Source organism: Peromyscus maniculatus, chromosome 3 (genome assembly GCF_049852395.1).
Source record: "Peromyscus maniculatus bairdii isolate BWxNUB_F1_BW_parent chromosome 3, HU_Pman_BW_mat_3.1, whole genome shotgun sequence".
NCBI classification, from domain to species: domain Eukaryota; kingdom Metazoa; phylum Chordata; class Mammalia; order Rodentia; family Cricetidae; genus Peromyscus; species Peromyscus maniculatus.
The window spans coordinates 132,687,508-132,759,596 of NC_134854.1; positions in this window are offsets into that span (position 1 = coordinate 132,687,508).

The window sequence follows — 72,089 nt, forward strand, 5'->3', positions numbered from 1 at the left end:
CTCAGCCTAAACTGAAGGTGCTGCACCTGCCTGTAATTGAAAAGTTTTGGATAGTCCTGAGTCCAAGCTAAGTTGCTCTCCTGAAGCCAGAAAAGACTAAGATCTCATTTTTCTCCCTCTATTCTTGTCATTCATCTCAGTTTAATTTGCATTATACTTACATAGACAGAGACATGGAACCTCCAAAGTAGTCTTTAATATGACTTTAATTCCTAAATAAATTCAGCAACACAAGAATTATAATTCATTTGATCATTTTTCAAATTAATAGTAATCACATTTAGTGTACTTTTTGGTTAAGATGAGAAACTGAGCAGAAAATAAAAGGTTCCCACCACCCCCTCCAGCTCCTCCTGTTAATATGTTGAGTGTGGTACACTTCTAATGTAGATGAACTAGAATTGATATTTATTTATTAAATAGGGGCATGTGACTTAAACTAGTGGACACTCTTTGTGTTGTACCACATGGGGTTTGAGAAATATTTGATATCATGTAGCTATCATTACTCTGATGTGGTTTTACCACCCTAAATATCCTATATTCTATCTTTTCATCCTTTCCTACTCCATGCCAATCTATGTGCAGCCAGAGATATTTTTATGGATGCATCTATAGACATTCTAAAGATACATTGATCATTCAAAAATGTTACTCAGTTGAAGTCAAACTGTATGTAATATTTCCAGACTTCCTTCTTTCACATAGCAATAAATACTCATTAGCCCTCTCCATGACTGATAGCTCATCTCTCTTGTTCACTGAGCAATATTCTCCTGTGCTGATGTTCCAGTTTGGTTTCCAATTCACTTGCTGACAGATGTGGTAGCTTTAATGAGTTAGGCCTTTGTAAGCTCATAAGTTTGAGTATCTGGTCTCCAGTTAGTAGTGCATTTAGTCAGAGCAGATGTGTAACTCATGAGTGAGATTTAATATTCAAAAGTCTCTATTGTCCCTTCTTATGGTTAGAGATGTGAACTTTCAGCGGCTGTTCCACCCACTTGCTGCCTGCTACTTCTGCTCCACCATCATGGACTCTAACCCTCCCCATCTATAAGTCCCAAATAAATTTTTTTATATATTGTCTTAATCATGATGTTTTATTACAGCAGTAGAAAAGTTATTAAGACAAAGGATATCTTGAAAGCTTCCAAGTTTGGGTGATTATGAATAAAGTAATTATAAATATATGGATAAACAACAAGGACAGTATTGCAAGTGTCTGTGAACTGCATGAGGATCAGCAAGACTGCCTTCAAAAGTACTCGTCTCCTTTTCATTCTCAACTGAATAAATGAGCTCCTCTTGCTCCATATGCGTAGCTCCTCCATCACTGTTATTGGACTATTGACTATCTCATAGATGGATAGTGACATTTTGGTATTTGAGTGTTATTTTAATTTGCAATGTTTTAATGAAATCAATCAAATTAATAGTGGTTCATCTTTGAACCAAACTCTGAAGCCAAGGGGGACCCATTGGTTAGTAAGATCTGCATCCCATGGTTTTCTTTCAAGCAGTGTCCCCAAAGATAGCTAGTCATTTGCAGATACAAAATTCACCAGGGAAAAGTTGTATATCATTCAACCAGAAATAGTATCAAATGCCATAGTGATAAACACACCAGGCATCAACAGAAATGGAAACTACTATCTTGATCATATATAATTATATTAGAGGCAGCATTCATATTTAAATCATTCTCAGGTAGATAAAAATTTTTAGTTTCCAGAGTCAAGGAAATGGGCTTTATGCATGTGGAGTGGAGGCTGGAATAAATATTGATGGGAATATGGGGTTAAATTTATGTATTTTGAAGAAATGTAGAGTAAAATAGATTTATTTTCAATATTAATTCCATATTGTCCACATTGATTCATGAGTATATTTAGCTTCTTTCTGTGTAAAAGTTATCACACAGAGGAAATGAAATAAATAACACCCTAGAGGTCTTTTGCAATTTAAATTAAGCTATTATTCAATGTAATTACTAGTCTGAATGTTTTAAAGTTTCTCTAAATAAGAACTATGGAGGTTGTTTATTCTAAAAGATGGTTCATTGCACAATTATGAATAGTCAGTGATGATCATAGTGTATGTTTTAGTTGAGAACATATTTTTGGCAATGAATACACAATGCACATTAATTTAATCAAAGGGCTTTTTACATGTGTTGATTCAATAAGTGTTCTTTGAAATTGAATACATTGGCCAAATAATAGGTTGCCAACTTAAAATGCAAATGATGGATCTGGATCTTGTACTAGGAAAGACTACAGAGAACCTATGTTTCAAATGCTTACAGTAGCTTGAATGAGTTAGTGATGTGACCTGGGAAGTAAAGAAGGGACTCAGTGAAAATATTTCACAGTTTTAGCATGATATGTGTCCAGTGATTAATTTAATCTGTTATTGATCATTAACAAAGTTTAAGCCACAAGGCATCTGAAATTTTTAAATGTGTTTTTTACAATAAGATTTATCCACCGAGAACAATTCAAAGAAAATAGTTGATAATTCTAACACATTCTAAAGACTTAATTCAGTAATAAATAAAGAATGAATTCAGTTTTTCATTGGCTCTGTAGAATCATAGAATTATATTGAAAAGGAATCAAATGGACAGTAGACTGTAGTTATTATACTGAAAGACCTATGTTTGTTTTATCCAAATCTTTCATTACAGCAGTATTTAGTATTTTCTTAAAATACACTAGAAAAATAAGAAAAAGATGATTGATTGATTTTCCATATGATCTGGAAAAACTAAATATAGAGATTTCATTACAGTCACGGGTTGGCAGTTTTATTTTTAGTGTGATAAAATGATAAGACAAGCAATACATGTGATCTAGATACCAGTCCCCTGAGAGCTATCACAAACACATGCCTAGTCAGCCCCTTTGCATTTGAAAGGAGACAAGTTGGTTTTGTGCCTGCCTTTGCCACATCAAACACAAGACAAAAAGTCACCCAATAAGACTGAACTTAGTTAAGTCAGCTCATGCTTATTCAGGTAACCTAAGACATATTCAACTGTGGTGTAAGCTGTCATTCAACTATCTGATTTTAATGATGCTATGAATTAAACACATTATCTTTTCATTTCCATAACAGTTACCAATGTCCTTTTCATTATGCTCTCATTGTTATTTCATTTCTGTGCAACTTTGAGACAGTCAACTGGTACATGGTCAAAAGAATCAAATCCAACACGGTTTTATATTTTGATTCTAAATTGATTTTTTGTTCTAAATGTACAAGAGAACAAATGCAAACTCTGGATTGAAATGAATGTTTTGTTTTTATTAAGAAATGTTTTATTCATTTTACATACCAATGACAGATCCACCTCTTCTCTCTCCAGGCCTTCCAGCCTCCCCTCCCCCATAGACCATTCCCCAATTTGTCTTACAAGGAAGTAAGACCTCCCATGGGGAGTCAGCAGAGCCTGGTACATTCAGTAGAGGCAAGTCCAAGCTCCTCCTCCTGCCTCAGTGCTGTGTGAGTTATCTCACCATAGGTAGTGGGCTCCAAAAAGCCAGCTCATGCACCAGGGATGGATCCTGATCCTACTACCAGGGGGCCTCTTAAGCAGATCAAGCTACATAACTGTCTGGCTTATGTAGAGGACCTAGTCCAGTCCCATGGAGCCTCCACAGGTGTTGTCTAAATTACAGGTGTTGTCTAAATTTCTGAGTTCCCACTGGTTTGGTTGTCTCTGTAGGTTTCCTCATCATGATCTTGATGGCCCTTGCTCATAGAATACCTCTTCTCTCTCTTAGACTGAACTCCTGGAGCTCGGCCTGGTGTTTGGCTGTGGATCTCTGCATCTGCTTCCATCAGTTACTGGAGAAAGGATCTATGAAGACAGGATCTATGAAGACAGGGTATTCACCAATCTGATTGCTGGGGTAAGCCAGTTCAGGCACCCTCTCTCCTAGTGGAGCAGTGAATGCTTTTAAAGACAGAATTTATCAACCATGGATTAAAATATCAGAATAGCTTATTTGGATCAGAGAGTTTTAGTAAAGATGGAGCATTTGATTAAAGGTAAGAAGTAAGTAGTCCCAAGCTTATTTAATCATTCCGATATTTCATCACCTACAAAACCAAGAAAGCAAAGCAGTGAGTGAAGTCAATATGGAGACAGCTCATACAGCCACTATTATCAAAGCACAACTGAACCATCTTTGTGGACTGATACTTTCCTTTCTTCAAGGTATCGTTGATTCTATTTCAGCTCCTAAAATAGTTGCCAATTGTTACTCAAACTTTCTCCATTCTTTGTTTGCAGCTTCTGGCCTTTGATTCTTTGTCTAAAATGATACCGAATGTCTTCTGTGGTGCTTGATTTAATAAGTTTTCAGTATAAATACCACATAACAGGTACCATTTCTCTTTCTCTCTCTTTTTTAAAAAATTATCAGTTATAATTGTTTCAACAAAGGAGTTGCTCACAACAGATATTTGCTAAAATTTGTTTATTCAGTTTGATCCCAAGTGGAGACATCATTATTTAAAGCACAAATAGAGGCCTCAATATTTCATTTATTCAGAAGGGGGCACACTTGTGCCTTTAATAGTAGATGTATTCATATCTGCTAGTTTATGAAATGTATAGAAACTTTAGCAAATGATGGAACTCCTTGTTATCATAGTTTCTTAAAACATGTGTATATGTCAATATGATGCTTTCTATATGGAAAAAATACAAAATTCATTTTTCTTAATGTCCAGAATTTTATTTAGTTGAAAACTGCAGCTTGTTCTGACAAGTATTCAGAATGATTTGCTTTGCATTTTATGAAGATATCAGTGGTGATGGAACTAACATACTTTTGATGACTTTAATCTCTGAGTTCATCAAACTAGTATCCTTCAAAGCATTTTTCCCATTGGCATTCATTAAAACCACATCCTCATCTGGTGCCAGGATGACAATGACTCACTTGGAGGAAGAAGACTTAGCATGAGCTTTTATCAGCCCTTCCTTCAGTAGGCTGTGTAGTCCTGAGTCATAGTCATCATGGAATGATATTAGCTGAGAGAAGAGATTACAAAGTTTTGAAAAGCATAGCACTTGCCTAGTGTTGACACACCAAACCTAATTAAAATATTTCATCAAGAATATTAAAATTCAAGCAGTTTAAATCAGATGTAAGTATCTCTGAGTGTAGCTAGAGTTTTCCTGCCTTGCCCACAGTCAGGACAAATCTTTGTCACCCGCCAGTCCCACAGCCACTCAGACCCAACCAAGTAAACACAGAGACTTATTTTTCTTACAAACTGTATGGCCATGGCAGGCTTCTTGCTTACTATTCTTATAGTTTAAATTAACCCATTTCCACAAATCTTGCCACATAGCTCATGGCTTACAGGTACTTTACATCTTCCTTGTTCTGGCAGCTATTGCAGGCAGTGACTCCTTCTGCCTTCCTGTCCTTTTATTTCTCCTCGCTGTTAGTCCTGCCTTTACTTCCTACCTAGCCATGGCCAATCAGGTTTTATTTATTGACCAATAAAGGCAACACATTTGCCATACAGATCATCCCCCAGCACAGCCAAGTGCAGACCATCTCAGACACCTGCATTCAGGCTTGTGGTCCTAATCATTCTCTATGCAGACATGCTGGGTAAAGCCACAAGGAACCCATGAATGGGCTCCCACAGGACATCCAGAACTTCCCACAGCATCTGATAAATATAGACATGCAGTTAAACAGGATGGAGTTAAATTTTTCATTAAGTGTTATAAAAGAAAAAACACTTCATTTGTTATCTATACAAGATATGTATTTACTTACATATCTCTAATGTATAAGTTATTATTTGAAATAATAAATAATATTGTCTTTTAGAATAATTGAGTGGAAATATATAAATCAGTGTGATCATTTGGAATTTTACAATAACAGGATTCTCAATGAATTTTCAGTGCTTGTGGAAAAATCAAATTAGCATTTTCGATAATCTATCAAAATCTATGTTAAGTAAAATGGAATTTTAGATCTATGTGAACAATTAGAATTAGTTTAAGCCATGTCAAATCTCTCTGCTGACTTCTCATTTCAGAGAGTGGGTATGTCACATTTCTTCAATAAGTTCTAAGTTTTTTGCCCTGTAAGATTTCTTCTTAGGGCAGTTGATGTTGATGGTGATGTAAATTAGTTTAATAATTGTAGCTCTTAGTCTAGCAATGTACATCCTTTGACTAGCTACTCAAGATCTTTCTTGAAGAAATAATCCAGTGAAGTGGTAACTACAATAAGATACTGATTGCCATGATGCTTAAAGTAACAAGAAGTTTGTCACCATGTGAGTGCCAATCAAGGGAAATTAGGGAAGTAAATTCTAGTAATGCCTTTCAAGTGAATACTTAATAACTTTAAATTCCATACAAAATATGAACAATTATTTATCTTAAAGAGTCCAAATACTTACTAAATTGAAATATATATGTGTATATATATGTGTGTGTGTATACATATATATATATTTATGTACATATATTGTGCAGTAACTAGTTATATGTAGGAAAAATATGTAATTAATATGTGGTTATAAAATGAATACCTGAATTATATTCTGAGTGTTGTCTTAACATCTTGTGCTTATGCATTTCTTTATAATCTATTGGATGATATCTATTGTAATAAAATATCCTTAAAATATATTCAGAAAATATGCCGGAAGTGGCTTTCAATACACATAAACCCTGAAATCAGATTGCTTGAATTTTCACAGAGAACAAGATCAAATGCAAATTATAAGCTTATGGTGGTAAGAGTGTTAGAGAAACAGCGGTAAGGAGAGGGGGCAGTCAGCAAGTGGGAAGTTAAAGGCAGAAACTCTCTTCTACCATGTAGACTTTAGCTTTCTGTATAATTGATTACCCCCAAGGAGGCTGGACAATATTATGAGCAGGATCCCTTCTTGCTCTCACCTTGGATAATTCCTGGCATAAAATTTAGTTTAGCCTTGACAGCTTCACCACCGGTATTGAGGTACTCAGACTGTGAGCTTAGTCACTCACTTCAGATTTTTTTGTTTGTTTGTTTTTGTTTTTCGAGACAGGGTTTCTCTGTGTAGCTTTGCGCCTTTTCCTGGAACTCACTTGGTAGTCCAGGCTGGCCTCGAACTCACAGAGATCCTCCTGGCTCTGCCTCCCGAGTGCTGGGATTAAAGGCGTGCGCCACCACCGCCCGGCTCAGATTCTTTCTTAAGAAAGGCGGTGGTGGCACACGCCTTTAATCCCAGCACTCGGGAGCATCAGCATCACACCACCATCAAAATTGGGTGTGCACATCAGCATTTTATATTTCCCTATTGAACCATGACATATTTCATTAATTTTCATTTTTCTATAGGAAAGGACTGGGCAGACCCCCCAGGTGGGGTTAAGGAGAATTGTTCATAGAAGACACGATAGATAGGAGCTTCTAAGGCGCTTTTTGAGTAGTTTGTCTATTAGCTGGCTCCTAATTGAAAGTCTTAAGGTCAAAGTGATGGTTTAACTTATCACCTTGACCACCAAACTTTTTGGCTATCATCATACATCTTCTGTTCTTATGAGATAGTGATCTCCTTGAGAAAGCTGACCTCATGTCCATAATCATATTTCTTACTATTGGCCTCTAATTCTTAGTAGTATGTGAACAAAATGAGTGAATGTTTGTTGAGTTACAACTGTATTATTGAATCGGTAAGTGAGTGCTTCCCTTGATGAAGGAACAGATACATGCATTTCTTACATGATACATAGTCAATTAGTATGTACAGCATTCAGTATTTGTATGAGATAGAGTAAGTCACTTTCTGCTCCTGGGTGTAAGCTTCTTCACTTATAGTACCAAGAAGCTGGACTTCATCATCATATGTACTAACTTCTCTTTCAGTACAACTCTTTGTATCTCAATGTGTGGCACATTTTCTTTTTAGCAATTTTAGTTTTGTTTTTAAATTTTATGTGTATGTCAATACCTTAATGTAATCATTGATTTAATTAACAACTTAGTTAATAAAATTATGTGTACATTTATTAAGGGATTTTGGTGGGTATACATGAGTGCAATGCCAATAGAGGCCAGAAGTGGGCTCCAGATCGCTGGAGCGGGAGTAACAGGTGGTTGCGAGCCATTCCACATGGGTACTAGGCACCAAACTCTGAAACCTTGAACCATCATCTCTTCAGCTTCTGAGACACATTTTCCTACATTGCTAGTTTCTTTTCTCACCCCATAGCCATTTCTCATCTGCATATTGAATCTGAATATTTTCTCCCGTTCTTACCATCCAACTTTAGAAATTCATCAGCTTTTATTAAACCTTAGCATTTTGCCTTACTCCTTTTGCTCCATCATGGCATTTCGCCCCATGAGGTCCTTTCTTCATATGAAAAAACACATAATATAGAATATTTTAGAAAACTGTTTAGGTCGTGTCAATTTCATATTCAAAGCCTCACTATTAGTGGCAATTTGAATACATGCAATTTTCTTAATGTGGCTTATAAGGTTCTTCATGATGTGGTTTGGGCCTACTATAGTTTGTCAAGTCTGTTGCTGACCTCAGGACATAGCGTGAAAACTCTCATTTCAGGATTTTGTAGTTGTTCTTTCCTTAATGGGAAGATAATTTTGAGAACAATGTGAAATAAAAAACATCACAATGACAGTTGGTACCTGCTCCTTATCCTGATCATCTTATCTGTAGTATCTCTAAGAAACCCCATTCTGTGCTCATATATTGTGTACCCTAATAAAATTTGCCTGAAGATCAGAGAGACAAAGGAACAAGCCACCTCTTACCTCTAAGATTCCCAGCCTGAAAAGCTTTCCTCAGTTGAAAGACTTTAGTTCCTGTCTCCTCATGTTTTATATACCTTTTTTTCCACCCACCCATATCATTTCCTTTCTTAACCTCTCTAGTGCTGGGATTAAAGGTATGTGGTTACCAAGTATTAGAGCTAAAGGTGTGTGCCAAAATTTCCTTGCTCTGTTTCTCACCTAGACTGGGTCACTTTCATGTGGTCCAGGATGGCTTTGAAGTCATAGAGATCCAGATGGATCTCTGCCTCCCAAGTGCTAGGATTAAAGGGTTGTGCCACCACTGCCTGGCATCTATGTTTGATCTAGTGGCTTGTTGTGTTCTCTGATCTTCAGGCAAATTTTATTAGGGTACACAATATATCACCACACTATTCCCAAAATAGTGTCTTACCATCTTCTCTAGCCTTCATTATAGCATTCCCCTCTCTGGATTATATTGTTTCTTATGTGCTTTCTTAGTTAATAGTCATTCTTTATTTCCATTCATATATTATCTTTCTATGGACAGGAACATAGCCTCACTTGACTACTACTTTGTCATTGTAGACAACAGTAATAGATATACTGACCATGTGATAGACACTATTTTAGAATGATTGCTTGTAAATTCACAAAGACTTTTCCCTCCAGCTTTAACCAGTCTCCCTAAGACTCATTGCTTGTTCACACTCACCTCCATGAAGATGTGTGAGACCATAATAAAATGCTGCCAAGTGTGAAAGTATCAGCATCACAGGTATATTAAGGATAAAATGAGATTGTAAATATTAAAGGCAATTTTTCAAGAAAAAGAAAAAATAACAGTGTCAATCATGATTCATATTCCACAGATGAAAATCCACAATGTCATCTTAAGCTACCTAAGGGTATAGGCATTAGCTCTCTGAGTCCCATCTGAACATCATGAAAATGTTTTTACATAGACTCTCCACCTTTAAACTGGGTAACACTTATGGAGGGTCATAAGAATTGTAAGGATGCTTCCTGGTGTCCTTCTCATCAAGGACTCCTACAGCACAAGTGCCTCTCAAGTTTTCTGAGGCCATATGGGTTTTAAGTTCCCTTTCTTCAACGTCTTTCTCCAGAGTGCCTAGGATTTCTGAATGCATCCATGATCCCATTCTAGACAGTGCTAGTGACCAAATCCATTGTGTATAGTATGCTAAGCTGGCTCTCTATCCACTGAGCCACATCAAAAGCACCAATGATATCTCTTTAAAGTAAAAGAGGGAGACAATGTCTGCTCTTTGAAAGGAAACATCATGGAGATTGGTTAAAAAATTAGTCAATGGAAATGTAAGAATGAAAAATTTTAAGGCTGAATCTAGCCTTGTGACCAAAATGGTAAAGGGTTAAACTACTTATAATGTTTAATGGAAAGCTCCAGAAAAGTAAATAGCTTTGTGAGCAAACATCTCAACTCTCAGCCCTGGGTGTGAATTCTCATTCACAATACTTTCCCACCCTGAGGATACCAATTTTTACTAAGCTTTCTTCCAAAGAAACTACCAATATTTCATATTTTCCTTTTCTTCCTGTTTCCTTAATAAATAGAAGTGTGCAGTGTGATTTGGTAGAATTTTACCCTCTGTTGGTCTTATATTTTTCTCATCGTCATGAGACATTGGGTTTGACCAAAGCTATGGAGGATACTGACAGGTACAGTAATATATTTAGTTACAACATGTATTTTTATATAATCCACATATTCAGCTATCTAGAGTCCAATGTCTGTGTAATATGATTTCATTTAAAGTACACTTAAGTAGTATGTAATTGTATGTTTAAATTTAAACATACAGCGAAAGAGAGAGAAAGAGCACACTTCAGAGCTACAGCATGAGAAAAAGCCTTGTAGAATAAATTTCAAACAGCCCTAGGGACTAGAGTTGCTTCATAGTGTTTTGAGATATAACTATTTAACATCCAGGGCAGTAATGATGGGTCTCCTCATGTTGGCTCACCAAATCTTAAGCTTACAGTGTTTATTGATTGCCTCTGTTTTCACTGAAAATTGATGATACAATGGAGAGTATACAAGATCATTTTTTCAACAGCAATATTTTCTCAATATTTTATTTATCTTTTAGAATTTCATATAATGTTTTTCAAACATATCCACTGACCTTCCCCAATGCGTCTCATTCCCATTTTCCCCACCCTCCCATCCCTTTCCACTCAACTTTGTTATTTATGTTTTAAAATTCTTTCTTTTCCCCATAGAGTCCAGCTTGTGTGTCCCAGAAGTCTTGAAAATAGGGTCTCCTCAGGTGTATGTTCAACCTACCCAAATGTCACATAATTACATAAAAATTACTCTCCCTCTCCCAGTAGCTGTCAAATGTCCGTGCCTCCTTAGCCAGTGGTGTGGTGGGATTTCACGTGTACCTTCCACCCATCTATTCTGGAATTGTGTTTAGTTTCAGTTTGCATGGGTCTTTTGCATGCTGTCACAATCACTATGAGTCCATATGTACCTCTTTACTGTTGTGTCTGAAAAACAATGTTTCCTTGATGTTACTGATCACTTCTGACTGTTATATTCTATATTATTTCTGCCCTGTTTTCTGTGAAGAGCCCTGAACCTTGAAGTAAAGGGTGTGGTAGGAATGTCTCATGTGTGGCTGTACCTTCCAATTTAATTTATTCTCTGTATGTTGACCAGTTGGGGAATCTCTGTAATAGTTGACATTCACTGCAACGAGAAGTTTTTCTAATGAGGATTGAGAGATGGTGTGATCCTTTGTCAGATGTACAGTAATAAATCCTTGTAAAGGAAAATATGAAAGCAAGATTTGATGTTTATTTTTAGAACACAGTGAAATATAAGAGCCAATGGTCCTCACTTCCTTAAAAACAACACCATGCTTACTTGTACAAGCTACATAAATCTGAAATACTTAATCTTAACCAAATTCTTTGATGTTGTATTTAATATAGTGAATTATTTCATTTTTGCTTCCTTTTTTGGTCCAATGTCATCCATTGATGACTGCAGTAGACCAGTCATAAAAATGATAGTGAGTTCTTCTCAGTGTTCATGAAACACCTGCAATGTGAAGCACCTGCAGAATTAAGCCTCTGAAGAAATTTCAAAGGTAAACATTCTGTAGCCACACAACAACCATAACAAAGAGGGTAATCATAGGTATTATTCCGACTAGTGAGATGAGGTATAATACACAAGTTTCTGTAGTTTCTGTAGACAGGAAGTAGGACCACGGATGAGGCTCTCACTTTGTAATTCAAGAACTTGAAAATCTTAGTTTCTTCTTCATGTCAATGCCTGACATAATAAATAAATTCATCACCCTGGAACCATAATTTCAATCTATATTTTGTGCTTTTCTAGAGTTTAACATTTTATGAAAGTAGTAAACTAAAAGTATGGCCACCATCCCACATCACTACCTTTGATTCTTTTGCAATGTAATTGTGTTTCTTCCAGTGAAAGGTTTGGGAATTCTTTTGCTGGCCATTGAATCTGGAGTAGTTTTGTGACTTGATTGACTAATAAAAAAGCAACAGAATCAAGGCTATAGAGCTAGTAGCCTATATCAAACAGCCACTTTAAAAAGATGGAATGTGTATCATAAGATAGGAGCAAATGTGGACTCCAGTCACATCTCAGCTGACACTCAATCTCCCTCAGAAGTAGATTGACCCATGTGTCCAATTTAAGATATTTAAGAAAAACTGCTCAAAGTCAATGTGTGCACCAAGGTGAGCTTAGAATAGATTGTTAACCAGAGAAACATAGACTAAACATTTAGATTTGGGGTATAATATAGACTAATACAATTAATGTTTAGAAGAGAACACAGATTCAGAGATGCTCTTATGTGCTTTCAGAACTAGAAAATGGAATAACTTTATTTTTGGAGCTGTATTATTAATTTTTAGGCTGAAGTGGATACATAAATGTATTCTGAAGTTGTATAGCATTGGTTTGCCACAATACTGCATGTGACATAATCTTCATGTTCATAGCTAGCATTGCATACCACCTTGGTAAGTGCTGTGGGATGGTCTGTATATCAAATTGCTCTGATTGGTCAATAAATAAAACACTGATTGGCCAGTGGCCAGGCAGGAAGTAGGTGGGACAAGGAGAGAGGAGAATTCTGGGAAGCAGAAGGCTGAAGCAGAGAAACACTGCCAGCTGCCGCCATGACCAGCAGCATGTAAAGACGCCGGGAGCCACCAGTCACTTGGCAAGGTATAGATTTGTAGAAATGCGTTACTTTAAGATATAAGAACAGTTAGCAAGAAGCCTGCCACGGCCATTCAGTTTGTAAGCAATGTAAGTCTCTGTGTTTACTTGGTTGGGTCTGAGCGGCTGTGGGACTGGCGGGTGACAAAGATTTGTCCTGACTGTGGGCAAGGCAGGAAAACTCTAGCTACAGGTAAGCTTCCGAGGGAGCTGTCCAGAACTGAATTTGTCACTATAGCATACTTTGAAGTAGAAGGAAAGAGCAAAGGTAATGGGCAATGTATGATTTAGTTTTGAGATTGTAATAGAGTTGTCTCATTTATCCTTTCCCTTTTCTTCCTTCAGATCTACCCATTACCCCTTATTGGTCTCTTTCAAATCCATATCCTCTTTGTTTCTTTAATTGTGTGTGTGTGTGTGTGTGTGTGAGAGAGAGAGAGAGAGAGAGAGAGAGAGAGAGAGAGAGAGAGAGAGAGAGGGAGGGAGGGAGGGAGAAGGATTTTAGGTATATACAAACCAAGATTCTAGTTAAAGAATTTTAAAGTCAATCCATAGAATTTGCTTTCTGTACTTTTAATACAAAAGTTCAAAGGGGTACATTTCCATTTTAAAATCTCACGTGTAAAATAATATGAAGTACCTTGAAATTATAATTGAGGCAGGCACTCCATACACAAAGTCAACATATAAAGGAAAAGGAGCACAGGCTTTAGAAGGAGCAAATGTATTTTCAGAAAAGAAAATCTTCATTATAGCATCTTAAATGCCACTAATTCAGGGAAGGTGAATCAACAGCAACAAAAGACCTTGAACAAGGCTCTTTCCATGTCTATTTAAATAAAAATGGTATTCAATTTCTGGTACTGTTAAAACAGCTTAAAATTTATGCAGTATTTCCTGTATCCAAATATATGGAAATGATTTTTTATGTTATTCATTATGGCTTATACTGAAGTAGTAGTGAGAAATTTAACACTTCCTATCTTCTTCATTAAAATATCCCCATATTTCCACTTAATCCATTAAAAATAAATATTATACAAATATACATATTTTCATCCAAAAACCTAGTATACAGTTTCCTAGTTTTGGCCACAATTTTATGAAAGCTTAAAGCACAATAATGTAATAGGCATTTTTTTTTCAGATTCCACATTATACACAAAAATTTCCCTGTTAAATAATTCAGTTGGTATATATTGGTGCAGTCCAAATGGTTGTGCCTTGGTTCCAGCCTTCATTAAGACTCTAAGGAAAGCTAAGGAAGCTGAGACTCATAATGTAGTTTAATCACCCCATAGGTGGCTCAACAAAGTATATAGAAGTTGTATATTAGAGGATCTTTGATTTAAAATTGATGTGTTAGAGTCTCCAAGCAAAATGATATGGAGAGAGATACCTGTTTCATTAGTATGAGTCTGCCGAACACCAAGAGGGCAAAAACCTTTCTAATAAAGTGAGCTTTATACACAAAAGATCTAGAGTTCATGTGGGTACTGTATTCTTTCTTTAACAGAAGAAAAAAAAGTACCACATAGCTAAAAGTTTGAATTTTTAACATGAGTAAATTTGTTATTTTAGATTAATGTAACATAATCTCTTCTGATTCAAAGACAAAAAAATTAAGAAGTTCAGTTTCTAAATGTCTATAATGTCTGTCTTATAATAATAGTAAATGTTTTTATGGAAAATAGATTATCTCATACAATACATCACAACCATGGTTTTCCCTCTCTCTATTTCTTCTAGCTTTCCCCCCACAGTTCCCCTCTCCTCCAGATCCACTTCTTCTCTGTTTCCTCTTTAGAAAAGAGCAGGCCTCCAAGAGACAACAGGACAAAACAAGACACAATAAGACAAGGCAAAAAAAAACCTCCATATCAAGCTGGGCAAGGTACCCTAACAGGAGTAAAACAGTCCCAAGAGCAGGCAAAGGACTCAGAAACATACCTTCTCCCACTGTTAGGAGTCCCACAAAAACACCAAGCTAACAGTCACAAAATATATGCAGAGGACCTAGTGCAGACCCATACAAGCCCTGTGCTTGCCTTTTCAGTCTCTGTGACCCCCTATGAGCCCCACTTAGTTGATTCAGTGGGCCATGTTCTCATGGTGTCATCCATCCTTTTGACTCCTACAATCTTTCCTCCTCATCTTCTGTGGGGCTCTTGATCTCTGAGGGGAGGGACCCAATGGAGACCCCCAATTTAGACTCCCTCTGCATAATATCTAGCTGTTGTTTCCTGCACCCACTCCCTTCTGCAAGAAGCCTCTGATGATGACTGGACAAGGCACTGATCTATGAGTATAGAAGAGTATCATTAGAAAAATAACTTTATTGACTTTTTTTTGGTTAGTTGTGTTTGGTTCTGTACCAGGTCTCTGAGTTATCCAGTCTCTGGTTGCTGGTCATCCAGCCAATGTAGGGCATGGGGTAATTCTTTTGGCGTGGGGCTCAAATTAACCCAAATATTGGCTGGCCGTTCCCACACGTTTTGAGGCACCATTGCCCCAGCATATCTTGGAGGCAGGACAAAGTGGAGTTGAGGATTTTATGGCTGGATTGGTGTCTAGGTTTCTTTTTCCATAGTCTGTAAAGTACCTTCATGCACCAAAGAGACTAGAACCAGGGATGAAGGCTTCGTGTAGGTAGCTTGACCTCTCACTGTTCAGTGAGCCATGTGGATGTTGTACTTAGCAATGGGGTCCTTCTGTCAGTTTGCAGAAAACCACCCCCTTGTTCTAGCATCCATCTAGGTTGTTTAAGGATCTCCATCGAACCCCTTTGGCCAACAACTCAACCAAATGCAATCTAGCCACATCACTGAAAGTTTTGCCTGGCTACAAATGATGTCCAGTCCAGATCTTGTATCCTCCATTATTAGGAGTCTTCACTAGGGTCACCCTCACACATTACAGGGAGTTTCCAAAAAACTAGGTACCTGTATCACCCAAAAGTGCCCCCCCACCCCAATTCCTGCTGTCTCTCTCCACTTTCTCTCTCTTTGAATTCTTGAAAGGATAAAACATAGCTTGGGAACAGTAAGTGCTACTGGTTTGAAACTATTATTGCACTAGGTTTCTACCTATGCCAAACTTCCTCCCTTTCAGTTATCTCTTTCAAGACTCTCCCCTCCATTCACACCCGAACAATCAGAAGATCAGTTTTGGAGTTGACAACAGATGAATCATAATTGAGCATATTGAGTGTGTGACATTAACTAGGTGTGACAAAAAAGAGAATAACTCTAAATCTCTTTGGTCAGAAGAATTAACAAGCAAAGCAGTAAGATTCAAAATCTTGAGTACCAAATTCAGAACACCTCATAAAAATGTAGTCCATGTCTGCATTTTTAACAAGTAGATGCACTTTTTTGTTAACCTTATGGAGATGACCCTCTCATCCCATTCAGAAGTAACAGGAAAAGAGAATCTCACACAGTAGCCTAACAAGTACCAAATCAGAAGACATACCGAAAGGCCAAGAGAGGTAGTACTGGCTATTAGCATATGCTACTCTTACAGGGACATGAGGCACAGCACCAACATAGTAGCTCACAATGCCCCATTTATTCAGTTCCATGGAGTGTAGCACCAATTCGGGCATTTGAAGACACTATACAAGCACACAATGTGTGTGTGTGTGTGTGTGTGTGTGTGTGTGTGTGTGTGTGTGTGTGTATGTGTCTTTGGGTTTATGTGTTTATATATAGATAAGCATTCAGGGAAAACTTTCATACACACAAAATAAAAACAAATTAATCTCTAAATGAAAAATAAAGAATTAGATAGAAGAGTAATTCAGAAAGAAGATAAAAAGACACATGAATAGATATGGAAGGGTAATTAAAAGAATAGAACACTATAGACAGTTCCAGAAGAAAATATATTCACGAGAGGAATGGCCAGCAGAGGGAAAGTGTTGAGAGAGAAAGATGAGGGCTGAAATCCACCCACTCCATTTTACAAAAGGGGGTCACAATAAAGTTGGCAAAAGAAATTCAGTAGAATGTTGTGGGCTGAAGCCAGATTGCTGTGGGTTGAGGGTTGAATGTGTGATGAGGATGAAGGGACAAGAAGCAGAGACATGATCTTTTAAAAGAAGTGAGAGTTTAGGAAAGAAGGTTGCTGTGGCAGAAGGTGGAATGGAGAGTGAGGGTTTTGAGACAGGAAATGACTTGTGTGCAAGTTCTCCTTCACACCCAGCATGCTTTAAACCAAATTCTATTTTAAAAATATAAGAGATTCTTATAAAAATATAAGAGATTCATTGAAGTATTACTTACATGTTGTATGATTATTTAATATGAATACCCAATTCAATACATTTTCAAAAAGTATAATGTTGTGTAAACATCACCAATGTACATACTATAAAATCTTCATTATCCTCACACACATCCCTTTAAAAGAAATACAGTTAATTAATTCCTATTCCCATAATCAGTCGTATATAAGACATAAACATTGTTTCTGTCTCTATGAACTTTGCTTTTATAGACATTTTGTATAAATCATGTTATGTACAGTTTTGAAGACCATTTCTTCCTTGATATGACCTATAAGGTTCTCACTTTTAGCAAGCATCAACTGATAGTACTCCATTTTTTCATTGTTGAATTATATTCCATATATATATATATGTTTTGATATGTTTATTTATCAAGACATGAGTGTCTGGATTACTTTAAAATTGTCTGTCATTTATAAAGGCTGCTTTTATGAACAAACAACAACAGATAAGATAAAAAAAAGAAGATACAAATGAGAAAGGAAGAAGTCACGTTTTTTTCCTAGTTGTAGATGCTATGATCCTGTACATAAGAATCTCTAACCAAAAATTGATAAATACTTTCAGCAAATAAGCCTTTCCTATGGAGTCATCTTCCTCCTCTTTCCTGATGTCCTTATCTGTCTCACTTTCCTTTCTTGCAGAGTCTTAAAAGTAGGCAGGATGGAGCCAGGTGGAAAAATCCAAGAGAGATAGTGATAGAAGAAAGGCAGAGTGAGGAGGATGCCAGGCCGCCATCCAAGGAGCAACATTTTATGGGACACAGGTAAAGCCATGAAACATGTGGTGATACACAGATTAATAGAAATGGGTTGAATTAAGTTATAAGACATACTTATTAATGAGCCTGAGTCATAGGCCCAATAGTTTTAACTAATATAAGCCTCTGTAGGTGGGAATGGGGGGTGGGTTGGGGAGGGGAAGCTGGGGAGTGGGAGGAGGGAGGAGGGAGGAGGGAGGAGATGGAGATCTGTGGTTGCTAAGTAAAATGAATAGAAAATTTCTTAATAAAAAAAAGAAATGTGCACTAAAAGAAAAAAGAAGCTTGATGTAGTGGCTTACACTGATTATTCAGCCCCTGGGATGTGGAGAAAGGGGGATTAGGAGCTCAAGGCTATCTCCAACTACAGAAGACCCAATCTCAAAATAGAACAAACAAACCAAAACAGAACAACAACAAAAAATATAAGACTCTGTGTGTTTACTTGGGCCCGAGCTGCTGCAGGCCCAGCAGGACACAGGAAAACTTCCACCTGTAAGTATCTGGAAGGGAAAACTGTGGCTGGACCTGCACTGCTTTGGAATGCCAGCAATTCTAATCCTCAGTCTACAGTTATCTAAACATTTGATTACAAGTTGCCAAAGCCACTCAGAAGTTGACTTACATTTCCTTGATTGGGATTGACTTACAATTGCTTAATAGGATTAAAAGTGCAGAGAAGTTTATCTGCTCTTTATACCTGAAACCAATATCCATGGGCAAGCATTTAAGTGTCAAGATATTCCACACAAAGAGTATTCTGGCTCAAATAGGCCCTCTATATTACACATCCTCACATCAAGATAACTATTGTGTGGTGAGAGGAAAGACTGTAAGAGCCGAAGGTCCCAGAGGATTGCTGGGGAAAAAAAAAAAAAAAAAGACAGTATCTTCTGGAAATGACGGGATCACTACCCTCAGAAACTCACAGGAGCTGTGGCTACCTGAATAAGACCTGCACAAGGTCAAATCATTTAAAGTTCCATCATGGACAGATGAGTCCCCACCCCTATGGGAGGAGCTATTGGAAGCTGATTGCTGCTCAGGAGGGAAATGAAGTTGTTTGTTGTGGTCATGGACCTTTCTGGTGGCCCATGTTTCAGTAGACCCCTCCTCCTTCACATCCATGACAAAATGGCAGCACTGATTGGATTCCATGAGTGTAAGAAAGAAAGAAAGAAAGAAGGGGACAAGGAGAGAAGAGGGAGAAGAAGGGAAAGGGTGAAAAAAAGAAATTTGGGAGGAGGGACAGTAAAGGAGATCCAGGAAAAGCTGTATGGGAGGATGGAGAAAATTATAAAAATATATAATACACTGTACCTATGTGTGGAATTCTCAAAGAATAAAATAAAATATATTAAGAAGAAAGACCTACTCCATATAGAAACCTAAATGTGAGGATGGAGCTGTATGAGATCAGCACATTCATGATCCTGCATTAAATCACCCAATTACTACACATGCATACACATTAACTTCCGTCTGATCTCTTCTGAGATAGAATCTGGATTCTGAACTGTCTTGTTGGCCTCAAGCAGAATGGTCAAAAAGGTAACACACACACTCAACTCCTTCCCCAAGTCCCTTGAGGAGAAGAGTGTGATTTGTTTAATATCACTGGATATTTAATGCATTGAAATATTTTAACTGAAAATTTTGAACTATTGAAAATTGAAGCGAAATTTGTAAGAGCTTTCCCCATACAATCTAAGCCCAAAGGTACGATATACTTTCAAAGGCATTTTTGAAGGAAACTTGAAAGTGTACAGCCAGTGTGGCAAGTATTTATTTAATTTACTATTCCAAAGAGAGGACAATAGCTAAGAAATATTAAATTCCATTTGTCAAATACTGTGCCTATGTAACATATGGTCAAGTACAAATATCACATCAATACCTTCCATACCAGGAATGAGGTATTAACTATTTTCAGTTTGTTGATAACAACAAATGATGAAGTACTAGACATCAGTGAGGTTGTGTTTATTACCCACAGTCTTGAAAATGGTAAGTCAGCAAAGCTGGAGAATTGTTTTTATAAAATCATGTTCACCGTTCTCTTACTTTGTCCCAAGAATCAAATACTATTTTGAAGTATTTTAAATGTTTAAATACAGATGCATGGAGCATAAAGCTAAGAAAGGACATATTTTACATAGATACCTGTACTTAGGCATAATAAGATGTTCCACATATCTGTTCCCATCAATCCTTAAGTTCTTAAGAAGTCTTCTTTTTGTGAGCGACCCATCCATAGGGTCAAGTCTGGCTTGCTTGCGCTATCCTCTAGTATCCTCTTCTGTTTCTTCCTTTCTTTTCCTTGCTATTGTAAATGAATTATGTATGTGTCCTGAAGTAATTAGCAAAGACGCTGTTGTTCAGCTGAATTTTAAACTAATTAATCTGACCTAATTCCTGTCAAAAATAATTAGGGTAAAATATGTCCTCCCTAAGTAACTATTTCAAGCTGAGATGCTGAAGCCCTAGCTCTCCTGTGTGTGTACAATTTTAAAATTGAGGGAATCATTTATTTAATAGTTTTAGAGACGAAGCTAAAACACTAGCTTGTGAATTGTCACCTAAGCATCATCGCCTGCTTAGTTTCTCTACTGAAGACAAGAAGCTGAGTGAAGGAGGGGCTCTGATGGGAGAGATAAGTCAGGCTTCTTCTCACACGGTAGGGTTTGAAGTAAAACTGAAAGGCCAGCCTCTCATCTTGAAAAGGGCTTTTTGATAAAGACACATGCCCTGTTTCTCAGCTCATTTCCTTTGTGTATTATAAAATCAACTAAATGTCCCAAACCTACCTCGCATCTACCCAAGTAAAAGGAGCTGGAAAGGGAGAGATGAGGGTGGTAATGGGGGAATCGAAAAGGGATGGGGGTGGATGTAATCAAGACACTTTGTGTAGGTCTGTAAAATTTCCAAGATGGTATTTCTGAAAACATCCCTGATACCAGAAAGAATAGAGAAAGTGCCTCATGTAATAGTCAAGTCCTAAGCTGTGTGTTTCTACAAAAATAAATTAAGGAGAAAGCAAATTCACAGATTCAGTTTGTCAACACACTGAGCTGATGTAGAACTGCAATGACTTAAAGGTTTATAGAGGTTGCTGCCAGCTCCTTGTGATTGCCTGGAGCCTTAACTACTGCCTCCTCTTTCTACAGCAGCCTGCTCCATGTGCCCTCTGACCTCGCTCTCTGCTATATTAAAGGACTCTTGGGATAGGAAAGATCTGTGGAGTGTAGATATCACATCCCTGAGCAGTTCAGAGTTAATAATTTCCTTATTAAACCTATGAACTCTTCATGTTTTCGAGTCCTGCTTCCCCCACCCCTTTCCAAGTTAGTTTCTAGGCAACCGATAAGCACTGAATTACATTAAGCTCTTTATTTCAAGGCTGTGGTTTAGGATTTCACTGCATAGTTTGCTGGCTCATTTATAGAGACTGCAGCATAAAATTAATTAATTCTGTTTAATCTTCATTCGTGGAGTGATTTGGTTCTACACCACATTACCTGTTCCTGTGTTTCATCTTTAAATCCCCCCAATGCCAATACAATGTTTTATATGTAGATGATGCCAAAGGACTGTGAGCTCTAATCTGAAATAACAGAAGTAGAATTTCGATGATTCCCAGTTTCAGATGATCATTCAGTATTTGGGGGTAGTCTGTCAGGAAACTAAAATTTCCAGCACCTCCTTTCTTGGGTAAGTACTGTAACAGCAGCTGACTTTCAATAAGAAGAGAACAGAGATGAAAAGTTTGGGAATAGTCTGAAAAGGTGATAAACCATTTTTTTTTGTTTTACTTTAACAATTAAGATTTTGATACACAAGAGAGGCTCCTGGGAATAGTTTGCTATATTTGGACATTAAGAAATCAGGAACCCAGGATGGCAAAGATAAAGATTTACTCCAACAGCAGAACTTTTCTTCATTTTGGGTGTTGACTCTCAAATATTTTAAAACATTCTTTCTGAACTCTGGATAAGCATCTTTCTCCTCTCCTCCCTCCCTCCCTCCCTCCCCCCCCCCGTGTGTGTTTATGTGTGTGGTACAGAGATACAAACAGAAAGAAAGAGAATAGAGACATACAGATGAAAGACAGAGAGACAGAGGTGGGAACGTAAAGAACTCTGGTAAATCATAGTGTATCATACATTTACTTCTTTATCCCTGAGCAAAAGCCCAGTTTTGAAAAAAATGAAAGGATGTCTAAGAGAAGAACCAAAGAAAATCTGTTTAAAATTCAAAAACCTATTGTAACCTCTTCTCCTTCATCTGCTCAGTTTTGTGTAAGGAGCTGGGGTCTAAGGGTTGTAGGATTAAGCCCATTAATCACATAGTTACCTGACAGGGAGGGCCAGTGTCTACCAAGTCATAGAGAACAAGCTCTCTGCAGGTCCAATTACTTATCAGCTGTTCTTTGCATCAGACAGGACTTCATCTCCAATCCTGTTGGTACTTATGAAATATTTGTCACTGGATTTCCTTCAGTAGAATGTGAGCAGAAGCAAAGCCTGCAAGTCCTAGGCCTGCCCTACACACTTACCCTGTCTGCTCTCACATGCCTCTTATCCTTCTCCCTGCCAATGGAATGTCAGCAGCTACTCCACTGGTGTGGGAAGTCAGATGTCTTGTCAGAGTTCATCATCACTGACTGCACAGATCCTGCCAATCCCTGAGAATTTAGGCGTACTTGCCCCAGCAGCTACCATCGTCTTAACTCATGAATCTGTCATGCATAAACTATTAGCATAGACTGACTTCAGTTTCAAGAACCACACCACCCTTGGCTGCATGCTGTGTGCTACCCACTGTAGACCCCAAGGATTCAGTCATAGACAAAACAAGAATAGACTTGTTTGACTCAAGGTAAAAGTGGATCTAACAGAAACTGTACCAATCCACTCTTGATATATATGTGTGTGTGTGTGTGTGTATACATATATATGTATGTATGTATGTATATATGTACATATATGTAAGTTGTGTAAAGAAATGTACAATGACATTTAAGTTCTTATGGAATGTATACTATCATAAGTTCTAAATTACACTGGATGAGAAAAAAATGTTTGTATTTATTGTTTTCAAATGTTACTATGGGCCAAAAGTAATCTTGATGTTATAATCTGCATACAGAGAACTGAGGCTAGAAAAGGCTAGCCAATTTAGCACTTAAAATATTTCTTAAGGCAGAAGCATTTTTCTTTCTTTGCACTATAATGCTTGGAAACATTTCATTCAACCTTCCATTTTATAGATGAGAAAAAAATCTTTACTGAAATTCTAGTACTATCTTTTGAAATAGAAAAAAAAATTTGTTTAGTCTGGGTCAACAACTGTGCTAAGACTTATTTTTAGCAACTTTTAATTGTGAAATCCAAGATGAGTTTAGCTGAATCCACCATAGTAATAAAGGATATCTAGGTTAGTTATCTATTTCAGAAAGAGAAAAGGAAGTGGATAGAGAGAGCATGTTTCCTTCCCACATTTCTTCAACCTTTCCTCTAAGAGCTACACTTATATCTTTTCTCCTTATGGTTTTATTACATTAGCACACCTCCAAAATTACTGTGTTCCAGAAGCTAGAGAGATGGCCTATTTAGTCAAAGCACTTGGTGCTTTGGTTAGAGGACCAGAATTTGATTTCTGCACTCATAACAAGTAGCACAAAAGTGCCTAAAACTCTCTCTCTCTCTCTCTCTCTCTCTCTCTCTCTCTCTCTCTCTCTCTATATATATATATATATATATATATCCATATTCATAAATAAAATAAAACAAATAATTTAAAAAATTGTTTCCAGTCTTTTTTATATGTTTAAATACATTAATATAAAATATATTTTATATGTATTTTATTAAACTCTACAATTTTTATTAATTTTTTCATACATTTTTCATCTGAACTGGTTTCCCCTCCTTCCTCTCTTCATGTTCTCTCCCTTGCCTCTCCTCTGCCCCACCCCCATCCAATCCTCTGTTTTCTGTTCAGAAAGGAGCAGGCCTCCATGGGTGTAAACAAAGCATGGCAGATCAAGTTAGGTAGGACTAAGCTCCTCCCTTTATATTAAGGCTGGGTGAGGCACCCCAGAATGGAGAATAGGTTCCCAAAATCCAGCTCAAGCATTAGGGACAGGCTCTAATCCCACTGCTAAGAGGCCCACAAATGGTCCATGCTATACAACTGTCACACATATGTAGGGCCTAGGTGGGTCCAATGCAGGAACCCTAGCTGTCAGTACAGAGTCTGTGAGCTCCTATAAGCCCAGGTTAGTTGTTTCTGTGGGTTACCTTGTGATGACCTTGATCACCTCTGGTTCATACAATCCTTCCTCCCTTTACTCAACAGGATTCCCAGAGCTCAGTCCAATGGTTGGCTGTAGAAACAACCAACTACCGCTCAACTGAAGAATGGATACAGAAAATGTGGTATATTTACACAATAGAATATTACTCATCTGTGAAAAAGTGACATCATGAAAGTTGCAGGCAAATAGATGGAGCTAGAAAGAAATCAAAGACAAACATTGTATGTACTCGCTCACAAATGGATATTGGCTGTGAAAGTAAAGGATAACCAGGCTATAATCCACAGACCCAGAGAAGCTAGGTAACAAGGAAGGATTTCCCTGGGGAGAGGAAATAGAAGAGATTTCTTGGGTAAACTGGGGGCAGGGGTGGGATGGGAACATGAGGGTTGGGTTGTGTGTATTGGGTATGTGATGGAGGGGAAGAGGAATAAGAGATGTCCTGATGGTGGACATTTTGGGGTTAGGAAGAAACCTGGTACCAAGGAAACTCTAAGAATTCACAAGGATGGACCCAGCTAAGTCTTGTAGCAATAATGGGGAGGGTAACTGAACTAGCCACCTCTTGTAATCAGAATGGTCACTACTCTAATTGTCATCAGAGAGCCTTCATCCAGTAACTGATGGAATCAACTCTAGATTTATAATGCTCACACATTTATTCCTTTGTAAGATGACTTGGACTCTTCTAATCCACTCCATAAATACATCAGAGTTTAACACTGACTACAGTTCAATTTATCCACCTCACTACAAATGACATTTGATCACCAAACTGCTGGCAACATCTCAGTTCTTTAAAGTCTCTTCTTTGTTACTTGTCCCACATGTGTGAAGATGTTCATCTTCCAATCCATGCATCTTGGCATTGTGATATATAAGGCATCTACACATCCATAGGATGGTTCTACAATATTTTCTTCTGAGAACTTTGGAAGGGTAGACTGACAGACTGCAGTGGATCCAAATAAATATCCTCAGTTGTCTGATTACATTCTCACAGATTTTTAGTTTTATATTATTGTGTTAAGCTGATTCTAAGATGAAACAGTGAGTAGGGAAAACAGCTGATTGGTGTCCTCTCTGGAGCATGACTACTCATTTCGATTTGTTTAACTACTAGTAACATGAGTGAGATGCTAGGTTGCTTTCTTTGCATTGGTTTTACTGATTTTATTGCATTATGTCTGCTTTTGTAGCCTGAATTATTCTTACTTTAAGCATTAAAGTGTTTGCTTTCCTCTACATTATAAATTCAACTTACAATCTACCTTTATCAAACCTGACGACTATTTCTTTTGCCTTTTCTATTTGCTATTAGATAATTTTATTCCCATTGGTAATTTACATTTTATTTGTTTCCATACTCTTTGCATGTTATTCTACCTAATTTTTTCTGTGATATTCCTTCTTTTCTCTTCTTAAATGTTGGCGGCAGACATGGCATCTCTTCTTTCATTCGAGTTGTTTCCAGTGTTTGCAACAATTCCTGGTCTTAACAGGGCTCCATAAGTGAATGTGAAAGTGGAAGAAACAAGAAGGAAGAGAGAGGGCTCGAAGGGTGGATGAGAGAAGGAAATGAGAGATATTCACACAGACCAAAGTGTAAAGAAATCATCCACATGGCAGGTATAAATGAAAGAATATATGTGTGCTCAGATTTTACAAGAAGTCTGAAGGCAATAAAAATGCACCATATCTTCAAAGGATAGCAACAAGCAATGTTTTTACACATTGATACACTCGTGGGGAAGCAACCTGGGAAACCAGAGACCCAAAGGAGTATGTGACCATTATTCTAATTTTCTATGTACCTCTTTACCAAGATGTATGTACATTAATTCCCCTGACTGTCTGACTAATGTGCATCTCACAGAAAGACTCTGAGTCAAAAGTGACCCTGTCGTTAATAGCCATGGAAACAGGAGGGCGAGTGTGGTCATTAGCTTCTGTTGTCAAAGAACAAACAGGGGACCAAAAATAGAGAAAGAAAGAAAGAAAGAAAGAAAGAAAGAAAGAAAGAAAGAAAGAAAGAAAGAAAGAAAGAAAGAAAGAAAGAAAGAAAGAAAGGGAAGGAGGAAGGAAGGGAGGGAAGAAGGGAGGGATGTAGGGAGGGAGGGAGGGAGGGAGGGAGAGAGGGAAGGAGGGAGGAAGGGAGGAAGAAGTCACAAGCAACCACTCAGTATTCTTATTCATTTGGAGGAAACTGGATGACACATGAAGTTTAATGGGAACCAAGCAATTGGTTAACCATTAGAAAAATCTGTCATTGCTTTCTTAGAAAACTAGGAATCAACCTCCCTCAGGACCCAGCTATTTCACTCTTGGACATATACCCAAAGAATGCTCAATTATACCACAAGGGCACATGCTCAACTATGTTCATAGCAGCATTATTTGTATTAACCAGAACCTGAAAACAACCTAGATGCCCTTCAACTGAAGAATGGATAGAGAAAATGTGGTACATATACACAATGGAGTACTACTTAGCAGAGAAAAACAATGACATCATGTTGCAGGCAAATGGATGGAACTAGAAAAAAATCATCCTGAGTGAGTTAACTCAGACTCAGAAAGACAAACATGGCATGTACTCACGCATAACTGGATACTAGATGTAACCAGATTGAAACACACAACTCCAGGGAGGCTACCTAGTAAAGAGGACCTTAAGACAGACACAGGGATCACCCAACAACAGAGAAATAGATGATAAGATCTACATGAGCAAACTGGGCGTGGGGGTGAGGGTAATGGAGGGCACGGGTCAGGGGGAATAGAGATTAGGGGAGAAGGAGGTCCCAGCTGGATCAGGAGCAGTGTGGAAGAATGCAGAGGGAGATACCATGATGAATGAAAACCCCAGGGGAATAGGAAGAAGGTGAGTTCTAGAGAGGTCCCTAGAAATCCACAAAGATACCTCCACTGTAGACTACTGACAATGGTCGAGAGAGTGCCTGAGCTGACCTGCTCTGCTGATCAGATGGCCGAACACCCTGGCTGTCATGATAGAACTCTCATCCAGTGTCTGATGGAAGTGGATGGAGAGATCCATGGCTGAGCCCCAGGTAGAGCTCTGGGAGTTCAATTGGCAAGAGAGAGGAGGGATTGTATGAGCAAGAGATTTTGAGACCATGGTTGGAGGAAGAACAGGGACAAATGGTCAAACTAGTGGAAGCACATGAACTGTGAACCAATGGCGGTGGAACCCCCATGGAACTTGACCAGGCCCTGGATAAGTGAGACAGTTGATTAGCTTGCGCTGTTTGGGAGGCCCCCAGGCAGTGGATCCAGGACCTGTTCTTGGTGCATGGGCTGACTTTTTGGAGCCTGGGGCCTATGCTGAGACACTTTGCTCAGACTTAGTGTAGGGAGGAGGGGACTGGACCTGCCTTGGCTGAGCCTGCCAGGCTGGGCTGACTCCCCAGGGGAGACCTTGCCTTGGAGGAGGTGGGAGTGGGGGGTGCATTGGGGGGAGAGGGTTGGGGAGTGGGAGGAGGGAGGGTGGGGAAATATGTGAAATTAAGTTAATTATAAACTAAAAATATTATAAAAGAAACAAACAAAAAAGAAAAATCTGTCATCTTAGTATGTTCTTCAAAGTTAATTAGGTCTATCAGTATTGCATAATAGGACAATATATCCACAATAACAGGGATCCATAAGGATTTGTAGTGAGATACGACTAGATGTGATTTCTAGGAAACAGAGACAAATTAGAACATATAGGCAACTCCAGGCTTGGGGACATAGGTGAACTGCAAGAAAGATCTAAGTATTATCACTAAAATGAGCATGCACTTGAAAAGCAACATGAGAAGCAAGACTCAATAGAAATGCCATATTGACCCTTCAGGCTTATAAACAGGGAAAAATCTTAAACATCGGAAGCTTCAAAGCTATATATTAACCTCTCAGTTAGTAAGAGTTTCTAATAATTAAGATTAAGGGCAGACTCTTTACCCTGAATAGAGTGAATTTTGATTTTATCATGTCAGCCAGTAAGTGAAATGACTCCTCTTACAGACAGTCTAGTAAGAATATAAAGTAAGAAAAAGAGGGCAGGTCCTGTGTCTTGTTGATACTAAATTCCTTTTCTAAGGTCATCACAGAGGAGATAGTGAAATAGAACAACCCAGGAAGTCTAGGAAAATTATACAGGAGAGTAGTCAGTAGATTGCAAAGTGAGGAAATATGAGCATATCTGAGCAAATACACAAAAATGACTTTGACATGATGACGATGACACCTAAATGGAGCAGAGAAACTGGGACAGAGAGCTGCCTCTCTTCTGTGAGAGCAAACAGGAGAGAGCTCCACAGGGTAATTGTGCTTGGCAGTGAACTTAATACCTCCCTCCCTTTTCTCCCATTTAAAAAAATTGCAAAATTACTCTTGGTAGAAGAGCTATATCCTCTTCCTCCTCTTAGCTGAGTCAGCACTTCACAGCATTTATGGATCAAATTCCAGGGACTATAATATAACAGGCAGATTCATTTTGTTACCTTGGCATTGAGCTTTTTGTTTCTCTTACCTTATCATCATCATGATGTAGAGGTCATAGATAGGTTATGTCTGAGCAACAAAGAAACCTAAAAGAATCTTAATGGCATCAAAGGGCTGATCTATGACTGTGCTCAGAGATGCTTTGCTCTGTAGACCTTTAGAACATCCATGTTCCCCACTGGTATAAAACATAAACATTGCCCACCCCAACTACAGTTTTCCCTAACATTCAGAGAATTGAATTAGTTAACTATAGACAACTAGGAAACAGCCAGCTCTAAGAAAGGGAAATCCAGCTAACAAGTTCTCCACAGGTGCCTGCCCTGAGGAGATTTCTATCAGGGTCCAGAACAGAAGCTACAGGGGCTATGATATTAATAAGAAGGATATTAAATAAATCTATTCACACTGAGTTCTTTAGTCCATCCACATTATTTTTCTCAGTCAATTCCATCTACACAGCTTCTTTCCTGTTCTCATACTTAGCTTCTCTCAATTGCTTCTGCTGTTCTCTCATTATTCTAACTAGTTCTTTCCATCTTGATTTGCATCTTTGTTTCCCCAAGCATGTATATGTGTGTGTGTGTGTGTGTGTGTGTATGTCCATTCATTAATAACTTGTTAGTAAAAACTACAAAGTAAACTCTCAAGGACAAGTATTCTGATAAGAGTCACACTTGGCAAAGATTTGGTCAGCTTAATTGGTGACTGACAAGAGCTGTAGGTTGTAAAAAGATCTGGCTATCTCTTAAAGGGATAGCTACAAAGGTTACAAGGGAAGAAATTAAACCAATGAGAAATTTAAGGAAAAGCCAAAGAATATGTGTACTATTTTATGTGATTAATAATATCCAGACACGATTAGTCAGTTAACAGCCTTTTTCTCTTAATTACATGAATCTCAGGACCTATAAATAATTAGTCTACTGAGCCTAAAATCTTGCATTAAAAACTGGTGTAGAAATAAATACAAAGTGTTAATTGTTTTTTGAATAAGAGTGGGGAGGTGCTGGTGGAGGAAGCTTAGGGCAATAGGTGCTATTGATCTTTTGAAGCACTAAGATATACCAAAGCCAGACTCCTGCACTATCACTTCTATTTCTCTATAATTAATTCTTCTGAAGGGTTTTGATCCAACAATGCCAGGGACATGCAATTCTGTTCTGTGAAAGTTCTACAAGGACACTTTGTTTGGCCAATTTTGCCTTGTCAGTGGCTAAGGTTGGAGAACAAGACCTCTAAGTGTCTACAGTCCACATGGAACAATAGACCTTGTTATGAAGCATATTTTAGTATGTTTCTATTCACATAAACTATACAGTTAAATAAGAAACCATCTTCTAGACTACCCATAATTATGTGTGCCCATAAGACTGGCATGCAATCATGAAATTAGATGTACATGTAACATGGAAATACATGGTAAATGGAGAGATATCATAGCTGTTATTGCACAAGAAGTTTATAACAAGAAACAGACAATTCATTCAAAAGGCAGTAATTCCATAACGTCTTGGGTGATGGTTTCCTCCCTGGTTCTGATAGGTTGACCTTCTGAGCACTACTTGTCACCTGCTGTATACTCCCACAGTCTTTTGCTACCTGCAGCTCTCAATAACCAGTCTAGGTAAAGGCCAATGAAACTCTTGTTATATGCAAAACTAAGAAACAGCAATCCTGAGTAAGTAGTCCAAGCCAAGTGGTCATATTTTCAGAGCTGACAGAGGAATCTCTTCATCTGCTTTGAACAGTGGTTATAAGTTCAGAATATGTCCTTAGCCCATCAGAGTTCAAACTAATTATGTGTATTTACATGCCTTATGACCTTAAGCAATGAGGTCACCTTGGTTTTTCATTTGTTTGTTTTAGTTTTATATTAGCTTTAATGTATAAAATCTTTCAATAGTATTCTTTAGATTAGATATTTTTAAATTTTATCTTATTTTAAATTATGTGTATGTGTATGTCTTAGTTAGAGTTTTTATTGCTTTGAAGAGATACCATGACCATGCCAATTTTTATAAAAGGAAACATTTAACTTAGAGAGTCATGCAGAGATGCATGGCAGAATACAGGCAGACATGTTGCTGGAGAAGGAGCTGAGATTTCAATATCTTGTGTCCCACAAGGAGTATAGCCTGAGCATATGAGTCATCAAAGACCGCCCCTGCAGTGATACATATCCTCCCACAAGGTCACACCTACTCCAACAAGGCACAATCTCCTAATAACACCACTCCCTATGGGCCAAGCATTCAACCACAAGAGTCTATAGGGGCCATTCCTATTCAAACCACCACATTCAACTCCCTGGCCCCCATAAGCTTGAAGCCATAACAATGCAAAATGCATTTAGTCCTACTTCAAAACCCCCATAGTTTATCAAAGTCTCAACAATGTTTAAAAGTTCAAAGTCTCTTCTGAGTTAAATGAAATCTCTTAGTTATAATTCCCTATAAAATCAAAATTAAAAAAAAAAAGCAGATCACACTCTTCCAGCATACAATGGCACAGAATACAGTTACTATTTGAAAATGGAGGAAAGGGAGGATAGTGAGAAAATACTAGATCAAAGAAAGACTGAAAAACATCTGAGAAAACTCCAAACTGCATCTTCATTTCTGATGTCAAAATATTTTTCAGATCTCCAACTCCTTTTATCTTTGTTTATTGCAACACATTTTTTTTCTCTTGGGTTGGTTCCACTCTCTGTTAGCAGGTTCCCTTGACATGTATCCCATGACTCTAGCATTTCTAACATCTTGAGGTACCCAAGACAGTCCAGGCTTCACCTTCACAGCTTCATGCAATGGCCAGTCTAGGCCTCCATTCAGGGATGCCCCTGACACATGCTTAGCCTCGGTGATTTTCCTTAGTCATGGAGGGAGATTCCATAACCCCTTCCTTTTGTTTTTGACTCTAAAGTTATGATCACAATGCTTAAGCTGCCAAATTCTGCTGCTTGCTGGGGCTCAAACATAGCCCCCTCCATTAATTTATGTCTTCACTAGCTTTCTGTTTTCAGTGGCTTCCTTCACTGCCTAAACTTGGTTGTTCTGGATTTCTCTCTGTAGACCAGGATGGTCTTGAAGTTAGAGATCCACCAACCTCTCTACCTTCTGAGTACTGGAATTAAAGGTGTACTACACCACACCTGATTCTAAGCTTTTCTTTAATTCCTTTTTACAAATTGGAAGCTTAGCTATGCAGGGTCATGCCCCGAGGTCACCACAACCTTTTCTATTTAACATCCGGCTCTTCTTTAATCTGTTTAGCTCCTTAAATATAGGATTTAGCTGCATTACACTTCCCAATTCCCTCTTTCTCCTCAATCTGTACATTTTCATTTTTACTTGCTCAGTTTGCTCCTTTTCATTATAAATGTTCATAAGAGTGAACACCAGTAATCACACGAAAGAGTCTATATTAGGCTATTTTGAGATTTTCTTTGCCAATGCAATTAATACAAAACTCTTCACTTTAGCCTCAGGCAGTCTTTTTGGACAAAGGCAAAAAACAGCCACATTCTTCAACAAAATATCACAAGACCAGTTTCTAGGCCACATACTAACATTCTTCTCCTCTGAAATCTCTTGAGACAGACCCCCACTATTCAAATAACTCTCAACACCGTTGTCTTCTATGTTCCTACTATTATGACTTGTTAAGTCCCACATAAAGCATTCAACTGCTTTTCTAATCCAAACTCTCCAAGTCTACATTTTTCTAAAAAAAAAAAAAGAAAAAAGAAAAAAAAATGGTCAGTACTAGTACAATACCCCAGTCCCTGGGACAAACTTCAGTCTTAGGACTTTCAACTAGAGGTTTCTATTGCTGTGAAGAGACACCATGACCATGGCAAAACTTATAAAGGAAAACATGTAATTGGGGCTGGCTTATAGTTTCAGCGGTTTAGTCCATAATCATCGTGTCAGGAAATATGGCAGTGTGCAGGCAGTCATGGTGCTAGAGAAGGAGCTGAGAATTCTATTTCTGGATGTGAAGGCAGTAGAAAAGACCTGTATCCCATCTGGGTAGAGCTTGACCTCAAAGCCTGCCCCCACAGTGACACATGCCCTCCAACAAGGCCACGAATACTCCAACAAGGCCATACCTCCTAATAGTGCCACTCCCTATGGGCTAAGCATTCAAACACATGAGTCTATGGTGACAAGACCTACTCAAACCACTAAAGTGTATTTGAGGGGAGAATATGTGGGCATGAGTGCAAGTGTCCACAGAAACATCACATCCTAGGTGCTGGAGTTATCAGTGGGATGGTTGTGAGCTGTCTAGCATGGCTACGGAAAACCATACTGCAGTTCTTTGTAAGAGAATTATATACTTAATCACTGATTCATCTCTCCAACTACTGTACTTTTTAAATTTATGTATATGTGAGTGTGTTTGTCTACATATCTGTTACACGTGTAGTAGGACTCTGAAGGTCAGAAGATGGTATCAAATCCCTTAGAGCTGTAATTACAGAGGGTTATAAGCTCTTCCACATGGATGCTAGAGACTGAACTCAGATCCTGTGGGAGAACAGCAAGTGCTTTTCATTGCTGAACCTTCCTTCCAGCCTTTGTTGAGTGAGAAAATGAAAAATATATACAAGTACTTATATAAGGTGTTTAGGAATTAGTAACCTGCCAATTGATATAGTGGTGCATTATTATTACTGTTATCATTTTTGACTGTCATTCTTATTGAAACCCATATCAAGAGATGGTAAAGAAAACTTCCCAATCAAATAAATACTAAAGTTCAAAGGTATGTCTAGAATAAATTTTGAAGTTTTAGTACTTGCTTCCTAGTTTTTGTGGGCTTCCCAGACTTTGTGGGCCTTTCTATATCCCTAATGATTCAAGACTTGTATCTCTTGTTTTCTAGGAGACGTTAGTGAAACTTTGTGGGGAAACTTTCTTTATGATTTATATAAAGATCTTGTAAAGGGGCTTCCTAAAATATCCCTACTAACAATAATGAACTATATGAAAATATTGTATGCATTGCAATATGTAATTTGCATATTAATCCTTAATGTGTTTCTATCTTTAGCTATAGGGGTGAGTAATGTGAGACATGGGCTATATCAATAACTTATTGACGAGTAAAATGTTACTCTAAGGGCTGGAAAGATAGCTCAGCCATTAAGAGCACTTGATTCTCTTGCACAAGACATGAGTTCTGATCCCAGTGCCCAAACAGTGGCTCACAGCCATCTGTAACATCAGTTCTAGAGGATCCAGTGCCCTCTTCTGTATTCCAAAGGCACCAAGGACTTGGCATGTGATACAAAGACATACATTCAGGCAAAGCACCCTTACATATAAAACAAAAAGGCATAAATATTGAGAGAAAGAGAAAAAGGAGAGAGCAGGGAAGGAGGGAGAAATAAGCTATTCATAAATTTAAGTGAACAGGCGTTTTTCTACTCCATAAAACAACAGCTAGGGCAGCCTGAATCAGAGCTGGGGATCCTCCCTGAAGATAATGCACTGACTAGGTGGCAGGTTGATGATGGCTCCTGGTAATGAACGCAGGCAAAATCATAGGACTGCATTTCTTTTCAGCTGCTTGTTTGTACTTCCTTGCTTTGTTGTGACCTCAGAGGAGTCAGACTTCTATCAAGGTGCTCAGAGGGTCCTGAAATAGGCAGGCAGAAACTGTGGCCTTAGTGACCTATCTTGAAGAGTTACATAGCATCAGTTCTGTTATTGTCTTAAGCCATCTCAGATTCATAAATAAAGAAACAAAGATTATCTCTTTCTACAGAGTTGAGGTGAACCTCATAAATAGATTATGTGGGTGTGGCTAACATGCAAACAGGTGTTCTCATGAAAAAGTCACTTTTGCCTTGTTTGATATAATATTCATAGTAAATAAATACTTGTCCATTGAGTGAATAAATTCAATGTACAAAAACAGATAAGTAAATCAATGTCATTATCCTAATCTCTGCCTTTTCTAACATTGATTTGTGGTATCCAGCTTGACTCCTGGCTTGGTTGTTTTTCTTTTACTCTTTAATCTGCGCATTTACTTTTGTATGCTTACAGCGAATATCAGAGTTTTAAACTCCTCTAGGGACTAAGGAAATGATTACAAAGAAAGATTTGCCATGCTTTTGAGAATAGTAATTTAAACAAATGAGGTGGAATTTGATTGTAGAGACTTATCAAGTCATCAAAGAATATTGTAAGAGAGGAAAATAGTTCTGAAAGAAGGAAATAATTGAAGATGAACTAGTATAGTTGGGATAAAAGACGTAATAGAATGACAAGTGATCCTGAAGCTTCTAGGGGGACAGCAGCCAAAAGGAACATCGGCAGAAGGATGTTTAATTAATGAACACTAGCCAAAGAGGGTGCTCTGAAAAGATTAGAGATAGCAATTGAGGCTGTGCCTCCTGGGAGATACTGGATGACTGAAGTGCTTCTGTGTGTGCTGTGATTAAAATAATCAGCAAGAATGTTGAACATTAAGTCATGAGTTTAAAAGATTCAATGCCCCTATGTAAAAACATCCAACTATCAGTTCTGATTCATCTGTGAGTGGTGGAGGAAGATATCTCAGTAGAATGATTCTTTTCATCACTTTTCCATTGTAACTTTAGAAACCCATACCCAACTGTGACTTTAGCTGCGTTTTTATTACTATGAAATGTATCAGAAACACAATTATAGCTTGAACAATTATGATATGTCACAGACTGTATACTACTCTTTTGCATTGTCTGGAGTTGTTTTTAAATATGTTCATGCCATTTATTTATTTGGGGGTGTATTAAGATCAGAGGGCAATATGCTAGTCTGTTTTCTCCTCCAATCACCTGGGTCCCAGACACAGAATTTATGACTTCAGGCTTAATAGCAAATGCTTTTACCTGCTGAGCCATCTAACTGGACATTCTTTTTATGTATTTATGTATTTACTTACTTACTTTTGAGACAGACTTCCCCTATATAGCCCTGGGTGGTGTGGAACTCACAATATAGAGAAGGGTAGCTGAGAATTAACAGAGATCTGCCTGCCTTAGCTTCCCATGTACTGAGGACATACCATGAAAGGGGATGTGCCAGGACACCCAGGTCCCTATTTTTTTCATTTTAACAAACAAAGAAACTATTTTATTCTTAGTAAGTGGAAACATGACCATATAACTTCAGAAAAGAAAGGAAGCCAACTACAACTGATCACAATGATTAGTGATCATACTGATCATATTGTTCAAATTGATCATATTGGTTATTGTACCCAGAGCAATTATCTCTTAGAATCTTCTGGAATATTTTGTATTTACCAGACTATGAAGTTAAAAACTAAAGATTTGGCTTCCTTTACTTTTAGTCTTCCTTTTTACTTTTTTTTGTATGAAGAGTCATATGTGCAGTACTTAGCTGTCAGTTCTGAGTTCCACAGTAAACTCTAGCATAGTCAGTCATCACTGTACCCTCCGCCTGATCCCTTCTTCAGCTGTCACTGGGAATGACCGATAACTGCATTCTTGGTCTTTTTCTTAGTTCACTGGACCACAATAAACAAATGATATAGATGGTTGGATATGAGGGGAAATTTGCTTACTGAGATGGAATTATCCTCCTTTGCATATTGCTAGCATAAGATTTGGGAAATTGTAATGTTATTGCCGCCTTTAAGAAAATACTGACAACAGTCTTCAGATTCTCTGTAAAGAATTTAAATAGAACGTGCCCCATATGCAAAGGCTCAGTAGTCAACTATCTTGTGTGTTCTAAATCATATTTGAGTTGATGCTGCTTGTTCAGTCAAAAACTGGCTTATGCTCAGGCATTTTCATATGCATTTTAATTGTGAAGAAAATTGTAAATTACCTGGTGTCATTTGGATTTTCAGGCTGAGACATCTAAAGATAGATGAGTGTGGCCTCAATAACTGATAATATTCAGTGTGGGTGGTGATTCCTAATACAGCCAATGCTTATTGCAGATGAAAATGTAAATGGCAATACTCTAGTTAGCTCTTTAAAATGGTTGATATCCAGGCTAGAAAGTCATAGAAATGTGTGTTAGAGCACTTGCCCAGCATGTTCAACCTGTAGTAGTATACACACACATACATCCACCAACCAATAGAGAAATAAGTAAGAATTAAAAGGAATGAAGGAAGAAGAAAGAAAGAAAGAAAGAAAGAAAGAAAGAAAGAAAGAAAGAAAGAAAGAAAGAAAGAAAGAAAGAAAGAAAGGGGGAGTAAGGAAGGAAGGAAGGAGAGAGGGAAGGGAGGGAGGGAAGAAAAGAAAAGAAAAGAAAAGAAAAGAAAAGAAAAGAAAAGAAAAGAAAAGAAAAGAAAGAACAAAACAAACTTCTGTCACAGTGAGACCAACCAATAAGTGTACTGTTGGTTTGTGAAGGTGATCATGTACAAGAGAAACATACTTGGGTGGTAAAAGTGACCACAAGTGAGGTACTGAACTCAGGATTTAAGTAAGCCTTTCCCATGTTCTCCATGCCTGCTTCATCTTTGCCGTAGTTCTACCCTGTACCTATAATGTCGTGTTTTTTTCTTACATCAATAAACTATATGTAGGAACTCTTTGGTGTCAAAACCATATATAATTTGTCACACACACCTGTCTCTAAATCCCTGGGACCATATCCAGGGCTTCGCATACAGTAGGATCTTTAGTAGTTTTCAGTAAAGGGTTAGGTGTTTTCATTGAGTGAGAACAACACTGGAATCATCCCCAATCTTGAGATCTAGGTCCATGATTTAATGGCAAGTCACAAACATCTTTCTCCCTTTCTCTTTCTTTCTGTCTGTCTCCCTCCCTTTCTCTCTCTCATCCTTTCTCTCTCCAATATAGAATTTATATTTGTTCTTTTAACTTTCTTTTGACATGTGTCCATCCTGTATATTTTGTGTATTTTATATTCTCTGTGTGTTTTGGTGTGGGTGTGTGTATGCATGTTTCTTTTTGGGCATTTCTGCATTTGTGTATGGGAGCCAAAGAAAAACCTCAGGTGTCATTCCTCAGAAGCTGTCGACCTTGATTATTTGAGACAGAATTTCTCTTTGGCCTGAGATTTCAGGCTGGGTAGCTGGCCAGTGAGATCCAGAGATCTTCCTGTCTCTTTCTCCCAAGCTCTGAGAATATGGATGACAATACTTAGGTTTTACATTTTTAACTTGGTCCCAAGGAAGAAACTCAGGTCTTCATGCTCATGCAGCAATCATTTTACCTATTGAGTAATCTCCCTAGATCTTCCTGAGGATTCTCAACTCTTCAAAGTATCTTGCATACCTCAAAACCCTCCAGAGAGTCATATAGTACAAAAGTACTCCTGCATAATATAGAAAAAATAATGATGAATAAAATCTACCAAACTCTGTTATCTTTTGGTTGGTAGCCTGCATACCTGCCATAAGGAAGAAATGTTAGGCCAAATAAGTTTTCCAGTGCAAAATAATGAAAATGACCATATATATTGGTGGGTTTGACTCCACACTCTTATAGATGACTTATATCTATCTTGGCACTTTACCCAGGGAAGATAATCGAGAATGATCTCTTGCACTCACTCAGTCATGTTGGGCTGTTGGCAGGTACAGGATGGGTCAGGTGGGACTTGATAAAATTAGAACTTGTTGGCTTTTTGGATTTGTGGTTTGGTCATTTGCTTGAACTCTTGATTTCTTAGTTTCTTCCCTTATGAAATATTATGTATTTGCTAAAATAAAATCATTCTTGTAGCATGTGGACATATATGTAGATCTTCCTGCAAGGAAAATATTTACAATGACATATAAAGCTAAATGTAACCCTCACAAATAGTGACATATAACCCCAGATCTCCCCCAAACCTGCATAGTATATTGTAATACTCTAAATTTCTCTATGACTATAAAGAAAATCTCAGTGAGATCCAGCTTTAGAAAAAGCTCAACAATAGCATCCAAATCAGAGGCTCTTGTTTCCTATAATGTGATCTTTCTTGTTCCAAGCAGAATTTTATGGAAACGTACCAATGTATTTATTACCTCTCTGGACTTCCTAAAAGAGCACTTTAAAAATATCTCTTTTCTCAATCTCCATAACACCAGAGAAGGTGAGGCTCTCACAAGCTTAACAGGAGAAATAGACCAGAAGCTTTTATTTCTTTCTTTCCTTTTCTTTCTTTTTTTTTTTGTCTAAATAAAGAACTTATTTTCATGGTGCCTGGTCTGTCTGACCTAAATTGCGGTAATTCAGTATGTGTGAAATTACCTTTTCTAGGACAAGAAGATCATAGCAAAAAAGACAGAGAAAAATGGCAAGAGGAAAGACAAAAGAATACACATTGTAGGCAGGGGTTCAGAGAGCCAGAAAAAGAGCCTGGGACTAACAAGATGCTAACTAGTTATGACAGAGTGAAGCTAGGAATGGAAACCACTAACAAGAACTAGCAATTATCTCCAGTAGGCTTCCATGTTGAAGGGGGGTCAGAAGGTCTTTTGAGAACGAAAATAAAATGATGTTGAGAACAGGAATGGCAACTAATTGAGCTCTCTATTCCTGGGACTTGTTTTTATTAAACTTTTTTTTTATCACTTTCCAATTCATGGTGGTAGTCTTACAGATTTATTTCTGTAATTAAATGAATTGTTATTTACCAGCAGAAATAAAGCTGGCAGGAAAAGATACAAAAATCAGTAAAATAGCTCAGACCTTATGAATTATTAGTAAGAACTGATGAATAGGATCATCATTTCTTTTTCTACAGGTTCTTGAATTGTGTCTTTGGTCTGAAAGATAAGAAAAAGTCACCAGCAATTCATGACATCCTTTCTGCTGCCTCTGCTTTATTCTGCTCCTCCTCCTCTCTCTTCCTCTTCTCCTCCTCTTCCATTTCCTTCCATGCTTCCTCTTTTACCTCCTCTGTCTTCTTCTGGTTCCATGTTTCTTTTTTTTTTTTTTTACTTTCCTTGTAACCAGTAATTTTTTTTAAAAAACTGACTAAGTGACCAACCAGATGGTTCAGCAGATAAAAGCACTTCCTGCTAACCCGACAAGGTAGAAGGAGAGAATTTACCCTGCAAGTCGCCCTTAAGTTTTCACATGTTTGCTGTGTTACATGTGTGTCATACACACACAAAATGCAATAAAAGTTAGTATTGCTAAAGATAGTGTTTTCCTAGTGCTGTTGGTCTGCGTTTGAGCAATGTGAGTTGCAGTCATAATATTATTATTCTTCAGTGTTACACTGTGGGTTGGATTTGTAAACTGGAGTTTTCAGTGTGGGAGCATCCAGTGTGGTATCAGAGCTCCACATGTGAGAGGTGGGTGGTGTGTGCACAGGCAGGTTGTTGCATGAGTCAGCCTGACACAGAGTTGGCAACTTTTACATAGTGAGGCAACTTTGAGATGGTAATCATACCGACTGTACAGACAGCCTCCAGAAGGATCTCTAAACAGGATGAAAATCCCATTAAAAAAACGTGGAAAAGGAAATAAAAGCAGAAATGTTGGATCCCACATCCATATTATCTCTCTTCCACCCTGTCCAAATATGACATACCTTTTTGGTTAATTTGTTCAAATAATGCTCATTGAATCTACCAATTTTGACCAAACTTACTCCAGGGGTGAAAGATAGAGAACACATAATTTTCAGTTTGAGGCATGTGTTAAATTTCTCACAGATTATATCTATTTGATCCTATAGAATCAGACATTTTAATTATTCTTTTATTCTTTTTGTAATACCTGTAAAGTGGTGAGAGTTATCATTTTAATTTAGGCTTTATGTAGAAAGAAGTGTGGAGACAAGAATACACAATTTAAGTAATTAATTTGTTAGCACGGTCTAACTAACCATAAGGATGGAAATGGTTCTTCTGTTCTAGCAAACATCCCCAACTATCAGTAGCTCAGAGATTTGATGTCTTTCCCTTACCATAATGTCTGTCAACATTAGTCTCTGTTTCCTATCATCTTTACCCAGAGTCACAGGTTATTAATTTCTCATCCTTTGGAATATCACTGTCACCTTGGAAGAAGAAGGGAAGGCACAGAATGGTGCTTTAGCCACTCATTAAGATTCCATATTGCATGATATAGCCCTGAACAAGTTATCTGGGATCCCAGGATGTGGTCCAGCCACAAGATAACACAAGTGCAATTCAACCCCACCTCCAAGATAGAGGGCCGGGAAGAACAGAGCCAGGACTGAAGAAGGCATATAAACAACCCCAATTGCCACTTCAGTCAGAGACCCATGTTTCCTGAATTAACCATGTCACCCAAAACTGTGCATGGTGTTGACCTTTTGCAATCCCCCATTGTGTCATTTTTTCCCAACAAACACCACCAAATCACAAAAAATGTTTTCAGAAACTAACATTATTACTAGAAAAATTTACAGACTATTTTGCCCATCTTCTCATTTGACAGAACAAAGGAGGAATTGTGACCTAATTATGCACAGCTGTTTAATTGCATAAATGGAGTTAATGTCCAAGGTGATTCTCAATCAGAATCTCATTGGTTATAATCACATGCTGTCCATTAGTGTGCTCTAGCAATGACTGCAGTTCTGTGATGATTTCTATAGGAATTTGTTTCATTTCTACATTAACAAAACAGAATTTTCAACATTACCTTTCAATAGTGTATTGAGCATGTTCATATTCAAATACAAACTTTGTAATAAAAGTACACAGGAGAGGTATATTTCATTAACAATGATGCTTCCAGCAACATGAATGATATCTAGTGCACTGAAAGTATCTCAACAATATTTGTGAGTTAGAAAAATTAGACAGTAGTAGTTAGGAGTGATTGCTATTCTTGCAGAAGACATGGGTTTGGTCTCAAGCACCCATAGTAGTTGATCCCAACTGCTGAAAGATAGGACACCCTCTTCAGAACTCCACAGGCACCTGTGTATGTGTGTGCATACTCATACATGAATATGCATACATAAAACAAAACTAATCTTCTAACATGTGTTGGATTTCTTTGTTTGTTTGGCTTTTGGCTGCCTATTCATTTATGTTTCTAGGTAGTAAGCTCAAAAGAATTCTATTTGATTCATTCATATAGAATGTAGTCTTATGAAAGAAGCCTGGGCAGTGACACATACTTAAATTTGTGATGAATGAAAAAAATTAAAAGAATAGTAAGATACCATTTAATTTGTGCTAAATGTGAGGACCACAAGGGAAATCTGAGTTATATGAAAGGCTAATTTATAATGTTTTTCAAATTAATCTGAAGTTATTTTAGTGCATATAAATTATAAAAGAGTTAACTATGTCACTCAAAAGATAAATTTTGGTGAATTAGCTTATATGTGGAAACTTATCTGCCTGTTTTGAAATGGGGTAAAATACTCAATGATCATGTAATATACCTGTTTATCTTGTCTTGGTCATGTTCTGACAGACCTGTTTTAAATTCCCTTTTAGATGCATTTAAACCATTTAGAGTACTTAACCAGTTTAATCTACAAAAGTATGCAGGTGACCTTGATTTTAATTTATTGCAATCATCTTATTAACATTAATCTTTGAATAGCTTCATTCATGCTTAAGTGTAACATTCTTCAGTATGTATTGCAATTATCTTTTCAATATGTCATAGCTTTAAATTACATAAACTACCCATTAAATTTTTCATAAATAAATATTCAGAATCTAAGTATAAAGGCTCACGTGCTGAGCTGACCTGAACATAAAAGACTGTGACAGAAGTGAGACTCTAAAGCAAACGATCCCTTCATGCCTTTCCTCGGGGTTCATTTTTCTCAGCATGTCCTTGACATTCAGCAGATTTGATTTGCAACTTCTGTTTTTCCTGATTATTGTCCCCGCTTTGGAGATGTGTTGGCTTAGTGTTATGCAGTGCTGACATTGTGTGTATAGTATAAGGCTGAAGAGAGGAAATTTAGTTAATATAAATGGAACTGGAGGGATGGCTCAATATATAAGAGGAATTGCTGTCTTCTAGAGGACCCTAGTACAATTCCCAGAACCCACGTTGGTCCTCTCATAACCTCCTGTAAATCTTTTTCCAGGAAATCTGATGCTCTCTCTGGTCTGCTTGAGCACCTGCACATACTTGTACATACTCATACAGATATACACACACATGCATAACTCATGTCTAAATGAAAGAAACCATTCAAACAATCCAATAAAGAGCTGGTGGTGTAGCACAGTGGCAAAGTATTTGCCTAGTGTGAGGGGAGGCATCAGTTTTCAATATTGAGTGATGATGATGATGATGATGATGATGATGATGATGATGATTGATGGGGCCTCAAGAGAAGGCTTAGCAGTTTAAAGCACTTGTTGCTGTTGTAGAAGGCTGAGTTCTGTTTGCAGCACCTACACCAGGTGGCTCACAACTGCCTGTAACTCCAAATCCAGGGAAACTAATGTCCTCTCTGTCTTCCATGGGCACATAAACTCACATGCACATACCAACAGACAGACACATACCTTTACATATAATTTAAAAATAAAAAAATAAATATTAAAAATGATTAAAAAAATAAGTATCTGGTTATCTTGGCTTCTGTGGGATTGCCTATAACAAACAGCCCTCAACATATAAACCAAAATATAACAAACCTCTCTTTTTCCACGTACTGAGAGGCAGACTCCAATGTTCTGACATCCTAGATAAGCAAGCTAGATAAGCATTCTAGTAAAGAGCAGGGGAGACTCTTCTGACTTGTTCCTGAGTACTTCCTAAGACAGTCTAAGTCAGATAGTACAGGAGTGACACCATGGAAGCATCTAATTCTCCATTCATTTTCCTCTCTTACTTCACCTCTCAACAGTCCTCTTCTCTGTCATCTTTGTCCTTAATGAAATCTACTTCTGCTTTCTTTACCCTCCTTCGCCCTCCTCCTCCAAGATACAACAGCAATACACATACGTGCATAGGCACAAACATATGCACTATCTGGATTTATTTTTTAAAATGCATATTTCTTTGTTACTCTGACAAGGATTCTCATCTAGAGTACATTATGAAACATAATAGACATGTCCCCTTTTTTTTTGTTTTTTTGAGACAAGGTTTCTCTGTGTAGTTTTGGTGCCTGTCCAGGACCTCTCTATATAGACAAGGCTGGTCTTGGACTCACAGAGATCCACCTAGCTCTACCTCCCAAGTGCTGGGATAAAAGGCATGTGCCACCACCACCCGGCCAGACATATCCTTTTATAAAACAAGAGAGACTGTTTCTCACAGGTAATTTTTTCCATTTTAATTTATTTAGCAATCCAAATTCTGCTCTATGTCAAAATTTGCTCCACACTTGAATTAATTCATTCAGTCAACAAATATTTATTGAGTGACAAAAATGTGCCAGATATTTTCCAAGAGATTCACTTAAAATCAATAATGACTTTCAAATACATTGTCTTAAAAAAACCTGCTATTCTCAGTCAATATCTCCTGCCTTGTGATACCTATCTACAAGGATTATTGTAGATAGTACTGGGAACAAAAGTAAATGCTTATGGTGATTGTTCTCCTGCATCTGTGTGGATGATAGATGCACTGTTAAGGCAAGAAAACTGTGCTCTGGCATGGTGAAATATACTCATAATCACTACATTGGAGGTGGTAGCGAGAGGATCAGACAGTCAGGGTTACTCCTTGTGGCATAGAATATTTGAGGCCACTGTCATGACTCAAAAAAGAAAGGAAGGAAGGAAGGAAGGAAGGAAGGAAGGAAGGAAGGAAGGAAAGAAGGAAGGAAGGAAGGAAAGAAGAAATGAAAGAAAGAGGGAGAGAGAGAAAAAGAAAAATAAATAAAAGAAAAAGAAGATGAAGAATGAGGAGAAGGAGAAGATCCATTTGTCATTGAATAGTTATTCCTGGCATAACAATAAAATCACATGGCTTAAGAGATATCCAAATAATAAAAGAAGGAAATAACCATATTGAAGAGGAGTAATACAAGGTGTTCAAGGAGATATAATGCTCACAGTCCTCATTTCATGCTTGTGAAAACCAAGGAACACACAAAGAAAAAGTGTTTTCAAAATTTTAATTGTTCCTTCCTACTTTGGTGTGCTCATTCATGGCTTCTTCCTGTTGATATAGGACTTGGTATCTCAGATAATGGTGTGGTGAGTTAGCCATGACATGGGAAGACTAACAAAGGATTTGCCTCCAGACCATTTGACTGCAATCCCCACAACTCTGCTGAGGATTGTAAAAGCAGAAGAATTAATAGAACAATGCAGGGTAACTATGTTTTGCACTTAATAATTAAAATACAAAATGTATTTTCTTATTCCAATCTTAAATTCATCCAATCAAATTGCCTATCTAGCTACCATTGGTGGGAAAAATCATACAGGCAGAACCTAGAGTGTTTTCAGGCTAAATAACCATCTATACTCTTTTTAGAATTAACTTCATCATTTTCAGTTATTTAACAGTCAGACCTGAATATATCTTTGGCCTGAATTACTTAAATAATTAATTAATGAAATGGGGTATATTTTCCTATCCTGTGCAATATAAATGTTGTGCATTGATTGGATTCCTGTGATGAATGTTAATTTCTCTTGTATAGATGTAGCCCCAGAATAATAACATGAACACTGCTTTAAAGGTTGAGTGAATGGTGCCACACTTGTGAATACTTCCTGGGTACAGGGGAAAGGTCTAAATGTGAGTGTAGAGTGAGGGCAACTAAAACAAAGAAGGCTAAACTGGAGGGAGGTAGACAAGTGAGCCTCAACTCCAAGTTCTCTCTAAACTGGGTCATTTATAAAGTGTTACAATGAACAATGTGACCCTCTCAGAGAACCTCAGCTGCTCAATAGAGTATGTTTAGGATGTTTCCAGAAAGCCCTTTAGCGGAGTAACATTCCCTACAGAATCATGTTCTATGTCTTAACAGAAACTGTTGCATCATCATCAGGGATGTATACACATCCAAATCTTTATTCTTGGGATTCTTGAGTCTTTAACCTTTTTTTTCTGGTCTCAGTTGTGACTTTAAATAATAGACATCTAAGTATACTTATCATCCATTAAAACCAAGAAAGTATCAGATGGAAAAAGTCCCCAGTCTAAGAGTTCTTCTCAAGTATTCAGATAAGAGAAAATGTAGATTTAAAACAAAGTACATTTTTCAAGCCAGAATTATGCATATAATTGTAAAGAAACCTGCTTTATTTGGGGAGTAATCCTTAGAGCATTGTTTTTTTTTCATTCCTAGGTTCAATTTTCAGTATGGAAACAAAATATACTTATGTATTTATTAAAAATATTATACAACTCTTGGTCCACAGTTCATGTGTTTCCACTAGCTTGGCTGGCCATCTCTGTACATTTTTCCCATCATGATCTCAATGTCCCTTGCTTATAGAATCCCTCCTCTCATTGACTGGACTACTGAAGCTCAACCTGGTGCCTGGCCATGGATCTCTGCCTCTGCTTTCATCAGTCACCGGATGAGGGCTCTATGATGACAGTTAGGGTATTCACCCATCTGATCACCAGAGTAGGCCAGTTCAGGCACCCTCTCAACTATTGCCAGTAGTCTAAGGATTCCTGGGAACTTTCCTACCACTCTGTTTCTCCCTATTCCCATGATGTTTTCATTTACCATGGTAATTCTTTCCTTGCTCTCCCACTTTGTCCCTGTTCCAGCTCAAAACTCCCGTTCCCCTATTTCTCATCCCCCATCCCTTGCCCTCCATCATTCCCCCTCACCCCCAGTTTGCTCATGTAGATATCATCTATTTCTTCTTTGCTGGGCAATCCATGTGTCCCTCCTAGGGTCCTCCTTTCTAGCTAGTCTCTCTAGAGCTGTGTGTTGCAGTCTGGTTATCCTTTGCTTTACATGTAGTATCCACTTATGAGTGAGTACATACCATGTTTGCCCTTCTGAGTTGGGGTTACCTCACTCAGGATGATAGTTTCTGTTTCCATCTATTTGCCTGCAAATTTCATGATATCATTGTTTTTTACTGCTGAGTAGTACTCCATGGTGTATATGTACTGTATTTTCTTTATCCACTTATTGGGATTAGGTCCTCTGGATAGGTGAGACAGTTGTTTAGCTTGAAATGTTTAGGGGGGCCCCAAGCAGTAGGATCAGGATCCATTCCTGGTGCAGGAGCTGGCTTTTTAGAGCCCAGTGCCTATAGTGGGACACCTTGCGCAGCCTTGGTGTAGGGAGGAGGGGCTTGTACCTGCCTCAACTGAATGTACCAGGCTCTGCTGACTCCCAATGGGAGACCTTGCCTTGGAGGAGGTGGGAATGGGAGGTAGGTTTTAGGGGGAGGCTGGGGGGGTGGGAGGAGGGAGGAGAGGGGATCCTTGGTTGGTATGTAAAATGAATAGAAAATTTAATAAAATAAATAAGAAAGAAAATGGACTCTAAATGGAGTGGCAAAATTGAGACATCACCTTGTTGGAGTATGTATGACCTTGTTGAAGGCAGTGTGTTGTGGGAATGGGCTCTGAGTTCTTCAGTGCTCAAGCTATGCCCAGTGTCCCAGTTCACTTCCTATTGCCTGCAGATTAAGATGTAGAGCTCTTAGCTCCTTCTCCAGTACCATGCCTGCCTGCATACCACTACATTTCCTGTGATGATGGTAATGGACTAAACCTCTGAAACTGTAAGGCACCCTAATTAAATGTTTTCCTTAAAAAAATACAAACATTATATATTGTGTATGTTATATACCTAATGTATAATGACATGTTTAGAATTATAAAATATATAAATGTATTTTAAGTGGAATTATATTGCATAGTTACATATTTATAGCATAAATTTCTCACGAAACTATCTCACCCTTGTGAAATAAATTGTATGCAACACCAGAGGTAGTGCCATTCTTTGGTGTCTAATCAATTTGCTTTATTGATATATGGATTAATACTTTGACATGAGGGCCACTTCTTCACAGAATGCACTTTCTAGTCCATTACAATGAGAAGGAACTGGATTATTTTAATAAGCAGCTTCCTTGGCCCTAATCATGATCAGAATCACAGAAGTTATGTAATGCAGAATTCCATTTTTTAAAAAAAGGTCCAATGACTGTTGGGCACACTTAAGTTTAGAATATAGATTTTCCCCCATTGTTCTTGCTCTGTAAATTCCCTTAGGCAAGTTGAAGAACCTTTATGTGTTTTATGGTTTCATAAGAAAACGTAGTCTTAGAGCAGAGACTTGCAAACTGAATGTAAATCTCCCAATTGTGTAGGTTTGAGAAGAGATCATGAACAAATAAATTTACCTTTGTTTATTTCATGTGTCAATGGGGCATTTTAGGGCCAGTGAGATGGCACTAGAGGTAAAGTCATCTTCCACCAATCTGAACCTGAGTGTGATCTATGGAGTCCACGTGGTTAAAAAAGAATCTATAATCTGATTTCTGACCTCTATGTGTGTGTTGCATAACCAAAAATTAAATTTTTAATGTAATACAAATTTTAAAGGACATTTTAACACCTGTTCAGCCTAGCATGCAGGTGTTATGAAGATAAAATTAGTTAATAGAATAAGAAGAATTTGCAAACTCTGAGGGCAATGGAGATGGGAATTTTTTTCTTTTTTGTAAAATAAAAGATAAAAATATTGCAGATCTAATCGGAGGGCAAATAATATTATTTACAAAGTGTTTCTGAAAATGTTCAGTTGCTGTTTTCAAAAAGAGGTTGCAAGGTAGAATCACTTCATGTTATATTACTGCATGTTTGAAGACAGTCTTCATGTATTAAGTGGTTCAAACTTCTTAAATGAAAAATACCTTTATAATGCCTTTATATTTTCTACCTGATAACCTGTAATCAATAATTGCATAGGAGCAAATATATTCAACATAACCATGTTAGTGTCACTTTAACTTTTGTGCAGACTGAGATAAGAGCACCACAATGCTGTTATGAACACTACAGTTCTGTGCAATTAAATCCTGGCTCTGTACCCATCATTCAAACCACTCTTTTCTACCTGAGCTGGCCAGAGCTGTTGAAATATGGGCTCGCTCATCAGAACGAGATCCAGACTAGCTGCAAAGTCTAATGTTCTCTGGAATAGAAAGGACTTCACTTCTTATGATAAATCCTAATGGCCTAAATATTGTCTGTGTGCTCTTTAGACTAGTCAGTTCAATCTGGACTCATGGGCCATTTTTCTGTTATCTCACTAGGAATTGTTTATACAACCTAAAAAGAAAAATTAATTTTGGAATCTCTGAAGATAAGAATTGGTTTATTTACTATGTTGATATTATCATCTTTTTTTCTCCTTGTACCTATATATCTAAATTATTGGAGCATAACTCACAAACAAAATACACTCATAGGGCCTAGAGACCCTGGTCACTCTTCCAACAGACCTGTGCTCAGTTCACATCACCCATATGAAGAAAATAAAACTATTTTTAACCAAACATAAACAATATTTTGGGGGAAAATGTCTTTATCATCAGTAGTTATATCTACTTCACTCATATTTTAGCATTCTATAACCTTACAGTACAAAATAAAAAGTAAGTCATCCACTGGGAGGTTACTAAGTATAAGTGCAGTTAATGAATAAATAGGACTTTCAAAGCACATTCTGTTTCACAATTATTTTTACTGATAATAAAATAAAGATATCATTTGTGGATGGTTGAAATTCTGTTCATTTAAGATTTTATAGTTCTCGGAGTGTTGTCACTTTCCTTATAAACAGGTGGAAGTCTGCAATTCACTTCAGTGGATGCCACGTTTTACAAAAGCACCCATCAATCATCACAGCCCTTCCTCCTGTCAGAGCCCAGATATTCCTCAGAGATGAAAGCCACTCATCACCACTTTGGGACTCTTAACCATCTGTAAAATATCTCTTTCTGGGACATTTAAAATTGATCTCTGCCCCAAATGGTATGGCAGTAACAAATTATAGAATAGCTCACTCAAGCTTACCTGATGACTAAAATGAGTTTGTGGGGGCTTTTTTTTTAATAGAAATATTCACAACCACTGACAACTGCATTTTGAAACTGATTACCTATTCACTTCCAAGTCTCTTACTTTACATGAGCAATGCAACAAAAGAATTCATATAAGCTTGGTTCTATTTAGAGTACTGCCTCAGCATTCCAGCAGTAGAGGTGACTACAGGCTTCAATAACATGAATCAATGACAGGATCTGGGAAGTCATTTTATGTATATCCAACAATTGCCCTTATCAAAAAGTCCTTTGACTCCAATAATCACCATTCAGCCATGGGAAGGATGGCTCACACTACTGCAATCTGGAGCATTGAAAGGCTCAGCTATAGCATGATGCAAGATGAGTTATATTGGTATGTCAAGGACAGGTCTTACCATATGGTTGTTCTTACTGTTCTTGGGAATAAGTATTCATGTTCTAGAACAGGGACATTTGCAAATTGTTTACTCTTAAGGTCCATCGATGATTGGACCATGGCTTGAAACTTACAACAAATGAGGAAGATAAACATGGAAGCAGCCATTATAACTGTAGAGGTAAGATAGAGTGGTCAGAACTTATGGCCAGTGTCTAGAAGGTACAAGGGTCTTTAGGCAAGACATAGGTCCTAAAGTAACTGTGTCATCTTGTTTATGCAAAGAATCTTGACACACTATGTCTTAATCATATTGTAGAAAAGAATAGCATTGTCCAGAAAAAATACACTATCTACAGTTGTTTAGTGGTTGTCTTTGCTTTACAATAAAGTTAATGGTAAGGATGACATCAGGGCCAGATGAAATATGGAGCTATGTTTGTGACAGTATGGATTCTAAAGGCTTAGGTAACATCTGACATCACATGATTTTACAAACATTATAAGTAACACATCACTTTTCCTTTTCTTTTTATGTTTTTTTGGTGATGTAACCAGTTCTTGTCAAAGCTATTATGTCCTAGCTATGTCCTGATGCTTAAAAATTATTTTGTATCACTTATATTGCTGAATGCACTCAGCAGCTAGTGCTACATTGACCTTGCTTAATTCCAGGATCTAAATTCCTTTCCTACACCAGAACACATATTTTCCACCAGTAGCTTCCCTCTCCTCTCTATATCTCTCTGTGTCTCTTTGTCTCTGCCTCCCTCCTCTTCATTCCCTCCCTTAATTTTTCTCTCCTCTCATCTCTTCCCTTTGCAATCTTCTTTGAAGCACACCTTGACTTATATTTTGCTTAGAGATATCTTCTATCTTCTATGTTCACTTTACTATAAAATGCTTTCCCAGCTTCACTCTCTGATACCATCTTTTTTATTATGGCACTTTCTTGTAAGTCATAGAAAACAGGAACCTAGCTTGTATATGGGATGTACTTTTCCTCCTCCTCCCTACAATGTAAGGTCCATAAGAACCAGACTACTTTACATGTGCTCATTGGTGAATTATGAATACATAGAATTTGGATCCACACTTTCCAGAAAACTAGGAAATTGTGGGATATAATTGTAGTAATGAGAACAAAGTCATTACAACATGCAGTATTTCTGTACTATTTTAGGAACTGCCTGGAAGACCATGGTGAGCTAGTAAATGCAGCAAAAAGTGACTTTATTACTTAATTAGTTTCAGGGAGAAAATGTACTTAAGAAGACAAAACACTCTTCCAATAGATCTGGATTTCTTAAACTTTTACCACTTCTGACCCCTTTAACCCAAGAAGTTGTCATATGACATGGTATACAAAATAGGCATCCAGGTTAAATATATACTGATAATAAATCCTAAAATAATTTAAGTAAATTATTTAATAAACATGTTTTTAACTATTTATTAAAGACAAAAGCAAATTTGCATACTAAAAGGATGGATGTGCTTGTTTATCTATACATGAGGAATTAAATCTTGACTGAATATTTGATACTGAAGAACATGAAGCAATGTTAGTACTTTTTTAAATTGATTGAAGTTTTGATTTTGTCATCAGAATTTTTATTTTATGTATCACATAAATATTGAAAAGTGGCAGAAATAGGACTGGAAAGACAGCTCCACGACTGAGAGTACTACCTGCTCTTTCAAACGATCCTGTTTCTACTGCCAGCATCTACATGAATCACAACTGTCCATAAATTCAGCCCCAGGACAGATGAGTCTGGCCTCCATGGACACTTGCACTCACGTGCACATACCTACACATAATTTTAAAAGGAAAAATATTTTATAAAATTCCTTATATTATAACAAATGCAGAAACACATCCAGGGCCTTTCAGAAATATTTGGAAATTTTTTCCTGACACCAAGCCAAAATTAATGGAATGATTTTTTTCAATAAACTTGTTAGCAACTCAAGCAACAATTTTAAAAATCAAGCACTCTAACATAAAGCAACCTCCAAACATAGGACTTTAAACTTCCATGCTGAGCAATAATGGCTGGAGAATACTAAAGACCTAGATTTTCCATAATTGAACAGTTATATTTCAATAAGGATAGGAGGGGTCTCTCTATATATGATAAAAAATGTGTAGCATAAAACAACCTCATCTGTAAGAAAGGGTGTAGCTTAAAGTTTACCTGTGTCCTGCCTGGCCTGCAATCAGGACAAATCTCTCTCACCCACCAGTCCTGCAGCTGCTCAAACCCAAGTAAGCACACAGAGGCTTATATTATTTACAAACTATATGGCCATTAGCTCAAGCTTATTACTGACTAGCTCTTACACAGAAATTAACCCATAATTCTTATTTATGTTTAGCCATGTGGTTTGGTACCTTTTCTCAGTTTTGCCTTCACATCTTGCTTTCTCTGTGTCTGGCTGGTGACTCCTAATTCAGTCTTCCTCTTTCCCCAATTCTCCTCATCTGCTTACCCTACCTATACTTCCTTCCTGGCTACAGTCCAATCAACATTTTATTTATTAACCAATCAGAAAAACACATATTCACGGCAAACAGAACATCCCACAACAGAAGGGTATTGAAGATGGAGCACATAGGCATTGTGTGGAATGACAGAATGTACTGTGCAGAGTGCATGTGATGTGTGTTCACTATTAAAGCAGCAGAGAGGTTCCTTGATATAGCTTGTGTAAGCAATGTTAGCAACACCTGGAGTTCATTATGTATTTGATTTTAAATTTGTTTTTGATTGTTGCATTGTTAGAAACCCCTCTATTGTTGCCAAATTTTTCACAACCTCACATTCAGTTACAAGAGTTTATAAAATTGTTCAACTTATCACAGCTTAAGCAGCTGTGACATTTTTTTTCTTGTTGGCCAATACAAAATGGAGCCCATGTTTCTTGAGTGCTTTTAATTTTGTTTTGGTATTCATTGTTTGTATTATTGGTTTCTTTTTTGTTTGTTTGTTGTTTTATCATTTATGAGAAAGAGAAGAGGAAAGAACAAACATGAAGTTAGGAAGGTAGTTAAGTGAGTGTCTTAGTTAGGGATTTTATTGCTGCAAGGATATCATGACAAAAGCAACTCTTATAAAGGAAATAATTTAATTGAAAGTGCCTTACAGTTCAGAAGTTTAGTCCATTATCATCATGGTGGAAAGCATAGCAGCACACAGGCAGACAAGGTGATGAAGAGATGAAGAGATGAAGATGAAGAGATGAAGATGAAGAGATGAAGAGATGAAGATGAAGAGATGAAGATGAAGATGAAGAGATGAAGATGAAGATGAAATGAAGATGAAGATGAAGATGAAGAGAGATGAAGATGAAGATAAAGATGATGAAGGTGAAGATGAAGATGAAGATGATGAAGAGATGAAGATGAAGATGAAGAGAGATGAAGATGAAGATGAAGATGATGGTGAAAATGAAGATGAAGAGATGAAGATGGAGAAGTAGCTTAGAGTTCTACATCAGAATCCTCAGGCAGCAGAAAAAGAGAGTGACACTGAGCACACCTTTAGCTCCCGAAACCTCAACCCTCAACCCCTGTGACACATTTCCTCCAATAAGGTCACACATGCTTTAACAAGGCCAAAGCCCCTAATAGTGCCATTCCATTTGTGGGTATTTCCATTCTAACCAGAAAATTCTACTCCCTGGCTCCCATAGGCCTATAGCCATATCACAATGCATAGTGCATTTAGTCCAATTTCAAAAGTCCCCATAGTCTTTCAGAGTATCAGTACTGTTTAAAAGTCCAAAGCTGTTTATATATTTTGGAAATAAGCCCTCTGTCAGATGTGGTGTTGGTAAAGATCTTTTCCCTTTCTGTAGGTTGCCATTTTTTCCTATTGACAATATCCTTTGCCTTACAGAAACTTTTCAATTTCATAAGGTCCCATTTATTAATTGCCAATCTTAGCACCTGTGCTATTTATTGGTGTTCTGTTCAGAAAGTTGTCTTCTGTGTGAATGCATTCAGGATTATTTCCCACTTTCTTTTATGAGGTTCAGTGTATCTGGATTTATGTTGAGGTCTTTGATCCACATGGACTTGAGTTTCATGCAAGGTGATAGATGTGGATCTACTCAAGAAACTAGATAGCAACAAAGCAAATAATCCAGTTAAAAATGGGTTATAGCTGGGATCTCCCACTCTCTTTCCCTCGACCCTGGCCCTTCATTACTCCCACTCATGTCCAGGTTGTTCAAGTAGAGCTCAGCCATTTCTCCGTCATTGGGATATCCTCGTGTCTTTCTTGGAGTCCTGTTTTCCAGGTAGCCTCAATGATGATGTGAGTAGAGTCCAGTCATCCTTGTTCCACATCTAGTATCCTCCTATGAGTGAGTACATACCATATTTGTCTTTCTGAGTCTGGGTTACCTCACTCAGGATGATTTTTTTCTAGATCCATCCAGGGAGAACAAGGAATAGGAGACCATGGTAAATGAAGACCACATGAGAAAAGGAAGAAACAAAGTGCTAAAGAGGCCCACAGAAATCCACAAAGATACCCCCACAAAAGACTGCTGGCAATGGTTGAGAGACAGCCAGAACTGACCTACTCTGGTCATGGGATGGCCAAACACCCTAATAGTTGTGCCAGAAACCCAATCCAATCACTGAGGAATCTGGATATAGACATCCATGGCTAGGCCCCAGGTGGAGTGCCGGGAGTCTAATTATTGAAAAAGAGGGGGGTTTATATGAGCGAGAATTGTTGAAACCAAGGTTGGATAAAGCACAGGGACAAATATCCAAATGAATGGAAACACATGAACTATGAACCAAACGCTGAGGGGCCCCCAACTGGATCAGGCCCTCTGAATAGGTGAGACAGTTGATTGGCTTGATCTGTTTGGGAGGCATCTAGGCAGTGGTACCAGGTCCTGTGCTCATTGCATGAATTAGCTGTTTGAAACCTGGGACTTATGCAGGGACACTTGGCTCAATCTGGGAGGAGGGGACTGGACCTACCTGGACTGAGTCTACCAGGTTGATCTCAGTCCTCGGGGGAGTCTTTGCCCTGGAGGAGATGGGAATGGGGGGGGTGGGCTGGGCGGAAGGGGAGTGGGGTAGGAAGGGGGAGAACAAGGGAATCCGTGGCTCTTATGTATAACTGAATGGTATTATAAAATAAAATAAAAGGAAAAAATGGGGTATAGATTTAAACAGAATTCTCAACAGAAGAATCTCAAATGGCTGAGAAACACTTAAGGAGATGTTCAGCTTCTTTAGGCATCCAGGAAATGCAAATCAAAATGACTCTGAGATTCCATCTTATACCTGTCAGAACAGCTAAGATAAAAACATAAAGGACAGCTCATGCTGCAGAGGATGTAGAACATGGAGAACACTCCTCCACTGCTGATGGGAGTGCAAACTTATACAACCACTTTGGAAGTCAGTGTGGTGGTTTCTTAGAAAACTGGAAATCAATCTACCACAAGACCGAGGTATACCACTCGGGCATATGCCCAAAGGATACTCAATCATACCACAAGGATACATGCTCAACTATGTTCATAGCAGCTTTATTTGTAACAGCCACTATCTGTAAACAACCTAGATGTCCCTTAACCAAAGAATAGATGAAGAAAATGTGGTAGATTTATACAATGGAGTATTACTCGGCTGAGAAAAACAGTGACCCCAAATTTGAAGGCAAATGGATGGAACTAGAAAAAAAAAATTATCCTAAATGAGGTAAACCAGGGTGTAAAAGACAAACATACTATAAATTCACTCCTAACTTGATATTAACTGTTAAACAAAAGATAATTATGCTACAATTCATAGACCTAGAGAGATTGGGTAACAAGAAGGGTACATGTCATAAGAGAGGCTTCATCCAGCAACTTATGCAGATCTACAACCAAACATTAGGTGGAGTTCAAGGAATTGTAAACAGACATTTCCTGTCCTGACTGCCTGGTCCCAAATTACTGACTCAGAGACTGAATATGAATTATAAATGCTTGGCCAATAGCTTAGGCTTGTTCCTAGCTAACACTTACATTTAAATTAACCCATTTCGATTCATCTATGTATTGCCATGTGGCTTGTGGCTTTACCTGTACTCAAGCATATCTTGCTTCCTGGGCAGCTGGCTGGCTTCTCCTGACTCTGCCCTCCTTTTTCCCATAATTCTGTTTGGCTTTCCCACCTAACTTCCTGCCCAGCTACTAGCCTGTCAGCTTTTTATTAACTAATGAGAGTAATAAATATTCATAGTATAGAAAAGGATTGCTCTACATCAGGGAATCCTGCACAAGTAGGAGAGAAAAGATGGTAGGAGCCAGAAAGATCAAGAGCACCATAAGGAAACTCACAGGATAACTAAACTGGGCCCACAGGGGCCTCACAGACACTGAAAGGACAACCAGGAAGCCTGGATGGGACTGACCTGGGCACTGTGCATATATGTTACATTTATGTAGTTTAGTCCTCTTGCGGGACTCCACGGGGGAACAGGGGCTGCCCCTGACTCTTTTACTGGCTTTTTGGACCTTACTTCTCATACTTGGTTGCCTTACCTAGCCTTAATACATGGGGAGGTGCTTAGTTTTACTGCAAGTTGATATGCCATGTTTTGTTGATACTTATGTGAGACCAGTCCTTTTCTAAGCAGAAACCGAGGAGGAGTGGATAAGGCGATGTGACCAGAGAGGGGGGTTGAGGGAAGGACTTGAAGGAAAGGAGGGAGGGGGAATTGCAGCCAGGATATAAAATAAATAAGTAAATAATTTACATACAAATAAAAGCTTATCATTGATATTAAAAACGAAGTCCAGAAATCAATTTGTCCTGCATGCAAGATGGGCAGGGATAAAGGTGATGCAGAACTTGTAGGAGTGGACAACTAATATCTGGTCCTTAAAATCCATGCCATGAGTGGGATCCCTTTCCTGACCCTGCCTAGATGACCAGGATCCAGAAGCTGGATAGCCCAGAGACTTAGGATAGAACTAAACATGACTAGCAAAAGAGAAAAAAAAAGTCATTGAAATGATTTCTAATGATATTATGGTATACTTGTAGACCAGAGCCTAGCATAATAATCGTCAGGAAGGCTTTATCCAGCAATTGATAGGAGCAGATACAGAAACTCACAGCCAAACATTAGGTGGAGCTTGAGGAATTCCATGGAAGATGGGGAAGAAAGATTGTAGGATCCAGAGGTGTCAAGGACACCACAAGAACAGATCCCATTGCATCAGCTAACCAGGGCTCATAGAGGCTCACAGGGACTGAAGTGACAATCAGGGAGACGGTATGGATCAGGCCTAGGTCCTCTGCATATATTTCATGGTTTTGTAGCCCAATGTTGTTATGGGACTCCTAATAGTGAGAGCAGGGGATGTCTCCAACTCTTTTGCCTGCTTTTGGCATCCTTTTCCTCATCCTAAATTGCTCTGACCAGCCTTGATATGAGATATGTGACTAGACTTACTATAACTTGTTATGCCATGTTTAGTTAATATCCATGGAAGGTCTGTTCTTTTTTGAAGGGAAACATGGGAGAAAGGGATCTGCATGAGAGGGGAGGTGGGGAGAGGATGGCTGGGAGGAGAAGAGGAAGGAGAAGCTGTGGTTAGAATGTAATATAATAGAGAAGAAAAAACAAATTAATTATTTTTTAAAAGACTAAAGATTGATGTATCTTCTGAGACTCGTGAGAATATCTTAACTCTAATCCCCTATAAAAATCTAAATTGAAAAGCATATCATATACTTTCAACATGCAATAGCAGAGAATATACATTACCATTGCACTAGAAAACATAGTGATGAAATACTGGACCAAAGCAAGACTGATAATCAGCTAGGCAAACTCCAAACTCTGCATCTTCATGTCAATGTGCTCTTCAGGTCTCCAACTCCTTTCAACTTTGTTGAATTCAACACATTTCTTTATCTTGGGCTGTTTCTGCTACCTGTTAGCAGCTTTCCTCAGCAAGCATCCCATGACTTTGGCTATTCGAACATCTTGGGGTCTCCAAGGCAATCCAGGCTTCACCTTCAGAGCTTCATGCAATGGTCACTCTAGGCCTTCATGTAGAGACACTCCTTGCACATGCCTGGCCTCAATGGCTTTCCTTCGTCATGGAGGGAGATTCCATAACATCTTTCTTCTACCCTTGATTTCAAGGCTGGAACCATGTGCCTGAAGCTTTCAAGTTCTACTGCTTGCTGGGGTTGTTCAAATACACTTTCATCAGCTTTCTGTTATTGATGGTTTCCTTCACTTCCTAAGCTTGGCTATCCTGGAACGTGCTCTGTAGACTATGCTGGTCTCAGACTCAGAGATCCCTCTGCCACTGCTCTGAAGTACTGGGATTAAAGACATGCACCACCACACCAAGCCCTAAGATTTTCTTTAATTCCTTCTTATAAGCTTAGCTGTGTTGGGATCTTATCCTGAGGTCACCACTTCCTTTATTTCATTTAACCTCAGGCTTTAGTTTAATTTGTTTATCTCCTTGAACATAGGATTTCACGCCATTCCACTTCCTAGTGCCCCATTGTAGCTAGAGTTTTCCTGCCTTGCCCACAGTCAGGACAAATCTTTGTCACCCGCCAGTCCCACAGCCGCTCAGACCCAACCAAGTAAACACAGAGACTTATATTGCTTAGAAACTGTATGGCCGTGGATGGCTGTGTCAGGCTTCTTGCTAACTGTTCTTATAGCTTAAATTAGTCCATTTCCATAAATCTATACCTTGCCATGTGGCTGGTGGCTTACCGGCGTCTTCACATGCTGCTGGTCATGGCAGCAGCTGGCAGTGTCTCTCTGCCTCAGCCTTCCGCTTCCCAGAATTCTCCTCTCTCCTTGTCCCACCTACTTTCTGCCTGGCCACTGGCCAATCAGTGTTTTACTTATTGACCAATCAGAGCAATTTGACATACAGACCATCCCACAGCACTTCTCCTTTTCTTTTTTTAAAAAGGAAGGTTTTAACTTTTACACATCTCCAAAGCCAGCTTGGTATATTTGGGAATTTGGGCGTAGCTTCTCTTACTACTTCCTGCTGGAGGGGGCCACTGTATCTTATGGGGACACAAAGAAAATTTTAGGATCATGGAGTGGTCCGTGAGACTGTATCGTCTGAGCCAGTTGCCTTGAAACGATTCTGGATGTTGGATCATCTGGGCCATGGTGTCATCGGAGACCTTTCAGGTGGTCTTGGCTGGTCAAACCTTGATTAACTTGATCCTTTTCATTATAGAGCTGCAGAAGAATGAACATTAATGACCATATGACCGAGTCAATACTAGGTTGTTTTGAGATAACCTCTGCCACTGAAATTATTCCAAAACTCTTCCATTTAGCTTCAGACAGACCTTTCAGACAAGGGCAAAATGCAGCCATATTCTTTGCTCAAATATCACACCACCAGTCTCTTGATCACATACTTATATTCTTCTCTTCTAAAACCTCTTGTTCTAGGCCCTCACAGTTCAAATCACCCTCAGCACCATTGCTTTCCATGATCCCATTTGTATGGCCCTTTAAACTCTGTTTAAAGTGTTCAATTGCTTTTCTAGTCCAAACTCCCAAAGTCCATATTCCACCAAGTAATATGGTCAGGCCTATCATAGCAATACCCCACTTCTGATAATAACTTATCTTAGTTTAGTTAGGGTTTTTATTGCTGTGGAGAGACACAACAGTCATGGCAACTCTTATAAAGGAAAACATGATTTACAGTTCACAGGTTTAGTCCATCATCATCATGGTGGAAAGTATGGTGGTAGACAGACAGATATGGTGCTGGAGAAGTAGCTTCAAATTCTATGTCTGAATCTACAGGCAACAGAAAGAGAGAGTGACACTGGGTCTGGCTTGAGCTTCTGAAACCTCAAAGCTAGCCACACTATCACTTCTTTCAATGAGGCCCCACCTCCTAAGAGTGCCACTCACTGTGGACCTATGGGGGCATTTTCATTAAAACCACTGCCATGGAGGATGATCTTAGAAGACTTGAGGGAGAGGTAAGAATATGATCAAGACATATTATATGAAAAAAAATTAACTTAATCAAAAGAGCTGTAACCTGGGGCTAGAATCATGGCTTATAAGTTAAAAGGACTAGCTGATCTTGAAGAGAACCCAGGTTAAATTCTCAGCACCCACATGGCAGATCATGTCTGTCACTCCAGTTTCAGAGGATCCAACACCCTCTTCTAGATTCCATAAGTAGGAGGCACACAGATGGTGCACAGATAAACATGGTAGTAAAATATCCATACACATAAAACAAATTTTAAAACATTATGAAAGAAGAAGGGAAGGAAGGGAGGGAGGGAGGGAGGGAGGGAGGGAGGGAGGGAGGAAGGAAGGAAGGAAGGAAGGAAGGAAGGAAAGAAGTTGTGACCATTGCCTAGAAAGGTAGATGAGAATATAAGAGTGAATGGAAGTCCTTTTAATAAATTTTAGTTGTTGGACCAACTTCATGTCCCCTGTATTTTCCAGAATTGATGTGTAATTCCCAGAACACTATTAAAATGAATACTTTGGGGAGAAAAATCATACCCAAAACAAAATATTATTATTATTATTATTATTATTATTATTATTTTGATTTTTCAAAACATAGTTTCTGTGTGTAGTTTTGGTGCCCGTCCTAGATCTCGCTCTGTAGACCAGACTGTTGTTCAAACTCAAAGAGATCCACCTGGCTCTGCCTCCTGAGTGCTGGGATTAAAGGCATGTGCTACCGCCACCTGGCTCCAAAACAAAATTTCAAACAAATACCTGGATATCTTTATAGTTTCTTGTTTTGTTTCACATTAAGTGTTCACAGCTTATAGTTACCTGATAGCATTATATAGGAAGCTGTGTTGGTTGATTTAGGTTGTTGATTTATTGAGGAAGGGTCTTACCATGAAACCCTGGCTGACCTAGAACTCACCATGTAGACAATGGTGGGTAAAAACTCTCAGATACACTTGCTCTGCCTCCTGAGTGCTAGAAATAAAGGTTTACATCTGACCACCCATGGATATGTGTGCCCAATAGATGGAATATATACATGAGATAAACGTAAGCAGTGGAAAAACACCATAGCTGTTATTAAGGAAGGAAAGATATTCTTAGTGAAGAAATGAAGTAGAACATGAGAGAAAGTACAGATACAGGCAACTGGTCTTCAGAGTCAGTGGTCCTGTAAGCCTTACTAAACAAGATTATCTCCATCAGAGAATTATTCATCTGGTGGGTCAACACCTGAATTATCAATTACCATATGCCATTCCATGGCCTTTTGATACCGGTAGCTCTCATTAACCTTAGGCCTTATAACTTAATACTGAATCTTGAGATGTTCAGTGTTGTCATCAGTGGATAACTGATTCAGCAGTTTCCTTCCTAATCACTTGGCTTCTCTGATACATCACTCCTCTAGGTGTTAGAAATGCCCACTTCATGCCTTTTCATGGATCTTGCATACCTTGGTTGCACTTTCCTTTAACTTTGTCATCTCAGACTCAATAAGCTTGCCTCTAAGTCCTGAACATTTCCCTTGGAAACATACTACACTGTAGATCCCTCTCACACTCTGGAGTTGGTACTGTCTCCTGTTGACTCTTTTTATACAACACTGCTTGCTCTGTTGTCAACTAGAAATCTTTTATGGAAGGTGAATACCCTAACAGGCTGTTTATCAGGCAAATAGCCAGAACAATGTGATTTTAAAGGCTCCCCTATGAAGGAATGCACACACAAGTTTCCAGATAGTTTTGTTACAAGACTGTAAGTGTTTAAAGATTACCTGCTGGTAGTTTTGAAATGACTGATAGAAAATGTCTGCTGCAGAACTCATGTATACAGTTTTCACAAATATTTTTTAATATATGATTCATGGTATGATCAAGAATATATACCTGTCCTACTCCTGTATGAACCAAATGATATTCCCCATATGGCAGAATCTAAGATAGGCTAAACATTATTCTATACCTCATATTAAAGAGCTTTTAGGAGATGAATGTATATTCTGAGGTATTAGAGGGAACTTGAATCTATTTCATCTTTTCTTCCCCCTGTCAGAGTTCCTTCACACTCTATATGTCCACCAAACCATAAAGTATTCATGATTCCAAGTGGTCCTTTCTCTAGTAAGATAAATGATGATACTGTATATATTACTCTGCAGACTATTGAGAGAGAAATATGGGCACCAGTCAAGTCACAAAACCCTTGACCTACAATCTGTCCTTCCTGCCAAATATACTAGGGCAATAGTGGCACAGAACGTGTAGGAGTAGTCCACCAATGTCTGATTTGACTCAGATCCACTCCAAGAGAAGTAACCCATACATGACACTGCTTGAGTAACCAAGAACCAGAGACTAGATAGCCCAAAGAACTAGGGTAAAAACCAAATACCACTGATGTTTTAGAATAGAGTTCTGGTGCCATGTATTACATAGAAATCTTTTTTCAACTTATTTGATCTAAATGATCAATGCAGGGGATAGCCCATTTAAGGAGAGAATTTATATCATATTATATGGCTTTACTATTTCTGCAGCTAGAGTATGGCTACAGTTTCCTTTTTATTTCTGTTTTGTTTTAGTTTAGCTTCACATATTTGCTGTTTGAAAAACTACATTCCCTCTTTTCAATAAGTAAAACAACTATTTATTATTTGTCTTTAATTCCATATTCTTTTTAAGTGAAGTGAGAAATCACATAGATTGTGAAACAATCAAATGTTAGAATCTTTATAGATTTTTATATTTTTCTTTCCATCTTTTTAATCTTTAGTCCTCTTTGCAGTTCAAGAGGATTTTTTCCCTAACTTGCTTTTATTAGTATTTTGAAAGCAATAAACAGTTTTCATAGAAACTGCTCTTTTTGCAGGCTCATAGTCCATTAAATTGTATAAATAATGAAAGAAGTAATAAAAAAGTATACTTGTAAAAAAAGAAGATTTAGGAAGAGGCACAGATGCCTCTTAGTGAGCATATAGCTTGCTTAGTGATGGGGTAAAATTAAGCAAACTGGATACTAATCAAGTAGCCCTGAGCAGTTCTTAGGCAATAGACATAACTTGCAGGCTTTGTGATAGAAATTGAGTTTCTGAGTTAATTTGAAAGGTTGATTAGATTCAGGCCATAGGGGGGAAATACCAAATAAACATTGCACTGTATTTAAACATTTTTCTGTGATTATTATCTATCATGCATATAGTACATGTTCCTCTCTCATTTTCTTCTAGTTTAGAATAGTCAAAGGCCTTCAAAAGTTCCAGACCAAATGATCTATTACTCGTTAGCAATTCCAAGTTTGGGAAGGACTACGTCTCGAGTACAACAAGGACTAAAGAGATGATAATGAATGCTCACCTAGAGTTCTACACATCGTTTCATGAGGAAAAAATAAAATAAAAGTACATGGCTTCAACTATTAGAAATAACCCTTTCCTCATATATATTTATACCAACTTTTGTTTCAAAATTTTATTGCATAATTTAGAATGAAAGCATGGGAAAATTGTGGTTCTTCACTACTGGTTGTGGATCTATGAGAGTTTGAGAGTCACCTATTTCTTTTGCTGTGTTCTCCAATCCAGTGTAAGGATATTGATGGTAAATAGACCTGTGTTTCATAAAACTTCTGATTTACAGATGTGTCTCTAAAAAGCCATAATGATCCAAAGCAGGATAAAGCCCAGAAAATTTTCTAGTTGCTTTTACTCTTGCCATGTGGAAGGTTCATAACCTCTTACTTAGTTAACCATAACTTATTAACTTCCCAGTACTAATAATGAGTAGATTACTTGAGATTTCATCACTCCAGATCAGTATTAGGACAGAATTATGGTTTCTCTGACTTTGATTTGTGTTTCAATATTTACTGGTAAGCATAAAATGGTAGACTCAGCTGTTAAAAGCATGTAGTGCTCTTGCAGAGGTCATGAGTTTGGCATGCTAGCACCCACACTGGGCACCTCACAACTACCTACAACTCTAGTTCCAGGTGAGGTAAAATGCTATTCTGACCTCCGAGGCTACCCACACATATATATGCTGCCCCCCCAACACACACACATACATATTTATATAAATTCATATGAATATTATAGAAACACAATTAGGATGAAGAATTAAGAGAAACATTGAAATCATTTTTCAAAAGCAGTGGATTTTCTTGCAAAAGTGCATTTACTACCAATGAAGGGCTGGCCAATATTTAAGAGTCTCAAAAGTAGTGAAAAACAGAAAAGAAAAGTGAAAGAAAATAAAAACATATCTCTGGCTTTCTTGGACACAGTTCTCTAAGTTTCAGAAGCATTAATAACCACTGCCTGAAAAAATGTAAAGGAGAAGGCTAGGATAAGATCCTACAGTGAAGTCATGTGGCGAAATCATTAGTAGTTGTTTTTGGTGCAGAGAGTCTTAGAAAATGTCCTTAGCAAATAACAGCAAATATCCATAAGAATGCATGTTCGGCTACTTGTTTTATGAAAGAGAGAGAGAGAGAGAGAGAGAGAGAGAGAGAGAGAGAGAGAGAGAGAGAGAGAGAAAGCAAATGAACATATTTTAAGAATAATATTCTACCTGAGCAGTCACTTGAGAAGTTTTGGTTTTGAATATAAAGAAAAAGCCAATATATTTCACACTACCTACTGAGAGGAAAATGTAGGACTCTAATAGCTCAAAGGAAAATTTTATTGATTTGATGAGTGAATCCCTTCTACCTCTGGAGAGTTATGACAAAATTTGAAACAGTACAATTTCAGTACTTTTATAGGAGATAGGAAAAAATGTTTTTTGTTTTTGTTTTTTTTTTTGTATTGCTTGGTGATCTCAGCTGAGGCCATCATCAAAAAAACAAATTAGCCTTTGAGAAGACTCAGAGGATAAAGACTTCTGCTTGCCACAGAAGTCTGGTGACCCAAGTTTGATCCCCAAAGACCAAATGAAGGGAGATGGAGAGAAAAAACTCCACAAAGTTGTCCTCTGACCTCCACACGTATGCTGTTGCGCGCGCGCACGCGCGCGCACACACACACACACACACACACACACATACATCACATGCACATCATCATTGTATATTAATAAGTAAAATTAAAATATTTTCATACATGTTTTAAAATGTGAATCTTCTGAATATCTAAAGAAATAGCTAAACCTAACAAAAGTTCTGATGGAGGAAGCAAAGTCATGGAAAAATGTGGTAGGAAGAGACATGAGGCAAGAATGATGAACTGAGGGGAACCTAACAAGTCCTGTTCATTCAGGGCTCCTCCATCTTTGGAAATAAAGATGATCCAGTTCCCTGGGTATAGGGAGGACAGCTGTAACAGGATGCTCTTCTGACCTTCAGGAATGTATCCCACAATTCTTCCCACATCTGCAACGTATCCAAGTCCCATATTCAGTTCATACCAAGACAACAGATTTAGGATCAGTACATTCTAGATCCTGGCACCCTCGCTCCATTTAAAACTATTTCCAAGAGATGCCCTGGCTGAGAAGTTGAAATAGAAGATGATCCTATATCCCAGTGGACCAGCCTCGGTTCTAGGAACAGGTAAATCCACTTGTAGAGTTTTGTCTTGTAACTATGGGAGGTAGGGTGGCTGTAAGTGTACCTCGGCCAAAAGTAAGACTGTATACAGCTGGAAAAATGATGCAATAAAGGGGTACTTCCTTGGCGACAAGAAAAGCCATAAATTAAGGGTCAGAGTCAGCTATTGACTTTGCTTTTTAGTCCTCGGTGCAGTCAGAAAGGTCTGCAGAAGTTGATCTTGAAGGATGTTCAGATGAGGCTATGAAAAGAGTGGGGCCTGGGAAGCACCTGGCCAGTGTGAAGACTGAATGCTCTAGGAATGTCTCGGTGGCAGATATTTTACATAGCAAATGTGTCAGTGCTCTGCTAAAGCTTACAACTTTATCTCATCACATCTTGTTTTAGTATCATCTTCTTTCATCCTTTCTTTTTTCCTTCTTTTTCCCATTTTATCTATCAAGTTCTTATAAGGTTGCCCAAGCTGGTCCTGAACTTAGAGTCTTTTTACCTCAGTGTCTCAGTCTGAGATCACAGACTCACCTGACCTGCTAAGATATTTTCATTAAGGATTTGAACAGTTAGTTTTTACCTCCAGTGGTACCAAATTAGAGGAGTGAAAGAATGATGCAAAAATATTCACAGGTTCTGACAGATTTTGAGTGATCAGAAAGAACTGAATGGGTTTCTATATAGTTTTTACACATAGCTTATGGAACTTTAAATATTTTAACGCTTAAAACAAACTCAAATAACCCACAGGATATGTTAGAGATATCTCCAGGAATATACCTACCTTTTCTCCATGAATCATCCCATTTCTACTAAAAATTAACAAAATAGAAATAATTCATCTGTAAGAGGAGTCTACCCTCAGCTGACTTGGATGTCACCTAGTTTTTTACGTGTATATTAAGAATAGTAATTTATCATAGCCTCATTCTTTAGTTTGTTTACAAGAACCTATTTTTATTCTTTGAAAATTACACAGAATATAATGTTCATTCATCAAATCCACCCCTACTCCCTCACTTTAAGTTCCATCCATGACTCTCATCACTTTCCCTCTCTATTTCATATATTCTTTTATTAAATGGGTTGTGCAGGCAACCAGTGTTCTAGAATGTAGTTCCTGATAGACTGTTCCTGATCCAGCAGATGGCCCTACATCCATACACATAAAGGCAACACTAAGTCAACTCAGTGGGTTCATAAAAGGCTTTAATGGATATTTTCATAAGAAACTTTGTTTTTGACTTGTAAGATATTTTCAAGACTGTGAAGCTGACCCAGGAATGTAAAATTAGATTTTCTTGTACCACCAACAGGTTTGGATAAATTCTTATCTCCTCAAAGTCTGAAGCATATCCTAAGATTTGTGGGCACGTTTGAAAATGACTTAGTCATCCATAAATTTGACTAATGTATAAATCAGTTAACAGGGTAATCCAGGACATTTCATAGTTACTGGAGACATCAACTTAATCTCAGTTCCATGAAAGTTCCTGTCAATATCTGATTGTGTGTACTCAATTATCAAATGTTAAAATAACCAACCTTTCCAATTCTGTCTTTTACAAGGAGAGCAGAATCTTGCTGAATTTATCCAAAAATATTAAATTGCCATGAAAACAACAGTTTCTGAAATGTGGAAGGATCAGGTAGTGAGAAACAGTAAATGTTTTATTTCTGCTTACAAAGATATAATTTACCAAATAGCTGTAAGCTATAAATACCTCGAGGCAAAAGATTTCAAGGGCTCCTTGTGTCTGTAAGGAAATATTGAAGAATAATCCAAGTTTTTGTTTTGTCTTATTTTTTACTGGAAGTTGTATTAATTTTCAAATTGTTTTGTCCAAATACCTAACAAGAGAGGAATATTTTTAAATATTTATTTTATTTTTCATTATGCATATGTGTATATATGTGTATAAGTATGTGTACATCAATGCACGTGCCCCATGGAGACCAGAAAGGAGCATCAGACTCCCTTGGATCTGGACTAGTGGGCAGCTATGAGCTGCCCCATGTGAGTGCTCAGAACTAAATTTAGGTTCTCTGTAGGGGCAGAACACATTCTTAACTCTCTACCACTGGACCAGGAATGTCTTAAACCAAAGATCCCTAATTCATTCTTCCAATGGAATGCTAGAAACTTTCACAGGTGATTGTAAATGCATGTAGAAAAGAACTGTCGTGAAACACTATCCAACTGACAGAGGTTTGAAATGATCCTAGTTGAAGATTTGATGAAAATTCTTGCATTCATGTATTATAACATACTTGCTAGCATTACTAAGCTTATAATGGATTGTATGGACAATGAGGACAGAAGACTATTTCTAGGAACTTAAAATAGTATCTGAAATGCATGTAGCTAGTATATATCCTTAACCAGTCACATGCAGGCTAATTATCACTGCTTAATTGATGTAGCTTGCATATGAAATCATCTAATTAGTTTAACTTCTCTTCTTCTACAAGGTGAAAGAAGAAATTCTATTGAGGCTTTCTGTGGATCCTCTGGACACACTCAGTGTGAATTTGCAGGCAGAAAGATGTTTAAAATTGCCTTTGGAAAGTTTTTAAAAGTATTAAGACATGACCGGCGGTGGTGTAACACACCTTTAATTCCAGCACTCGGGAGACAGAGCCAGGTGGATCTCTGAGTTCAAGGCCAGCCTGGTCTACAGAACAAGATCCTGGAAAGGCACCAATACTACACAAAGAAAACCTGTCTCAAACAAAACAAAACAAAAACAAAAACAAATAAACAAACAAAAACAGTATTAAGACATTTGAATACCTAGTAAAACTGGATGGTAACTTAGAGTTAAACAGTTGTCACCATTTAATCACATTGATAGTGAATTATTTTGATTGTGAGGACAAAAGTGGCATAATTGCAAAAGCAAAATCCTTTTAGTTCTTTTACTATTCAGAAGGTAAGTAACTTTCTTACGTTATCAATAACTTAATAAAGACAACATGAAGAGCAAAATAAAAAGTTCAGATAAAATTCAGCAGATTAGTTTCTTAGGTGAATTATTTAACAGGTAAATAAAAACATTTTTTTAAGTACAACAAAACTCAGTCTCTTAAGGGAGAAAGAAAATTAAGATCTAGTTTTGCATGGGTACACTATTGATCTTAGAGCTCATTTCAAACCTTAAAATTAACCCATTTAAATTCAGCCCCCAACAGCATGGGGTATGATCATTTCTCTATAAACCATTTTCATCTTTGCATTCAGAATTTGTTCCCATTCTTACTTTGAACAACCAGCACCTTACTTTAGGATAAAAATCAAACTCTTTCCTCTCTCTCTCTCTCTCTCTCTCTCTCTCTCTCTCTCTCTCTCTCTCTCTCTGCCCCTCCCTCCTTCTCCCTCTATCCCTCCATTCTTATGTCATTTTCTTTCATTTTTATCTTAATAAAAATGAATAAATAAATGAAATAATCAACCAAGAAAATAGGCAATCATCTTTTACATCCTATTTTATGAGATATTTGGAGGCAAGAGGATCAAGAGTTTAAGGGTAGCTTCTGCAGTACAGTCAGATGAAACCTGCCTGGGGTGTATCAACCTCAAGGACAAAACAAAGAAAGCAAGTAAAAGAACACCATAAAAATAACAACAGCAAGAAAAACACATGAGCTTGGATCCTTGCCTACTCTATATGCATGTTATTTCCTATTATTTCATGCAGTGATTTTGATTTTTAATTGTTAGTCATCTTTTATAGAGAAAAATAGAAACCAGACAAGCATGAATTGTCTGTCACCAGCATTCTGTTGCAGACTAGCAAATTTTGTGCATATATAAATCTCATGTTTTCCTATAGGCATATGCTTCCTCATAGTTTAGTTTCTCACGTTTGTTAACAGCCCTACATATATTTAGCATCCCTATATTATGCAAAAGCAAGAAGCTCAACCATCTAAAGTTAAACTTAGTGATTAATATTTTAATAGTTCACTTTAGAAATAACCTAGAGATTCAATTAACATCTAGTGTTTAATTTAATTCATTACAACTTATTTTTTCTTTGATTTTTATTTATTATGTATGCATGTATTGCCCATGGAGTTCAGAAGAGGGCATTATATACCATGGAATTCGAGCTACAAATACTTGTGAATTGCCATGTGAATGCTGGAATCAAACTGGGGTCCTTTAGAAGAGCAGCCATTGCTCTTAACTGTGCCATCTCTCCAGCCCCAACATAAGTTGAAAAGTCCATCCTAATGAATAAGCTTGAAGCTGTGTTGGTGCTGATTTATTACAGGACCAATTAAGATAGCCATTTCCTATACTTCTTTCTATTTTTAATCTTTAAACTTTACTAATAATCCAAGAAAAATAAAATATATATGTTCATATGGTACTTAATACTGATAAACAGAACGTATTTTCATTTAATTAAACTGATACTATTGAGTAAACGTATCACAGAGATACCAAAGTTACATAAATTTAAAATTTATTTGCTGTGTATTCTATATTTCTGAGATATTTAGGAATATTTCAGTTACATGTGTTTATCTGATCAAATTTATTCAACTTAAAAATTAATTTTGTTGTGCCATCTAGATATAGGAAATATTCTGTATACTTAACACAAACATAAAGACAGATATAGAGATCTTATATAACTTTAAATCTAAATCCTAGCTATGAGCTAAATATAAATATGTAAAAATGAAAGTTGCTAGTTAATATATTAATCCTCATTTTGACTTATATTTTGACCCATAGGGCAAATTAAAGCTAACTTCTCAACTCTGAGCACTACTTTTATTTTAGTCTTTTAAAATTTATTCATGTGTATGTGTTTGTGAGCAGTAAAATTTAATTTAAAAATTATGTTGTGCATGTATAGAGTACCAGCATAGTCCATAAGAGGGCAGGAGATCCCCCGAGCTGAAGTGACAGGAGGTTGTGTGCAGTTGAATGTCAGTCACTGTTGGGTACTGAACTCAAATCCTCAAGAACAGCAAGTGTTCTTAATGGCTGAGATCATCAACCTTCATATATAGTCTCCTTTTTAAAAAGATTTTATTTTGCCAATGACACAGTAATATGCTCATGTGCACTAAATTTCCCGAAGAATTTTCCGAGCAAGAAGAGCCCATGAAAATACCATGTGTTCCCAAAGCACCTCCTTTGTCTTCCCTTTGCATTAGTAGAGCTATCTCTTTGGAAGTTTTTAGTTCGGAGAAAAGGTAACATTCACATCTCCAAAGGAAAAAAGATGTAGTTTATGTCTAAGGAGGAACTCCACGACATATCTGCATATTACAGGAAATCTGAGACTAGTATTCTTTCACTTTTTTCTTTGAGTATACTATAGTGTATTAATTTTTTTGAAGTTCAAATAAAGGTTCTAATATACTTTACATGGGAAGGCTTTAAGATAAAGGAGATGATAAAGGCTTTAAGATAAAGGAGATGATAAAGATCAAGATATAAGTGGTCTTACCTTGTGTGGTATAATCTGTGCCTTGAAGAAATTGAGAGAGAAGGATGTTGAGTTTGAGGCCTACCCAGTCAATATAATGAGAATGTATCTCAACTAACTAGTAGGATTTGCAAGAGGTATTCGCAAAACTTCCTTCTGTTCTCTAGACATTGTCAATGCTACTTTCTGGACATCAGCATTTACAAGAGTCTTCAGTTTGACCTTCACTTGTAACTTGTCAAGATAATTGCTTCTTGTTTTTCTCATACCAGCTAAAAATTCTACAATTCCATCCCCATTGTCTTTGAATATGACCTTGCCATAGGTTCCAATATGGTATTAAATTAAGACAAAAAAATCTCAAAAGCAAACAACAAAAAGACCTAGTAAGTATAAAAGTTCAAAATTTCACAAGCATACATATTCTCCTTTTGACCCAAATCTAGAAATAATAAGCTTTTAGGGCTTAGCCATAGATGTAAACATCCCCAAAAAGGAAACAAGAAAAAAAAGCAGCATCCTTGTGACAAAGAGCCACTGCTTGACAGCAAAAGAAATTATGCAGAACAGCCAAGAATGGACAATAAGCAACACAGCTTCAGCTTCAGATGATGGGATATAACTCACATTTCTTTTTTTTTTTTTTTTTTTTTTTGATTTTTTGAGACAGGGTTTCTCTGTGTAGCTTTGTGCCTTTCCTGGAACTCACTTGGTAGACCAGGCTGGCCTCGAACTCACAGAGATCCACCTGGCTCTGCCTCCCGAGTGCTGGGATTAAAGGCGTGCGCCACCATCGTCTGGCTTTTTTTTTTTTTTTTTTTTTTGCTCACATTTCTA